The sequence below is a fragment of the Theropithecus gelada genome, chromosome 1, assembly GCF_003255815.1.
Source record: "Theropithecus gelada isolate Dixy chromosome 1, Tgel_1.0, whole genome shotgun sequence".
NCBI lineage: Eukaryota > Metazoa > Chordata > Mammalia > Primates > Cercopithecidae > Theropithecus > Theropithecus gelada.
In genome coordinates, this window is record NC_037668.1 from 127,782,292 (window position 1) to 127,851,756 (window position 69,465).

Consider the following 69,465-nt stretch of genomic DNA (forward strand, 5'->3'; position numbering starts at 1 on the left):
CCTGCCTGGGCCTCCCAAAGCTCTAGGATTATAGGTGTGAGCCACCACATCCAGCCCTGTCACACATTTCTACTCACTACTATGGTTAATTCTTTCCCTGAGTATCAGTAGATTCTGTTTTTCCAAAATAAATGTAAACTGTCTTTACCATGCTTCCTACTTATTTCCTTGAGACTCCTGATTAATTCTGTGAAGTTTGGGTTTTTTTTTTTGAGATGGAGTCTAGCTATGTCAACCAAGCTGGAGTGCCGTGACATGATCTCCGCTCACTGTAACCTCCGCTTGCTGGGTTCAAGTGATTCTCCTGCCTCAGACTCTCGCGTAACTGAGACTACAGGCATGTGCCATGATGCTCGGCTAATTTTTTTTGTATTATTAGTAGAGACGGGGTTTCACCATGTTGGCCAGGCTGCTCTCAAACTCCTGACCTCAATTGATCCACCAGTTTTGGCCTCTCAAAGTGCTGGGAATACAGGCATAAGCCTCTACACCCAGCCAGTTCTGTGAAGTTTGTATTGAACATATTACTGCCCCAAACAGAACACATGTTATATAAAGACCAGATGTTTTGTTTTGTTTTTGCTTAGGTTAGATTATCAGATTACTAAATAAATTCTCATGAGTTTCTATATTGTTTCTCCATTCTCTATTAGACTAGTGAGTTTCTCTTTTTATCTTCTAAATCTTTTGCCTCATAGGCCTGACATTTATATTCATTACATCTTTTGTGTTTCACAAATATTTGCTAATTAAATGATTAAAAGAAACTGAATGAAACTCCTAAAATTAAAAAAAATAGCCTTGAATCCCAACTCTACCAACAAACTGTTCTGTAATATTAAAAAGGGCTGGTCCATGTCTTTGGGTTTAGAAATTGATGATGTCATTCTTAATGGAATTGGTGAGAAATTGAAGAGTGTTCATTATTTAATGACTGTAATGGGCTCTGAAAGCCTTCTGCAATTCATGTGACTTACAATGCCAAGACATCAAAATCAAGGGGAAAAAGAAAATTACCCTGGAAGTCATTATTTCCATGAGTCAGGGAAATACTAACTTCTACATAATTTACCTCACACATAGTTTTCAAAATTATATCCACCCATTTGAGTTTGTAATGTATTTTTATCCAAATCACCTAGATTCACCTCAACTCAGTACTCTATTTAGGTTAAATGAACCAGAATCAGATCTGAGGTGGGACAAGTTACTTTCTTCAGGGGCTCCATAAAAGTCACAGTTTGGCTCAACCCATCTACAGCAGAGTTTCTCAACTTTTTTTTCATCATCATCCCCTTAAGGATCTTTTTACGATTTTTTTCCTAACGCCCTTCCATGCAAATTTAATACCACAGATTACTTGTACCAGATTACTTATTTTATATATACATATATATATATGCTTTATACATAAAAAAAAGAGTCATATTTTGCCCAGCCATGAACCTAAAGGAGGTTTTCATGTCTAAGGATTTGCTCCCTATGGACATTTCAAAATAAACTGACTAGGTACAACAGTAGAGATCTAGGTAGTTAAGCTTTGCTCTATGTTTTGGAAGACGATTTTTCTCTTTCTAAAGTTAAAACAAAAGATTTTAATTTAGACAAAATCGTTTTAAATTCAAAGCTATGGATTTTCTTTCTGGAGTTAATGTAACCCCAAACAATGACAATCAGGCTTTATGTCGTTTTGTGAAAATGCTTTTGCACATTTTATGTGTCCTCCAGTGTCACAGAGTAGCATTCTATTCATTTTGATGACATAATCTTCTACTTAGACAATGCTTGTACAGAGAAAAAAATGTTACACTATGAGATTACAGACAGCCAAGCATAATTCCAAATAGACCACTCAGGCCCTAAAACAGACTTTTATTCATAGCCAAAAGAAGCCCTCGTTGTCCGTTACCTTATTGTCTTTAAGGAGCTTAAGGTCCACCCATGTGAGCTTCCCTTTCATATCCCATACATGTCTTGACATCTTTGTGGAGGTCATCATCTTTCATCAGCACACCTGATGTCCCCACGTGGGGGTGAAGCCTCCTTATGCAGCAGCCCTGCCATTTTAAAATTATGAATTATGTACAAAGTACATGGATGTCACAAGTCTTCTAGTGCTATGAAATTAGGGATAACAAACCCTTTTCTGGGTTTTGCTTCTAGAGACCAAATTATTAAGCAAACTTCATCAAATCTTTGGCAGTTTTTGTGCATCATTTTCCTCTTCTTCTGAAATAGAAACAATAGAAGTCCTAGCCAGATTAATCAGGCAAGACAAAAAAATAAAGGGCATCCAAATTGCAAAAGAGGAAATCAAACTATCACTGTATGCCAGTGATAGGATCATATACCTAGAAAAGCCTAAACACTCCTCCAAAAGACTCCTAGATTTGTTAAATGATTTCAGTAAAGTCTCAGGTTACAAAATCAGTGTACACAAATCAGTAGCACTGCTATACACCAATGACGACCAAGCTGAGAATCAAATCAAGAACTCAATCCCTTTTGCAACAGCTGCAAAAACAACAACAACAAAAATACCTAGCAATATACTTAACCAAGGAGGTGAAAGATTTCTACAAGGAGAACTACAAAAGAGTGCTGAAACAAATCATAGATGACACAAACAAATGAAAATGCATCCCATGCTCATAGATTGGCAGAATTAATAAATGTCATGAAAATGACCGTACTGCTCAAAGCCATCTACAGATTCAATGTAATTTCTATCAAAATACCAACAGAATTAGAAAAAAGAATCCTAAAATTTGTCTAAAACCAAAAAGGAACCCAAATAGCCAAAGTAATTCTAAACAAAAAGAACAAATCTGGAGGCATCATTACCTGACTTCAAAATATACTACAAGCCTATGGTTACCAAAATAGCATGGTACCAGTATCAAAGTAAATACATAGACCAATGGAACAGAATAGAGAACCCAGAAATAAAGCCAAATACTTACAACCAAATGATCTTTGGCAAAGCACACAAAAACATAAATTGGGGAAAGGATACCCTATTCAATAAATAGTGCTAGGAAAACTGGATAGCCACATGTAGAAGAACGAAACTGGATCTCTATCTCTCACCATATACAAAAAACAACTCAAGATAGATCAAAGACTTAAATCTAAGACATGAAACCATAGAAATTCTAGAAGAGAACACAAGGAAAAATTCTGCTGGACAGTGACCTAGTCAAAGAATTTATGCCTAAGATCCCAAAAGCAAATGCAATAAAAACAAGAATAAATAAATGGGACCTAATTAAACTAAAAAGCTTCTGCACAGCAAAAGAAATAATCATCAGAGTAAACAGACAACCCACAGAATGATAGAAAATATTTGCCAACTATGCATCTGACAAAAGCTAATATCCAGAATCTACAAGAAACTCAAACAACTCAGCGAGAAAAAAAAAAATATCCATTAGAGGGACAAATGACACGAATAGGCATTTCTCTAAAGAAGATATATAAGTAGCCCAGAAACATATGAAAAAAATGCTCAACATCACTAAACATCAGGGAAATGCAAATTAAAACCACAGTGAGTTACCACCTTACCCCAGCCAGAATGGCCATTATTAAAAAGTCAAAAAACAATAGACGTTGGCATGGATATGGTAAAAAGGGAATGCTTATACACTGTCGGTGGGAATGTAAATTAGTACAACCTCTGTGGAAAACAGTATGAAGACTTCTTAAAGAACTAAAAGTAGACCTATCATTCGATCCAGCAATCCCACTACTGGTTATCTACCCAAAGGAAAAGAAGTTGTTATATCAGAAGGACACCTGTGCACATATGTTTATTGCAGCACAATTCACAATTTCAAAGATATTAAACCAACCTAAGTGCCCATCAACCCATGAATGGATAAAGAATATGTGAGATATATATACCATGGAATACTACTCAGCCATAAAAAAGAATGACATATACTGTATATTCTCACTTAAAAGTGGAAGCTAAAAAATTATTTCAACAAAATAAAAGTTACAAATTATTGAAAGCTTGCTGAGTGTCATTTACTTCACTAAATTCTTTGCATGCACTGTTTCATTCATTCTACAGCCCTATGAGTAGATACTACTATTATCTTTATTTACAAGTTAGAAAATTAAGGCATCAAGAGGATATACAGTACATGTCATGGGGGGTTGGTAATGAAGAAACGTTGGTCCAAGTATGAAAAGTTTCAGTTAGACAGGATGAGTAATTTCTGGAGCTATATTGAAAAACATGATGACTACAGTTAATAATAATTAACTATATACTACAAAACTGCTAAGAGAGGAGGTCTTAAATGTTCTCACCACACCAAAAAAATGTTAAATATGAGGTGATGAATATGTTAATTAGCTTGATTTAATTATTTCATAATGTATACCTATATCAAAACATCATGTTATACACTATAAATACATATAATCAAACACTAATAAAGTTGGGAAACACACACACACACACACACACACACATACAACTAGAGAATATTAAAGCCATCATTTCACCCAATGCTCTTTATCATTACATACTATTGCATCTCCATGTTTTTCATTCGGAACTTCATTGCCATCACCAGCCCGTTTCAGCCCCACTGCCAGCCTACTAGTTCTACCCTAGAAGCAAACAGAAGTTATTGAACATAACAGGGAGAACTAACTAGATGAAGTTGTGTAGCAATTGGTTAAGAATTAGACTGCTAGCTCCATTTTACTCCTATTTTACCTGGGCTGTTTGTTTAGCCTTCTTGTGTTTGATTTTCTCATCTGTAAAATGGAAATGATGATAATGACATCTACTTGTAGGGCTATTGTAAGGATTAAATGAGATAATCCTCATAAAACATTTAGTGTCTGCCACTTCCATCATTTATTTGTGTTAACACACAAAGACTATCTTTTTAAGCTTTGTATTCCCCATGCCTACTTAATGCTTGGCTTATGGCAGGTTCTAGATAATTGTTTGATGAATTAATGAACAAGGTAGGTAAGGATTCATTATCAAAGAAGTGTAAACCTACATCACAATCAGGTTTCATAGAAAATGTAGTCAGAGAAATTATTAAGGTCAGATATTGAGTTACCCAAAGGAGAAATAGCAGATACAAGCAAAATAAACATGACCACTGGGGCTAAGAGCAAATCTAGGTCAAAGCTGGTAAAAGCTAAGGAAATAGAAGCAGGGCATTGGAATACGGGTGCATACACCAGATTATAAAAGGCGACCTGTCTGCCATTCTTCTTCCCTTCCTACTGTAAACAAACATTTGCTGGCTATTTTCCATGTATCCAGAAATGTAGTAGGCTCTGAGAATACAAGTAAGAAGGCCACTGGAATTACTTGATTTGCCTATTTCCTTGTCATGCTTATTTGAACTGCAAAGCAGATTGCTACTAAAGTACAAAAAGATTTCTCCTGCCTTAATTTCTACTGAGGCACCAGTATGTTCTATACCATACGCCAAATTGAGTGTGAGACAGATCACCACATACACAATGTGTCCCTACCAAAAAGTTAGAGAAGTTGTTCCCTAAGTCATCTCACTCACTTTGGACATATAAATGGGTTAGAGAGAAAAAATGAAAATGGAAAATAATTAGAGATTTCTGCAGAAAGAGTCATGCTCTAAGTTCCTCCCACTTACCCAGAACGGAGGAGTTTCTGGTATTACCTCACTTCTCTCTGCCACAGTGAATGGACTTTCAAAAACACCAGTTGAAGAACAGATGTTTCCTGCAGTTGATGGGCATGGAAGACTGCAACCTGGGCTAGCTAAAGTGATCTTTTGGGGGACAAGGGTTGTGTGAGTGGTTTTGGTGGATCAGACCTGGGTCCCTTGGTAGAGAAAGCTGGCATGGCATTGAGTTGGGTCCCGTGAGGTAGAGCTCCCTGTAGTAACAGAGGAATCCCAGGATCAAGAAGCTAGAAGACATTGGATCCTCCTGGGGACTGTGGAAGGGAGTCATCGTGTCTGTGCAATATAGAGATGACTCTGACAAGGTCAACAAACCTCAAGGTCAGAGGTGTCCAGAAATGAGAATGCCAAAAGAACTCACAAAATCCCCACTGGAGAGAGTCACCTTAGGAATAAACCCAACCCATAAGAACCAATTCATGACCTTTTCTACCCCCACTACCCTTCCAAACCTCAATAGCATCAGAAACATGCTCACAAGCTGGGATGAGAAGATCGTTGAAGAGAATGACAGCAAAGCAAAGAAAGACAGATGCCAACTATGACACTCTCACCATGTGGAGTTTTTCTTCTGCCTTCCCTGCTCCAAAGGCAAATGGTAAAAAAGTGCCCAAATTTTCAGTCATCCAATATTACCACATAATTAGAAAATCCTAAATTTTCTGTATTTTTATGAGAATATACATGCACATATTCAAATAATGATTAACAATTTTATGAATCCTGGTGGTATACAGAGCAGTTCCACTATCCACTACTCTTGCAATGTCCCCATGAATCATATCAGCTAGAAGAAGGCCTGACTTGGGAAAATGAACACATCTGGCATTGAATCAAGTTCAGTTTGTATTAACATCTTAAACTTGTAACTTCTTGATTCATCGAAATTATGTTTGTTTTTGTTTTTGTGTTTGTTGTCATTGTTTTACTTTGTTTGGGCAACATTTTTTTTTGGACAAAGAATCTTACTCTGTCACCCAAGCTGGAGTGTAGTGGCACGATCTCAACTCACTACTACTTCCACCTCCCAGGCTCAAGCCATCTTCTGGCCTCAGCCTCCCGAGTAGCTGTGACTACAGGGGCATGCCACCACACTCAGTTTACTTTTGTATTTTTTGTAGAGACAGGGTTTCACAATGTTGCCCAGACTCTTGAAATCAAGTGATTCCCTCAACCTCAGTCTCCCAAAATGCTAGGATTATAGGCATGAGCCACCATGCCTGGCTAGGTTTGTTTCTTAAAAGAGAAGGTAGCAAATGCTAATACCTAAGTGTCAGTAGAAAAGTTATGGAACCTACCCAAGTTCTGACTCAGCAGCAAGAGATCATTTCTTTCACTGGATGTCTGAGGTGGTAATGAAAGGAGATAATAATAAAGTTGTGTTTATTTTACATGTCATTAGTCATGTTTTTCCAAAAAGATCTGAATCTTACAACTAATCTCTCTCAATCTCTCTCTCTCTGTCTCTCTCTCTCTCACACACTCTCTCTCTCTCTCTGTTTGTCTCTCTTTCCTGTGTGTCTGTCTGTCTCTCTTTCTCAAGGGTCTTTGAATTTATCATTAAAAGGAATTTTTTAAAATGATATTATAACATGCCAACATAGGCAAATAACATTCTCAACACAATTGAATTTGCATCCTCTATTAGGCAGTGTTCTGTTGCAGAGAACAGAAATCACACATAAAGCACTTAGCCCAAATAGCATCTTGCACATACTAAGTGATTCGTGAATAAAAGCTACTATTACTTTAAACACTACCTCTTGTGCATTGCTGAGGGATAAGCCATTTCTTTTTTCTCTTTATATGCAATTCCACCTGCTACTTACAAAGAGATACATTATGCTTTCTCTTTCAACTCATACCTTTTATTTGCAGATACCAAGACTCTTTCCAATCATTAGAAATAATAAATTACTCTTGTGCATTCCAAACCTTGAAGAAAGTTAAATATTTACAAAGTTCTGCATGGTAAATAAAGAACAATTCATGGAGATTGTCCCTATAAGAATGATTCTTTATACACTTTTGGAAAGCTCCATCAGAAATTTTGGCCTCAACATTATAGCAATAATTCATCTGACCTTTAATGTTATCACTGCTTTTAACTTCCTCATGGACCCCTGCAAGAATGAAATGCAGCAAAATCAACAGGAATTACTAATCAAACTTGTATTCTTCCATAGTCTAAATTTTTGTTGCTGTCAATTGCAATCGCTTGAATGACAAACTAGGGTGAAACAAAATTTCTTCTCGTTTTTCTTCTACCTTTCCCTGCTCCAAAGGCAAATAGTAAAAGGTACCCAATTTTTCAGCCATTCAATATTACCATAAAATTAGAAAATCCTACATTTTCTGCATTTTCATGAGAACATACATTCACAGATTCAAATATTCAAATAATGATTAACAATTTTATGAATCTTTATGGTATACAGAGCACTTCCACTATCCATTACTCTTGCAATGAAGAGTATTTGCAATAAAGTCTAGCCCCCATGAGCCAGATTTTGTTATTTCAAATTTAAGATCAAGATTAAAATTAAAATATTTAAGATTAAAATTAATCTTAATTGTTAGATTAAGAAACCAAAGTGTAAGATCAAGAAAGTAACAAATGCTGAAATTATTATATAACTCAACTATTAGACCTCTGAACCCAAATTCTTTGTTCATTTCAGTATTTCATGCTTTTTAAGTGTCTTAAAAGAAAATGCTTTCTGCTTTTCCTGAAAATCAGTCATCTATAAAAAAGTGGAGTGATGTAGCAGTTAAGACACATGAGGAGGACAGAGGGAACTCTGATTCTTCTTTTATAGTTATTGAATGACCAGGATGACCAGGAGATAGAGCAAATACTCTCTGGGCTTTCAGATTTCCTCTCGTGAATAGACATTTTCACTGCCTTCTTTGGAAGTTAATGAGACTGGGAAGGGAGAAGATAAGGGTGAGGAGGTGTAACCGATCTTGCAAAGAAACTAGAATGTATTTCAGCCATTCCAACTGTGCAGCTTAGCATAGGTCTTGGCAGGTGGTATGAACAAATTAAGGCAGGCTATAAAGAGATGATTAGGAAGATCTCAGCAGAACACCCAAAAGGATCTCTTGATAGCTACAAATCCATCATTAGGCAGGACTAAGGAAGCTTCATAGACTGAGTCTGTTAGTCAAAAACTCTGGTGAAGCTCCCATTGTGGGCTGACTCAGTATAGATGCAGTGTAGGCTGATCTGAAAGGATAAGGGATCTAAAGACATAGAGAAAATGTTCATGAAGTGCTTTGAACTCTTAAAAAATAAACACTGCTAACTATCAAGTGCCATCAGCAATGACCGTTTGTGGTACAGAAGGGTGATGTTAATCGTGCATCACAAGTAAACTTGTGTTGCTTACACCTACAAGAATAGTGGCTGATAAACCTGACTTACCAGATAAACATAGTTCTTAATCTCACTCTCACAAAGGAAAAGGTTTTATCATAACAACATTGTTTGTTCTCTTTCTATGCCATACCTTAAAATTGCTCGCCTTCATCATTGCTTTGTGAGCTACGTTCTTCCTTTTTCTAAAGGCCTACAGTGAAGAAGAGTTCTACCTCCAAATATTATCTTGCCTTCTTCCCCTATTAGCTACCTCCTCATCCTTCTCTTACCTAACAATCCCTTCCATTTACATTCACATTATTACATAGATATGTCCAAATTTAAGAAAGTTTAAGAAATAGAAAAAAAATTGAACTTAAAAAGATAGTAATCATGAGAAACGTTTCTCAAATATTCCTTTGTTTTACAAAATATTAGCATAGTCTTATAAATATTTTCCAAAGTGCACTTTAAAATGTTTAACATATTTTAAGTGTATTACCAAGTACCATTCCAATTGCATAAAATGAGGTGCACTTATATTATCTTCCTTTAGAGAGTCACTGGAAAGCAAAAACAAAACAAAACAAAACAAAACAGAATAGGATCAGAAGTAATCCTCAATATTGTGTTATCATGTTCTTATACTGTGTTGACCTCAGCAACACTATGAAATGGGTACTACTAGGTCAGCCAATAGATTTAGCAAAACTTACAGCTTAGTTTTAATTGAGCTTCCCTACAAAGATCATTTCAAGCCCTGATTACTTTTTGGCATGGACAATTTTATGTTTCTTCAACATACTAATGAGTCTTGGGATTTATAAAAAGCGGGGATTGGGCCATTTTAATCCTCCACAGTCTACAAAAGACCACTCAACTCTAATCCATCCTTCAAAATCACAAGTAAATCATTGTGAAAAATATACTGGGGCCGGGCGCAGTGGCTCATGCCTGTAATCCCAGCACTTTGGGAGGCCGAGGCGGGCAGATCATAAGATCAGGAGATCGAGACCATACTGGCTAACATGGTGAAACCCCGTCTTTACTAAAAATACAAAAAAATTAGCCAGACCTGGTGGTGGATGCCTGTAGTCCCAGCTACTTGGGAGGCTGAGGCAGGAGAATGGCGTGAACCCGGGAGACAGAGCTTGCAGTGAGCTGAGATTGCGCCACTGCACTCCAGTGTGGGTGACAGAGTGAGACCCTGTCTCAAAAAAATGTATATATATATATATACTGGAGAAAAGTTTTGAACAGTTATTTCCTAACTATTTGCAAGGTATAATGTCTTGCACGTAGAATTCTTTCAATATACAAACCAAAAAGCAATTTTACATTTGTCAAAATCCCCTCAGCATGCCTATTCTCCTAAGCCCCTCCACGACACGAAGAAAACCAACATTTTAGAATGGTCTAAAATTCCATTCCATGAACACCATAGGAAGCTCTGTTGCAGAAATAAAATCACACTTGACAAATACATATAAGCTAATTTCTCAATTAGGTTAGCAAAAGAAAAAAATATTCTCCTCCTTACAAAAAAATCTGTGCTTCTGTTCATTACAGCAAAGACATGAAACCAACCCAAATGCCCATCAGTGATAGACTGGATAAAGAAATGGTGGTATATATACACCATGGAATACTATGCAGCCATAAAAAGGAATGAGATTGTATCCTTTGCAAAGACATAGATGGACCTGGAAGCCATTATCCTCAGCAAACTAATGCAGGAACAGAAAACCAAGCACTGCACATTCTCACTTGTAAGTGAGAGCTAAATGATGAGAACACACAGACACATGGTGGGGAACAACACACACTGGGGCCTGTCAGAGGGTGGAGTAGGGAGAGGGAGGGGAACAGGAAGAGTAGCTAATGCATACTGGGGCTTAATACCTGGGTGATGGGTTGATCTGTGCAGCAAACCACCATGACACATGTTTACCTATGTAAGAAACCTGCACATCCTGCACATGTACTCCTGAACTTAAAGTGAAAGTTGAAGAAAAATATTTGACGGAGTCTTGCTCTCACCCAGGCTGGAGTACAGTGGCGTGATCTTGGCTCACTGCAACCTCCGCCTCCTGAGTTCAAGCAATTCTCCAGTCTCAGTCTCCCCTGTAGCTGGGATTACAGGCCACCACGCCCGACTAATTTTTGTATTTTTAGTAGAGATGGGATTTCGCCATGTTGCTCAGGCTGGTCTCAACTCCCGAGCTCACAGTGATCCAGCCGCCCCTGCCTTCCAAAGCGCTGTGATTACTTCAGCGTTAGCCACTGCCCCCAGTTGATTTTTAAATTGTCTAATCAAGTACTTCACCAAATTAAAATTCATTGAATTGTATTCAATTTCTCTACTGAAAAATTAATATGAAAGCAATCATATAGCATTCATAACTAAATAAATATTTAGAGAACTTTTTAAAAAATCTATGCTTAACATGGAGCCAACTTTATACCCTCACTTTTCTTTCCCTAGATTTTAAAACTAACAATCAAGGTACTTCAAATTAATTAGTGAGTGTCAGACCAAGGTGAGGTCACTGTCTGCTGGGGAGGAGACAGCCTTAGTGGCCTTAGCATCAGGAGACAGTTAAAAAACAATCCCCTGCCTTCTTCCGGATTCCAGAACTCACCAACTTATGGGAAAATAAAGAAAGAAATGTAAGAGAAGAGTCCCTCCTAGCCCACTAAAAAGCTATAAAATTTTGTGTATTCTCACAAAGCTGTAGCTACAGCCACATCACATATATAGGCTGTTTCCTTAAGATAAAAGAAGAGAAGTTACAGATCAAGACACATGTTTCTTCACTTCTATCTAGCTCTGACCCAGTATATAGATATCATAAACTATTATTTTTTTATTTTTAGTTTCTGGACTGCCCCACTAAGATTATCAAATATCCAGCAACACTCAGTCTCCTTCAGATAATCCTGAAAAAGCTTGCTAGGGAGAAATCACTCATTCTATGTTTTGATCTTTAGAAATCTATCCAGCGATTTTGAAAGCCTTTTTGACCACGGGAACAAACCAGCTCTGGTAAAATACCCCCCATTTTGGGTTAGGATTCCAAAGATTAGGTCTTAGAAGTAAAGATAAACAGAAGTGTTTCAATCTTTGCAAGGGCTGAAGTGTAGCTTCATATTGTATCAATGCCTATAATTAGAGCGAGATAATCTGGGATTACCGGTGTCCCTAGCCAAAAGAAAACATACAATTAATAAGGTCTAGGATGACACTATCCAGGGCTTGAAATTAATTTTATAGTTTTTCATATACGTTGTTTAGCGCAATCAAGAATAACCCAACAATGTATTTTAAAACCAGGAGAAATAAGAGACAACAGTTCTAGAGCTACAGGGCATCTAGATAATGAAATTTTTATACACAGACTTTAAGCATTTAATAATATGTCCAAAAATACAAGAAAAACATACACCAAGAACTTTAAGAAAAAAGAAACTATAAAATAAAACCAAACAGATTTTCTGGACATGAATAATATAATAATATTAAAAATTCAATGAATGAGTCTAAAATTAGATCATACATAACTAAGGAGAAAATTAGCGAACTGGGAGCAAAACTGGAATAAAATAATCAAAATGAAGTATGAAGAGATTAAAATATGCAACATACAGTATAGAGAGTAAGAGATACAGGAGATACCGTGAAGTCTAACTTTGAAATCCTACAAGGAAAACAAAAAGTGAAAGAGGCAGAAAGAGGAAATTTCGAAGTTACAGAGAAAGCCTCTTTCAAAGGAATTAAAATCAGCTGGCTTTAGCAGTACTTTCTGCAACAATCCATGCCAGAAGAAAATAAAATTACAGAATTCTCAGCCATGGCCCAAGAATCGTATAAGCAACTTCACTACCATTTTCCTAAATTCAGAAGCAAACTGTGAAAGTTACTCTATTTTAACTAAAAGAAATGAGCATTGAAGTACATGATAATTATATTAATATGTTTTACATTTTAGTGATAAAATGGTTTTAATATGTTAGTATGCTCTTCTGGACTTTAACTTTTCATACTATATATATTATTTATATATATTATAATAACTTTAAATAACTTTTCATATATATATTTTTTTGGCTTTAGTACTTGTGAATATGATGTTTATTAGCCTATAAAAATCCAAAGCAAAAAGTATCCTACAATTGCTTTAGGTAAGCTTTTAAACATAACTTCAGTTTCAAAGAACAAGACAGCAAATATTTGACATAGTCCTCAGTTAAATATTCTTATCAAAATAAATGTGACCAAGAGGGAGCTGAACTCTGGGGAATCTTTGCCTAGTGATGTGGCACTGAGTAATCAGCTGAAGATAAAATCAATGCCCAGGGAAATGTTTAGTTGTAAAAGCTAACTTTTAATATTAAAATATGTTCAAATTTCATAGTTTCTCTCCCAAAAGCAGCTGACAAAAATTTTGCAATCCCTGGGCACTACAGAAAGATGTCTCATGTGACAGCCAATTAACCTAAGGTTTATTTGGATTCTATTTGATATAGCATGAGATGAGCTTGATCAGACTAGTATGCGGCACCATGTGCTTTTGAAGTTGAGGGAAATTTGTTTATAAATTGCTTAACTCGTTTAGCAACTAATGTCTCTGGCATACTACCTGGTACCAAAGTTGTCAGAAAAGATTCATTTACTTCTAAAGGTGAATCATTTACTACTCATTCTCTAGTTGGATGAGGTCACTATTAGTAAAACTTTTCAAGTATTGTCTTAATAATATTCATTGCCCAGACTCATAGGAGGGAAAACGTATTTGGTACACACAGCGTCTGGATAATTGTGCTTTATTTTATCAAGCTTGATGAGGTGGCTCAAAAAGCAATATACATATGAAATTTCTTCACAATTCCAACACCTTGTAAAGGTCACTGGATTCCACATCCCTACAGGATTGACTTGAAGATCATTTCAAGAAGGGGGTCCTTTTAGATCATGTGGTAATGCTGTTGTAGAGAAAATAAAATTTAATGCTGAAATAATTATAGTGGCAACTTCATAATAGCAGTGACTTAGAAAATTATTCTCTTTAGGAAGTTGAAATATTTTTTGAAAGCCTCATTGAAATCAAAGAGAAAAGAAAATAGAACTCTGAGCAGAGAAAAAGCAAATATCAAACCTGTAGAGCATACAGAGCACAGTTCATGTGTGAGTACTAGCAGACAAGAGGTCAACACTAAAACTAGAATCCAAAACAGGGTTCACCAGTCAGAACAAAAGTCAAACTAAGAAAGATAAGCAGCCCAGTCCAGAGTCATTCCACACATAAGCATGAAACCATTCGATGAACAAGGATATTGGGCAATCTATCTCATTTAGGAAAGGAGAACTGACGTATAGCTTTGGACTTTGTATGACACCAATGTGGGTCAATATCACTCTGCTCTCTCCAATCAAGGGGCTTTATCTGGCACTTAGACACTGGCAGGACAATGTTTTCAATGTAACTTCAGTGATTTTAGGTGTTGCCAAATCTCCCCTTTAATGCAAAGCCTTCTTAGCTGACAAATTCATTTGATCTGAACAGATTTTCAAAGATCAAAACATAGGATGAGCTAATAAAATAAACATAGGATCCAAATAAATATGTCAACCTATGGATTAAACAGTACAATGAAGGGGAGGGAGGAAAGAATCAGTGAACTGAAAGGTAGAATACTCGAAATTATTCTATCTGAAGACAGAAAATAGGATGAAAAAATAAAGAGTCTTAGGGACAGATCTAACACTTATATCACTGGTATTCTGGAAAAAAAAGAGAAACAAAACAGGGCTATAAAAAAGTATTCAATAAAATAATGGATGAAAACTTCTCAAATTTGACAAAAGGCATAAACCTACAAAATCAACAGCTGGGAAAACTCCAAACAAGATCAACCTAAGGAAATTTACACCAAGATACATTGTAATCAAACTTGTGAAAACTAAATATATATATATATTGGAAGCAGGGAGGACAATGACATATTATATATAGACAAGAAACAATTTGAATGAGAGTGGATTTCTCATCAGAAACTTCAGAGGCCAGAATAAAGTGGCACAATTTTCAAGTACTGAAAATAAAGAACTACCAACCTAGATCCTGTATCTGGAGAAGATCTCCTTCAGAAATGAAGAGCAAATCCATACATTCTCACATGAAAAAAAAGCTAAGAGAATTTGTCATTAACAGATATATACTGTAAAAAAATAAATTCTCTAAACAGACAGAAACTGACTTTTTTTTTTTTTTTTTTTTTTTTTTTAAGAGCCTTGGAACATCAGGAAGGTATAACATGGTAAACAAAAATATGGTGAATACAATATTTTCCTTCTCCTCTTGAGTTTCAAAATTATGTTTGGTGATAGATGCAAAAATGTGATGGGGCTCTAAAGGCAGGTAGAGAAAAAAAATTAGACAATTTCATTGTAAGTAAGTGAAGGAAATATATATAAAAGAAGGCAATGTTTCTAAATGCCACTCAAACTAGTAAAACTATGAAACCAATAGGCTATGATAAGTTATGTATAAGTAATATAATACCTAGAACAATTGTGAAAAAAAGCTATTCAAAAACACTATAAACAAAATAAAATAGAACTAATAAAAATCTTCCAGTAATGCATAGGAAGGTAAGAAAAGAAAAAAAAAAACAGAGGGAACAACAGAAAACAAAGAAAAAAAAATTATAAGCTTAAGTCTTACATATCAATAATTACATGAAATAAAAATGGTCCAAATCTACCAATTAAAAAATAGAGGGTGAACGAATAGACTGGCAGAGTATGTGACCCAACTATTTACTGTCCACAAAAATTCATTTCAAGTAAAACAATATAGGCAGGTTAAAAGGAAAAGGATGGAATAAAACATCTAATAAAATAGGCTTCAAAAAAGAGAAAATTATTTGAGATAAAGAGGCTCATTATAAAATGACAAAAGGGTTAATCCACCAAAAATACATAGCGTTATTAAAGTGTATATGTCAAACAACAGAGATGCAAAATATGTGGGGAAGAAAACAACAGAACTGAAAGAACAAACCCACAATTTTAGTCATTTTCTTCAACAACTAACTCTCAACAATTGATAGAACAACTACACAGATAATCAGCAACAATAAGGAACTCAACAACACCATCAACGAACAGGATCTAACCAACTTTTAAAAAACAGTTCACCCAATAATAGTAGAATACACATTCTGGTCAAGTGAGCACAGAATACATACCGAGATAAAGCATATCCTGAACCATAAAAGAAATGTCCACAATTTTTTTAAAATTGAAATCACACAGAATGTGTTCTCCAACCACAAATAACTAAAATTAGAAATCAATAAGAGAAAGATAACAGAAAGATAGCAGAAAAACATCCAAGCTTGGAGACCAGACCACAGTAACACAGGGATAAAAGAGGAAGTCTCAAGGGAAATTAAAAAATATATTGAACTGAATGAAATGAAAATACAATATATCAAAATTTCCGGAACACAACTAAAGCAGTGCTGAGAAATAACTTTCGAGCACAAAATTCATGCATTACAAAAAAAGAAAAGTTTCAATTCAACAATCTAAGCTTCCACTTCAAGAACCTAACAAGAAAAAAAAGAAGAGCAAACTGAATCCACAGCAAGGAAAATGAAAGAAATAATAAAGGTAAGGGCAGAAAATCATTGAAATTAAATACAGAAAAATGAATGAAACAAAGAGCTGGTTTTCAAAGATCAATTAAATTGACAACCTTTTGCAAGACTGAAAAAGTAAAAAAGATAAAAGACATAAATTACCAATACCAGAAATGAAAAAGAGAATACCACTATGGACCCTACAAATAACAAAAGAAAAATGAGGAAATGCTATAAATTACTTTACATACATAAATTTGAGAAAGTAGATGAAATGGGCCAGTGTCTTAAGCTTTCACAATGAACCTAATATGAAATAGATAATTTAATTGTGCTTATAAGTATCAAGGAAATTGAATTTATAATTTTTTTTTCTTTTTTTTTTTGAGATGGAGTCTCGCTCTGTCTCCCAGGCTGGAGTGCAGTGGCCAGATCTCAGCTCACTGCAAGCTCCGCCTCCCAAGTTTATGCCATTCTCCTGCCTCAGCCTCCCAATAGCTGGGAATACAGGCACCTGCCACCATGCCTGGCTAATTTTTTGTATTTTTTAGTAGAGACACGGTTTCACCGTGTTAGCCAGGATGGTCTCGATCTCCTGACCTCGTGATCCGCCCATCTCGGCCTCCCAAAGTGCTGGGATTACAGGCTTGAGCCACCGTGCCAGGCCTGAATCTATAATTTTTAAACTTCCAAGAAAGAAATCTCCAGGTCCAGGGAGTTTCAATAGAGAATTCTTCCAAACTTGATGAACTCCACCTTTTTTTTTTTTTTAATTATACTTTAAGTTCTAGGGTACATGTGCACAACGTGCAGGTTTGTTACATATGTATACATGTGCCATGTTGGTGTGCTGCACCCATTAACTCATCATTTACATTAGGTATCTCTCCTAATGCTATCCCTTCCCCCTCCCCCCTCCCCACAATAGGCCCTGGTGTGTGATGCTCCCCTTCCTGTGTCCAAGTGATCTTATTGTTCAGTTCCCACCTATGAGTGAGAACATGCGGTATTTGGTTTTCTGTTCTCGCGACAGTTTGCTGAGAATGATGGTTTCCAGCTGCATCCATGTCCCTACAAAGGACACTAACTCATCCTTTTTAATGGCTGCATAGTATTCCATGGTGTATATGTGCCACATTTTCTTAATCCAGTCTGTCACTGATGGACATTTGGGTTGATTCCAAGTCTTTGCTATTGTGAATAGTGCCGCAATAAACATACGTGTGCATGTGTCTTTATAGCAGCATGACTTATAATCCTCTGGGTATATCCTCAGTAATGGGATGGCTGGGTCAAATGGTATTTCTAGTGATGAATTCCACTTTTACACATTCGCTTTTAGAAAATTAAAGAGGGAAGAAGCTAACATTTTGTGATGTTAATATTACCCTGATACCAATGCCTGATAAAGTCAGTCAAACAAACAAACAACAAGAAAACTACAGACCAATATCCACCATGAACATAGACACATAGAATTTATTGCATATTTCAAAATAGCTAGAAGAGAAGAATTGTAATGTTCCCAAAACAAAGGAAAGATAAATGTTTGAGGTGATGGCTAACCTAGTTACTCTGATTTAATCATTACACATTGCATACATATATCAAAATACCACATGTACCCCAAAAAGTATATACAACTATGATATGTCAATTTTTTTAAAGTTAGTAAAGTTTATAGACTTTTTAAAGAGTTGCTCATCCAAATCAGCATGACTCCTAATGTTTAACTCTAAAAAAGTCAATATAGCCCTGGTGTGGTGGCTCATTCCTGTAATCCCAACACTTTGGGAGGCCAAGGCAGTAGATCATTTGAGGTCAGGAGTTCGAGACCAGCCTAGCCAACATAGCGAAACCCCCATCTCTACTAAAAAAAATTTACAAAAATTAGCCAGCCGTGGTGGCACAGGTCTGTAATCCCAGCTAGTAGGGGGGCTGAGGAAGGAGAATCACTTGAATCTGGGAGGTGGAGGTTGCAGTGATCCAGGATCGCACAACTGCACTCCAGCCTGGGGGACAGAGCGAGACTCTGTCTCAAAAAAAAAAAAAGAAAAAAAGAAAAAAAAGTCAATATGATAAATATCTATTTGTTTCACAAATTTTATTTTTAACCACACTCAAGATTAAATATGCAAAAGACCTTGTTAAAGACAAGCTAAAGACCAAGAGCAAATATTTGCAAACCACACGTTCAACAAAGGACTACTATTTAGTAACTAGAATATATAAAAAAATTTCAAACCCCAACAGAAAGAAAAAAAACAATTAATAAGTAGGCAAAAGACATGAAGAGACATTTCACTGAAGAAGATATACAGATGGCAAATAAGCACATGAAAAGATGTTTGACATCATTAGCCATTAGAGAAATGCAAATTAAAACCACAAAGACTTATCACTACACCCTTGTCAGAATGACTAAAATAAAAAATTGTGACAACGCTAAAGTGCTGCCAAGGATGCAGAGCAACTGGATTATTCTCACTCTGCTACTGGGAATGCAAAACGGTGCTGCCACCCTAGAAAATACTTTGCCAGTGTCTTCAAACACCAATCATGCAACTACCATAAGATCAGACAGCAATTGCACTCTTAGGCATTTATCCTGCAGAAATGAAGACTTCACACAGAAACCTGTGCATGAATGTGTATAGCAGTTGTATTCATAATAGCCCAAAGCTGGAAATACCACACTGCACTTTGTGCACTGGAATTATACATTTGGATTATTTTAGTTATTTGCTTCTATGTCTTTCTTCTCCAACTAAAAAGTGACGTGTTTGAGGTCAGAGGTTTTACCTGTCTGTGAAATGTAGCGTAGAGTATTAAAGGAGACACATCTGGAGTCAGCCCATGTGGTTCAAGTCCTATATGCTAACTCTCTGGCCTTGGATAAGTAATTTAATGTCTCTTTGTCTTTATTTCTTCATCTGTAAAAATGTCAATAAATAGGCATGTATACCTGCAAAGGACTTAGAAAAGCTGCTGACACAAAGGAAGCTCACACCACAAACACCTGACTTTTAGCATCTAGCTCAGAGTTTGGCAAAACAGTAAGTGACTCAATAAATATTTGTTGAAAGAGTGAATGGGTAAGCAAATGAATGAATGATTAAAGTTCTGAAATATTTTCCCCACCACATTTAAATTGTTGACTACTTTCGATCCCTAGTACTAAAAATCTAATCAAGGGTCTTATCATATCTCATTATTCTAACAGAATAAACTATCACCTAAGAAATTAGATAATGCTTAACATACTTAGCTGAATGCTTGACATAAAATAAATACTCAATAATTGTAGCCATGGTTAAATTACTTTAGTCTTTTGAACTCCACAATTCTGTCACAGGGAATCATTCTCTACGTGCTCCCATAATAAAGTTCAAGTGTAAATCTCTTAGCATAACATTTAAAATCTTACGATCTGACTTTAATCTAGTTTTATATGCAAAGAAAGTACTCAGTAAATAATAGCTATAAATATATTTACTATCTTTCTCACTAGATTGTTTTCCACATCCTATATTTCATCTCCAAGTTAGTATTTCCTGAAGAAGCCATGGCTTCATTTGAAACCTTCTTCCCCTCTTCCTTATCTGACAAATATTTTATCTTTAATAAAGCCTCCACGTCATCTCCTATCTATCTATCCACCTATCCATCTACGCTCCACCTATCCATCTATCCCTCGAAATCACTCTCCAATCATTCATTGATTAATTATCTTTTTACCTCTGGTGGCCAGCACAGTGCCTGGCACACAATAAAGCTTACTAGTGTCTGTTGAATTGGACTGAGGAGAAGAGAAAGAAGTTCTAAAGCCACCAGTTTTCAAAAACTCCTAAAACCTGTGCCGGTTTCTCCAAAATGTAATCATTATAATTGAGTATCACATGCAACGTTTGGGAAAGTGCTTGAGCTTCTACGAAGTGGGGCACTTACTTTACAGATATTGTAAAAAGTTGCAACAGGAATCGCCTAGGAAACTCTGAGTGTCTCTAAGGGGTGCATCTAAGCTTGGTGTTAAAGGAGGCTGCATCGTTCTTGGATCCCTTCCCTCCTTCAGTCCCTGCCTTCAGGGAGCTCTCCTCCTAGACACCTTAGCCATGTGCTGTCAAAAGCTCCCAAACACACACTTATGGGTCCACATTCTTGCTGTATCTTTTCCATCTTTTTTGGTGATACTCATTCTCTTTCCCATCAAAAACGCCAATTCCTAGCATCCTATTTGCAGCTACTTTAAATGAGATTAATAACTTGACAACTAACAGAATTTACCATTTTTCTTCTGTGTGTACCCCTGTCATATTATTTAAGCCATTGAGTATTTGAGGTAGTTTCTGGTTTGACTTCATAAGTCCCAGCCAGAAATTTTACCTCATCCTTCAAATTACTGCCACCAGACACAATGCCAATGATGAGAACAGAGGCTTTACAGAGCGCTGAGACTAACTTTGTATAAAGCTTAGTTTTCAAAAACTTAAACTTCTATTTTAAAATAAGGCCATTTATATGCGCTATATAATTGCATCAAATAATTCTCAGAGTAAACACACCACTATCAAGATATATGAATCCACTAAATACTTATATTGACTTAATTGTATGTGTAGTAAACTTTTCTGACAAGTTTTTGATAGACTTTTTAACATAAATCTTTTATCAAAATGTTTCCTACTTCTTTCCCTAGGTAGTTCCTTTTTCATTAATAATTTACTCTTCGACCAAAATTGTCTATACAGAAATAGGGTGCTCCTTCCCTGACTGGTTTTAACTCTTAATTATTGCTTCAAACTGACCACCTATCTTACTGAATCCTCACTTTTCCATCACTTACGAAACAGAAATATAATGTAATTTAAAATCTATGCCTTTGTTTTCTCTTTTCTTATAGATATGATACCAAGTCTGATCTTATACACACATTTTCCACCTGTAACCCAAGCAAATGTCACAGGCTCCTCATACCTCTTAAACATAGAACTTGCAGCAGCCCCAGGCTAATTCCACGGTCCCAGACTCCCACCAGCTCGAGGCCTCTGATCCACAAGTCACCAGCACCTGCAAAACCATCTGGGGTACAATGGGGCAATGCCTCTCTCCTGCTTAATCTCTATGGGTAGGACTTCTCGGAATTGTTTTTCAAACTTCACTGTTCATACTTTTAGTGAAATTTATTTTTCTATTTTCACTTATTCTCTTTCCCTGTCGAAGGACAAACACCACACTTTCTTGTTCAGAATCATTTTTCCTCTTCAACGTCTAAGGCTTTATGGCTCAACCAAGCATGGGGTCTGGCTTTTTGCTTTGGGATAAATTTTCCACCCAGACATGCTCAGTCTGTACAAACAATTCTGTCAACTGCCCCACTATCTCATCAGACATGTCCAGCATGCCTGAACCCTGGGAGGGGACAAAGCCTAGGCTCACGTTGATGCCCTACTTGCATAGTAAGACTAAATTAAGGATTAGGACAAACACTGGCTGTATAAATTTTTATTCATAGCCCTCTATGAATTTTTTTATTTTGAAAGAGAACATCTGAAAATGAGAATACTTTAACCCAAAGAAACAAATGCCTAAGGGTAAAACTTCTGACAGCAAGTAAGAACATATTTTTAGACACTTTTCTCTCAAATTACTTTGTAAACAGGACCACAGAAGCAGACCCCTCAAAAAAATCTAGGCCTTTCTTAACTCAAGCACAGAAACATTCTCAAAAAGCATCGTGGGCCTAGCAGACAGCCTGCAGCCCTGGGTCCTAAGTAGCCTGGGACACGCAAACATCTGCACTCAGAGGCTGGCCAGCTGCCACCCACAAAGAAAAGCTTCTCATAGGTTTCCTACAGCGATTTTAGGATCCAAAAACAACCTGACATTTGAGTTTTACCACTAATTACTCAAACAATCAACCCACTGTTTTCCAATACCACCTCTAGGTGCTTTCATTTCCATCCAAGCTTTCTTTTAGAAAGGAAAGTTATTTCTCATCTCACTGCTTTTGCTTTCCATTTGTGGAGACTTGTGAAAATCTTTCCTCGAGATGTGTTTTATGTTTAAAACCATCTAGGACTGATCTTTATTCTATTTTTAGAAAGCTTCTTTTTCAAAGTATATGAATAGTGTTTGATGTCATAGTTGTTAGATGGAGCATTTGCTCGATGTGGGGCTAGGGAGAAGTGGGGTGCTGATATTTATAGAGGACTATATTGGGCACTTCAGGATGAGTAGTACCATATTGCCTTCATTTCAAAGATGAGGAGCAGAGGCACCAAAAGACAAAGAAATGTACTCAAGATCATACAGCTCTTAAGGCACAGAGACTGAGTTTGAACTCAGATCTATCAAACTCTAGATCCCATTCTCTCCCCATGTATCAAAGCCTTCCATGAGTCAGAGAATTCCATAGAATTTCATTCTCTTCAGGAACCTACTCTTTTTTTTTTTTTTTTAAATTTATTTATTATTATTATACTTTAAGTTGTAGGGTACATGTGCATAACGTGCAGGTTTGTTACATATGTATACTTGTGCCATGTTGGTCTGCTGCACCCATCAACTCGTCATTTACATCAGGTATAACTCCCAATGCAATCCCTCCCCGCTCCCCCCTCCCCATGATAGGCCCCGGTGTGTGATGTTCCCCTTCCTGAGTCCAAGTGATCTCATTGCAGGAACCTACTCTTAATACATATAGCAATTCATTTCCCACCATGCCTCTTAATGGGCGTTCTTTTATTCACCATGTTAGAAGAGTATATCTGCCTTGCGTTTGTCTCCAAAAAAAGCCTCCATTGTTTTGTCTCTCGTGTGTGTGTGTGTCTGTGTGTGTGTGTGTGTTTTGTATTTCAGAGGTGCACAGTTCTAGACTTAATTCATATTTTGTGACAGAGCCCTAGCCTGTACATGTGCACTCTCTCTTTCCTGGAGACTACTCTTTTGGATGAAATTACTTGGGGAGATTTTGCTAAATTACAGCTATTATTGAGATATAAAATCAAGCTGAAAGATTTAAATCTGCAATCTCAAAAGATCTTGCTTCTAGATGGTACAGTTAACTGTTACCTCTATCAATTAGTTGGAAAAGTTCCTTGTTATAAGAAAATTTTGGCACAGTTGACTTGGAAGACAGTGAGTCTGAAGGTCTATAACAATTTGATAAGCTGTAATGAAATGCAAAATGAATGTTAATATAAATTGGTAAACATCAGTCAGATATATTAGATGAAGGTTGCATAAAGTCAAGTATTTGTATAGAATGTATGTGGAATTCTAGGTACCTAACTTTCCTCTGTAAATGCTCCTGAATTTTTCTTTGTGTGGGCAGTTTTGCTAAAGAATCTCACAAACAAATACTCAACAAGCGAGGTCAGGCTGGTTAAGTATCTGTGGAAAAATAAAATGTGTATATAAGAATATAAATCACTGGGTCAAGACTGCCTGGAAGAAAACACAGCAGTTAGGTACAAATACAACTAGGATTCCTAAACCCTGAAGTAATTTGCAATACATTATCTGGTTACAATATCCTAAAACAGCATCTTGCATGTAAAGGACAAAGTGGTCAAAGCCCCAATTTGGGCAAAATTCATGTCACCTGCTTTGAATTGATCCTCATTTAAATAGTTGAGTTATGTTAAAGATATTTTTTTATTTTTAAAAATATTTTCCCGTCAGAGGAAGAGCTAAGTGTAAATTATATATATAGTATCTCTTTTCCTTATGTTGGGAGCAGATCTGTGGCACATCAGCCTACTCATTCTCAGTAAAAACACTCCCCAGTTTTCCCAAAGTCCCCCACCTCTGGAAAATGTTCTATCACCTTCATAATACAAACACCATCTCCTGGTTCTAGTACTTTACTCATTGGCAGCATCTTTCACTTCTCATGTATTATGCATTATCTTGTATTACTTACCTTTCATAAATGATTATTTGTATCTTACATGTACACAATCTGCACACCAACAATAGAACATAGAGTCCTAGAAGCAGAGGTAGACTAACCATCTTTACAGGATCCTCAGTGCCCAAAGCGCTGTTATACATGAAGAAGGTACACGATGCAGAGCTGTTGACTTGCTTATTATTTTTTTTATTTTAACTAGGGTTATCTTCTTTAATAAGCACAAAATATTTGAGTTTAAATATTTTAATACTGTGAAAAGCAGAATCAGTTCAATTTTTTAGTTCACATATGATATATTTATTGCAATTAATATGGATATATATTTGGTGCTGGGATAGTCACTAATGAAAATCTAGCCGGGCGCGGTGGCTCACGCCTGTAATCCCAGCACTTTGGGAGGCCGAGGCGGGCGGATCACAAGGTCAGGAGATCGAGACCACGGTGAAACCTCGTCTCTACTAAAAATACAAAAAATACAAAAAATTAGCCGGGCGCGGTTGTGGGCGCCTGTAGTCCCAGCTACTCGGGAGGCTGAGGCAGGAGAATGGCGGGAACCCGGGAGGCGGAGCTTGCAGTGAGCTGAGATCCGGCCACTGCACTCCAGCCTGGGCGACAGAGCAGACTCCGTCTCAAAAAAAAAAAAAAAAAAAAAAAAAATCTAAACAATGCAAGAATTATAGAATTAAAATTCTAGAATAGACCTTGAGAGACTGTCAAATCATCTTTCTCCTTTAGCATTAAATGATCTTTTAACTGCTTGTTTCAAAGCATAGAAAAAATGTTATAATGTCTAAAATTATTTTTATCTTGCCTTTCATATATTATGCTATTAATTAATAATTCTTATATATTATGATTTGATTGAAAAGTTTTGGTACATATGTACTATTCTATAATTACCAGATGATGCTGAGGTGTAAATCTTTTCAAAGCTTTGAATCTTCCAGGCATTGGTTCATTTGCTGCTTTGGCAGATCTAACAAATGTTTCTCAATTTTATCATTCCATTTCCTTTTCAATGATCCAATGCTTCTTAGAGTTTTTCACCTCAGTATTTTTATATAGAAATTCAACTGACATTCAGAATGTACTTCATCCTAGCCTTGACTAATCCGTAAAGCAAAGATATGATGAAATTGCCAAGAATCTCTAGACCTTACCATGAATTTTGACTTTTTGGAAGGTAGAGGAGAGGTATACATAGCATAGTAATACAAAGCAACATGACAAATTACCTGATGAAAATGGTACTTTTTAATTTTTAAAAAAAGTATCAACCTTTAACAACCTAAGGTAATAAATTTTGAATAAAAGCTGAAAGCCTTCCCCTTGCTGTTTCCATACCATATCCAGTTTCTGGAACTTGACCCTATGTTAACTCAAAGCCTAATCTCAGGAGGCCAACACTGAAACTAACATGGGAGGCTCATAATAATGAGCAGAAAATCCAGCATTCCATCCAGTGACCAAACTCTTCCTCAAATTTCTAATATCATTAACCTTGAGTTATTAGTCCCAGTACTGAGAGAGATTTAAGAAACTGCTGCCCCATAGGAATATTTTGAGATGTGCCGGAACTGGGATCAACTATATTGTTTGTGAGAGAACCTAGCGGACAACTCTGAAGAAGGAAATCTGATTTCACAATTGAACTATAAAATCCCAGGGGACTTGAGACAAGTGGCAGCTTTAGAAGAGAAATCTCAATAAGAAGGAAAAAAACGGGAAATTGGAGTAAGGAAGTAGTGAAAGAGAAAAGGGAGGAGGGAGGTTAATGTCAAATCTGAGAATTTCTTAGGGAGTAGGAAGGCAGGTAGCCCTGTCTCACCACTTTCTGAAAGCTGCCTCCTCCTCAACTCTCTCTCTCTCTCTCTCTCTCTCACACACACACACACACACACGCATGCACACGCATATGCACACACAGACACACACACTCTAAAAGACATTAGATTACAAAAGAATTGATTATAATAATCCTCACTGAGATGCTTGGCTAATCAAAGGAGAATGTCAGGAAAACAATCCTTGCCCTGCCCAGCAAGGCAGGAGGGTTGATGAAGATGGGAGATGAGGACAAAGAAGTTGAATATTGAAGGGGAGCTTGGAATAGCACCAGAACGCCTGTCAGCATATTCATATCTAGCATCTGCCTCCCTGACAGATTGAAATTTTCCCAGAGCACAGTGCCTTTACTTAGTGGTTTCTCACCATGCCTGTAAGACAGAACGCTGCTCCACAGGTGAAGACATCTGTTAGAGGTGGTACTATTCCCCTTCCCTGAGACATGTGTGTTGCTAAAGTCTTAGACATAAATTATTTTTTAGACAAATCTGCCAAAGATTTATTATTACTACTACTTTTTTTAGAATTTACTAAGATTGGTTTATTTTTTATTACATTTTCTTTTAAATTATTTTAATGTCATTATTGCATATTTGTCTTTAAACAGGCATATAAAATTATACATAATTGCATGAATAATCAAATTATTTATCTTTATTTTACTTTAAGTTCTGGGATACATGTGCAATATTACTACTACTTTTTATAACATAAAAGCTAGCATTGCAATATCCCCAGTATAACTTAATTGAATAAATTTTTGTTTCAGCATCTTATTTCAAAAAAAGATAGCTAAATTGTGTTCATTAATAACCCCCCAAAAATTCAGATTTTAATGCAATCAAGGGAAAAACTTTGTTAGCAAGTGTGACCCAAAACTGAAGATTGCCTTTAATGAGACTGAGATCATCACTACTTAACTTGTTCAAGCAGAATCTGGGCCTTAATTAATGTTCAGAAAAGATTCATAAATCAGGTAGTTAGTGAAGTCAAATGTATGTGGGGCGATGCATGTACACAGAAATAAAGTAAATATGACAAAATGTTAGCAATTTTTAAATCCAGGTAGAAAATATATGGATGTTCATTATTTGTTCTCCTTTTCTGTGTGCTTGACAATTTTTATAATGAGGTATCAAGAAAAAAAGTGTACAAACTTCCTATGTGCATGATGTGACCATTTGTCAAGTTACTATATTATAATTGAAATGTTTTGTGACCCTTTTTCACAAACATAGGTTCTTCTCCATAATAATTTATGTTTATATTATCATTTATAATAGTAGTCTATTGTATGGTTTTGCTTTTATTTTTTCAAACTAATTCTCAAGTGTAGATAATTAGATGGTTTACATTTTGTGTTATGTGTGAAGCAGCAATGAGTATCTCACATATATATCTCATCTTTGAGGATTTTTTTTTCATTTTCATGCAGCCAATCTAGACATTTTTCTTTGGATTTTGGTTTTAGCTGTCATGTTTAAAATCATTCCTCATTTCTAGATTATGAAAATCTTGCTTAAATTTTCTTCTACTACCATTATGCCTTTTTGTTACATTTAAATTGTCATCTATTTGGAATTTAATTTGATATAAAGAGTCAGACCTTTTGCTTTGTTCTGATTTTCCCCAGACCCAGTAGGATAAGCATTTTTGTTTTTCATGGCTCCTTGTCGTTCCTAAATGTCGTTTGCTAACACTGTGAGGGTTCCTCATTCAGCATCCTAACAGAGTTTACATAAAGCTCTTATAAAAGCTCCTAGGTTTACATCAACCTAAATTTCTTGCCAAAATTGACATTTTGAATTTTAAAAGTATTACTGACAAAAATATTTATGCAACGACATTTCAGGACATTCATAGAAGTTTCTGAAGTTCTGAAAAATCTTTTCAAAATCACCCAAAAAAAAGTCCCACTGAAAGTATCAGTTATTCTGCCACCCCACCGGCAGGAAATGGGCTAAGTATCTCTGCTCATTTAAGAAGTGATTTGAGTAAAAGGTAACATTCCCAGCAGTCTGAGAGTCTATCAAAGTCCCCTGCTCACAGAAAAGGACTGGATTTTCTTCCATGCTGCTGTCACTTCACTTGCTCTACACATGTGACAAGTCAAAGTGTAAGGTTTCCTTTACAAAGGCTTTTGAGGGGTCCTCTGATCACAGACATGACATTAGAAAGGCAGGGAAACCTGAAGCCAATAGTAAAGAAAGAAATCTGTCCCACTGTATTTTGAAAAATTGGTCTTCCTTCTCCACTCAGGCTTATCCATAAAGATTTTCCCATCACTCTGTGGTGGCTGTGAGTCTGGAGTCTTCGTATGTATTTGGCAGAACTGAGGTGAGGGAAGGCATATTCCTATTCCTACAAAATGAAGTTTAAGGCCCTTTCCTTTTTTTAAATAGAAGTATTATGAAATCAAAGTACTTGAATAAAGTACTGTGAAAAATAGATTTCCATGAACCAGGCAGAATAAACAATGTGTTGTCTATTTCCATATCACAATGGCTCCATTTTCCTCTCTCAACCAAAAGTCAATAATCTCAGTGTTTTCACATCAACGTATTTGTTTTCTTTTGAGCCAGCTACTTTAGGCCTAAGGTTAAACACCCTTCTGTAAGTGTTAATCACAATTGTATTTCTTCTCTTTCTGACAGGTCATAACCTGTCCCTCCAACAACACCATTCTCCCCCTTGTCCACCAATTCCCCCAGGGAACTGGCATCATTCTTGAATTTATTATTCTTTTGTTGTATTTTTTCCCAGTTACTAGAATAAGGATGAGGTCATTTGGTTAAACAAGTTTATTTCCCAATCAAGAAAAACCAGGCCATTCCCTTCCTTGGGATAGCCACTGTGAGCTGTGGTCATTTAGAGATCTATTATTGAGCATGTGATCTATGAAACCAAAGCAGACGGCACTAGAAAAGTTGCCATACTTACTCTATTAATGTGTTTAATGATGTAAGCAAGTATGGAAACTGTGAAACTGAAGTGCTTAACTGCTATAATCTAGCTGCATTCATGGAACTCATTACTTGAATTGGGGTCCATGAAGGATAGGAAAACTAACATAAAATATTTCCTTATATATTTCTTTGAAGTGCAAGCTATAAGCCAGTCTATTACCCTCTGTACACCTCAATTGTTTTTCTTCCTTTGGTCTCTGCCTAAACAGTGTCAGTCAGGCTCCTACTGAAAGATTGGCAGTGATACAAAAGATAGTTGGGAGGTACGATAGCATTTGAACGCTATGATTTAGCATTGTGGAATCCCTATCTGAGACAGGGAGCTTGCAAGTGCTGGCATGTCTCTCTGTGCTGGTCTGCCAGCCTCCACACATTATGTTTTGAGAGTACTTCCTCCAACTGCCGCTGAATTGGCAGGGTGGATCTCCTGTGGATCAGTTTTTCCATTCTCTCAGTCCTGCTTAAGCACAGTGTTCTGTTGTCTGTCAACCTTCTATTCCAGACCAGGCCCCGCCCTTGGCCTACTGAGAAAGCTGGGAGCTATTGGAAAAGAAAGAGCCCTATTAATGGTGCATACCATACAGCCAGGCATCTGAGTCTTCCCCACCTTTCCAACCATATCCCAGTGGCTTTGGACCAGCGATAGGCAGGGACAAAGCAGAAGGCATATGATAATTTGGTTTGTTTAAAACAGTTTGACTGAATGTACACTGGGCACCTTGCATATCCTGTGCACATGCAATACATACCAGTATCTCTTTTGGTGCTCATGAAACCCAGAGATTATCTCTCTCTGAATCCAACCCAGAGCTATCAGCGACATCACATGAGATGTCCTCTTGATTCATTCCAGTGGAAGAATATTATTTTAATGCCCTCTAAATACAAAGTAAAATCAATAGTAGTTTTTGACTACCATCTTTTTGCCCAAAACCATCTAGAATTTCAAGATAGTACAGATGTGGTATAAGGTATGATACTTCCCCAGGAAAGTTCCTAAAATTCTATTAAGGAAACAAGACCATACCCAGAGCCATGTGAGAAGAGTAAGTGGTGATAAATTAAATAAAATGGCATAGGTCTTAGTAATATGAGTGATAAAAATTTCAAGAAAGAAAAGATACAAGTGAGACGGAAGTGCTGGGGGAATACTTCATGAAGGAGATTGAACTTAAAGGATTAATTTATAGTATTTCATTATGTAGAAAAAGTCAGGAAGTCACAAACAAATGGGAAAACATCCAATGCTCACAGATAGGAACAATCAATATCACTAAAATGGCTACACTGCCCAAAGCAACTTACAGATTCAATGCTATTCCTGTCTAATAACTAATGACATTCTTCACAGAACTAGAAAAAACTATTTTAAAATTGATATGGAACTAAAAAAGAGCCCAAATAGAGAAGGCAATCATAAGCAAAAACAACAAACCAGAAGGCATCACATTACCTGACTTTATACTACAGGGCTACAGTAACCAAAACAGCATGGTACTGGTACAAAAACAGACACATAGACCAAAGGAAAAGAATAGAGAGCCTAGAAACAAGACCACACACCTATGACCATCCGATCTTTGACAAAGCTGACAAAAACAAGCAATGGGAAAAAGATTCGTATTCAATAAATGGTGCTGGGATAACTGGCTAGTCATATGTAGAAGACTGAAGCTGGACCTCTTCCTTATACCATATACAAAAATCAACTCAAGACAGATTAAAGACTTAAATGTAAAACCCAAAACTATAGAAACCCTGAAAGACAACCTAGGCAATATCATTCTGGACGTAGGAAGAGGCAAAGATTTCATGACAAAGACACCAAAAGCAATTGCAACAAAAGCAAAAAATGACAAATTAAACTTAAGAGCTTCTGCACAGCAAAAGAAACCATCAACAGAGTAAATAGGCAGCCTATGGAATGGGAGAAAATATTTGCAAACTATGCATCTGACAAAGGTCTGATATCAACTATCTAAAAGGAACTTAAACAAATTTACAAGAGAAAAACAAACTACCCCATTAAAAAGTGAGCAAAGAACATGAACAGATCCTTTTCCAAAGAAGACACACATGCAGCCAACCAGCATATGAAAAAAGCTCAATATCACTGATCATTAGAGAAATGCAAATCAAAACCACAATAAGATACCATCTTACACCAGTCACAATGGCTACTATTAAAAAGTAAAAACATAACATATGCTGGCAAGGTTGCTGAGAAAAGGAAACACTTACATGCTGTTGGTGGGAGTGTAAATTAGTTCAATCACTGAGGAAAGCAGTCTGGCAATTCCCCAAAGAGCTAAAAGTAGAACTACTATTTGACCCAGCAATCCCATTATGGGGTATATACCCAGTGGAATATCTATCATTCAACCATAAAGACACATGCAGGCAAATGTTCACTGCAGCACTATTTAAAATAGCAAGGACATGGAATCAACTCAAATGCCCATCAATGACAGATTGGATAAAGAAAATGTGGTTTGTATACACCATGGAATACTATGCAGCCACGAAAAAAGAATAAGATCATGTCTTTTGTGTGAACGTAGTTGGAGCTGCAGGCTATTATTCTTAGCAAACTAATGCAGAAACAGAAAACCAAATACCACATGTTTCCACTTATAAGTGGAAGCTAAATGATGAGAATTCATGAACATGAAGAAGAAAACAGACACTGGGGACTACTTGAGAGTGGAGGGTAGGAGGAGGGAAAGCAGCAGAAAAAAATAACTAATGGGTACTAGGCTTAATACCTGGGTGATGAAATAATCTGTGCAACAAACCCCCACAACACAAGCTTACTTATATAACAAACCTTCACATGTACTACCAAACCTAAAACAAAAGTTCAAAAAAAAAGTCAGGAAGTAGGAAAATTGAGTGCACCATAATGAAAGGTTTTGACTTTTTCAAGGGACAGTTGAACAGAAAATATCTTTTGCCAAAGTATATACCCGTAATGATAACAGTAAGAGTTACCATGTAATGAACACTTACTGTTCCACATACATAGTGTAATATAACATATGCCATAATGTATAATGACATTTAACCTACATAGTAAACTCAGATATTATTAGCCTCATGTAAAAAGTAATGAAACTAAGTTTAAAGTGGCTATGTAGTTTCTCAAAATCACAGTAAGCAGCAGTGTTAAGATTCAAACAGGGCTCTACTGGACTCCTGAACCAAGACCTTGACCCACTTCACTAATACCTCATGCTTTATTAATATTTCCCACAGAAAACACAGTGTTTACTAGTTGTTCAAAAAATTCCCAGTCAAAACCCACTCATGTTGCTTAGGGTACTTAAAACCTCCATCCTTGAATGACCTTAGTTTAGAAAATGATGATAGCAAAGCCCACCTTAGGAGAGCACCGTTCTCATTTGGTCATTGATTTTCTTAGTAAATAGACTGTGGCACCCCGTTGGTGAAGAATGTAGGTTCTGCGGCCTAGAGGGTTAGAGTGCTGCTCACTATAGTCTAGATCGGTCCCAGAATTTACAACCTAGCTTTAGGTGATCAGCAGTCAAGAAAACTCCTCAAGTCATATAGAGAAAGCATTCACTTAAGTCCCCACTGAGACCTTATAGATTCCCTGACTTGCCTTAGAGAAAATTTAAATAACTCAGACCCACCTACGTGTGACTTGGCACAGTCTAGACATCTCAAACTGCTCTACTATGGGGCAAGAACCCTGGACCACCCAACCATCTAGAACAGCTTTGACATAGACTTCAACAAAGCCATCCACAGATCCGTGTCCGTCTTCTCTTAATGCCTAAGGCATCATAATTTATTCATTTATTCAACAAATATTTACTGAGTGCCCACTAGTGCCAGTCCCTATTCTGCCACACAAGCAGTATCAGCAAAGCAGTCTTTCTCCTTTTTTCACTTTTTGTCCTTCCTCATCTTCAACCTTAGTGGGGAATGAGATATGTTGCCTAACCTAATAATATATTAAGTCTAATTCTTAATTTTCCTAGGAAAGAACAAAAAATGGATCCCACTGGCCTTGTATATATTTTGGTGGCATCTGGACAGAACCAGGGAAGATTTTGAAAAATTTTTCAAAGGGGTAAAACAGGAAGGAGGAGAGTTAGGGAGACAGGTCTAGAAAAGGAGTTTCTAGTGTCTACCTATATTGCTTATTGATCGATAATTTTAAAAGTTACCTTCCAAAACTTTGAGACTTAAAACAAAAATAATCATTTATTATTATTTTCCAGGGTTTCCTCTAGATAGATAAGAAATTCACAGTGTACATAGGGGTTGGCTTGTCTCTGCTCAAGGAATTTGGATCTCAACTGGGAGACTCACAGGCCAGGGGCTCAAACACCTACCTGTGGCTTCTTCATGTGGCCTGGGCTTCCTCATAACATAGTAACTGGATTCCATAGGCAAGCATGAGAGAGACAGAGAGAGAGAGAGAAACAGAAGCTGTATCCTTTTTATGACCTAGCCTCATAAGTCACAAAGCATCACTTTCACCATACTTGATTAAAACCCAGATTCACAGGATAAGGATATAAAACCCACTTCTTGGTGGGTGCAGTATAAGTGAAACCATAAGAAGAGTATATGGAATTGGAACCTATTTGCATGCCTTCTTTTAAAAAATACACTCTGCTGTACCACTGATAGCTGAATCTGAATGAACTACTGGATGATCCAATGTGTGTGGTAACTGGATGCTTTTGTACTCTCTCCTAAGCTCCAAACATACTGGGCATCTTTTGGTGGTAGACTATACCTATGTGCCCTTCCACATGCTATAGGATAGTGTTATTGGGCTGGATGGTTCTATTATCAACATCATTAAGCTGGAAACCAAAGTTCCCAGAATCCTCTTCCCTATATGGTTCTAGGTCTGAGTTAGCCAAAAGAGAAACTTGCATGAGATTTGGTAAGTGGAAGCAAAGTCATGGGCATTTGTAGTGAGATGTATTGACGGACAGACGCAGAGTTGACCAGCAGGTTCAAACTTGTCTTTGCTCTCCTCCAGTACACATCCAGCTCCTCTTCTTGACTGCTGACCCTGGTGACAAATGGTGACCTCATGTCCACCACCAGATGCCTCACTGTGGACCCACAGAAGTGGTAACTCTACAGATGCAACTTTGTATAAACATTTACATGAGCTTCTGTTCTTATTCTCACTTCAATGGCTGGACATGCTTAGCTTCTCAGATTTTCCCTATGAACTTTGACTTCTCCATCTGTGAAAAGTGCTTTAAAAGGAACAGTTGGTGACTCTTTTCTCATCCTCTAACTTCGGCTTTTTGACAGTCACTCGTTCAGCTACTCCCACAATTTTTTAAAGGTCGGATTCTTATAATAAATCCTGGATTCTGTAACATTCAATAGTAATTTCAGCTCTCTGGCTGGATCCTGTCTAATACAGTTCCATATGGGAAATTCATGGGAACATCTGGATCAGCGATAGTGAATCCATTTCCTGCCTGCTAAAACGATGTGAACATTGGGGCACAAAAAGGGCTTTTCACTCAGTTGTGTGCATCCACCTCATACAAGGGCCCAAGCCAAGTATTAGAGTATCTGCTGTTTGTCTTAGCCTTGAAGATAAGCCATAAGAGGAAAAGTATTTATGAATATAGGTTGCAAATAATGGTGTATTGAAACTGTTTCTCATGTTTCTTGCCCTCTTGAGGCTAAGTACTTACATTAACATGAGAGAACAGAGAAACAATGGAGAGGTTGGAGAGACTTACAGGCATGATTTCTCTTTTTATTTTTAACGATAAATTAATCCCATGGATATTTATTAGGAGTCTCTTTTGCCACCTCTGGCTAAATTCTGTCAATGTCAAGCAAGGGGGATGAATAAGATATGAATTCTGCTAAAAACTTATAATCTGTTGGGAGGCTGAGGTGGGTGGATCTCAAGGTCAAGAGTTCAAGACCAGCCTGACCAACATGGTGAAATCCTGTCTCTAATAAAAACACAAAAATTAGCTGGGCATGGTGGCATGCACCTGCAATCCCAGCTACTCGGGAGGCTGAGGCAGGAATCACTTGAACCTGGGAGGAGGAGGTTGCAGCGAGACAAGATGGCACCACTGCACTCCAGCCTGGGGGACAGAGCAAGACTCAAAAAAATAAATAAATAAATAAAAAGGAAACAAACTTACAATCTAGTAAACAAGATGTCTAAAATATAAGTAACTCTGATGAAAATTATATTTCTTTTAAAAGTGAAAGCAAGTTTATTAAGTAAGAGAATAAAAGAATGGCTACTCCATAGGCAGAGCAGCAGCTTGAGCTGCTAGCCTACGGATAATTATAGTTATTTCTTGATTATATGCTAAACAAGGGGTATATTATTCATACTTTTTCTGGGAAATGGGTGGGCAATTCCTGGAACTGAGGATTCCTCTCCTTTTTTAGACCACATAGGTGCCATGGCATCTATTAACTGTCATTGCGCTGCTGGGAGTGTCTTTTAACATGCTAATGCATTACAATTAGCATATAATGAGCAATGAGGATGACCAGAGGTCACTTTTGCCACCGCCTTGGTCTTAGTGGGGTTTGGCAGGCTTCTTTACTGCAAGCTGTTTTATCAGCAAGGTCTTTATGACCTTGTGCCAACTTCCTATCTCATCCTGTGACTTAGAACGCCTAATCTCCTCCAGGAATGCAGCCCAGTAGGTCTCAGCCTTATTTTACCCAGCCCCTATTCAAGATGGAATCACCCTTGTTCAAATGCCTCTGATGTATTTCACCCCTCCCTTTCATAAGAGAACCCTTAATCCTAAGGGTTGTAAAAGGACAGAAATCCATCTTCTGTAACTTCCTCAGGCTGAACAGGGGTGATGATATTCCTGCCTAACTACTAGTGTCTCTTGTATTCAGGGTAGAGAGGAGTTCAGTCAGAAATCGTTGGTATGATGAGGGCCATTCATAACTGTGAGTTCTAACAAAAGGTGATATCTGGAAGATTAATAAGTGTTTAATTTAAGAAAACATTCAGTAAGCTGTTTATCCTGCATTCCTACATGAAGAGTACAATAGCAATACCTTCCACAACAATAAAGCAAAATAAGCAAAATTACCCCAAGTAAACTAAATAAGAAGATTTTCCATGAACTGGGCAAATGTTGGAACCAAGCTGATATAGGGTTGCCAGCTGATTCCAATATGTGCCCGGAATTAGAATATTGATCCGGATTTTTACATTACCCATCCCTCTTGTTTCTTCTGAGCAGCAGTCAGCTATCACTCATAGGCTCACAGGAATAAGCAGAGTTAGTCTGAATTGCAGAAAATAACTGTAAAAAACAACTGATGAGACTAGAATCTAAAAACAAGTGTACCATAGTTTTTTAACATAATTTTTCTCTCTTGAGTTTCCCATTTTTACTAAAGACAAATCATGGTAAGACTAATTTGCTTTATTATTCTTGGTCTGATTATTTGTATGAAGTGCAGCAAGAATTATTTTTCACATAGGCTTTTATATTGATTTCCATGGTACTTTGTTTCATAACAGGAATCTCAGATAAGACGTTTTTAAAGCCTAGCCCAGCCATGGGTTTGTACCCTCAAATACCTATGAGTTGGATAAATTCCTGTTCTCTTGAGGCCCCAAGATAACTTGGGGCTCCTGGACCTGTTAGGAAGTGACATTCTTTACTTACCACAGGTCAGGAACCCTGTACAGGGGCAGTATGGACAAGGCATGAGGACAGTTTTCTCAAATGGCTCTTATTGGCTCCATAAGTCAAGTTTGATTCCTTAAAGGAATACACACCATTCCAGTCAAAGCCTTGGTAAAATAACCAGTTTCTTCAATTGCGTCCTATTGCAAAAGAAAACAGATTCTTGTTGCACTTATGCAAATAACTACATTGCCATAAGTTAAGAATACTTACAGTTTCCAAATTCTGGAGAAATCAGGCAGAAAGAAACAAATATGTTCCAAATTTTGTTCATAAGAGTAGACTTTACTCAATTGCTACAAGCTGTAAATAGCTCAAAATAAAAGTTTCTTGACTCCAAAGCTGGCCAACTGGTGTTGCACACAAATGATTTTCCTTTGGGTCCGTGGTCTCTTCAGTATAATATCTTTGTGGTTCACCAGAAAGACGTTACCGTAAAGGGGTTCCAATCTAGACCCAAGAGAGGGTTCTTGGATCTCATGCAAGAAAGAATTCCAGAAGAGTCCATAGAGTAAAGTGAAAGCAAGTTTATTAAGAAAGTAGAGGAATAAAAGAATGGCTACTCTGTAGGCAGGGTAGAGAGAAGATATTTTTTAATGTGATGTGAGAAGTTCAAACATGGTAAATTAAGAGTTTGCAACCAAATGAATTACTTCTGATATATTACTGGGTTCATGCTCACTGGGTTCAGAGGGACTTTATTTAGTATTTGAGCAGGGTCAGAAAAAATTAGTAATATTTTATTCATTCAACAAATATTTTATTTATCTTACTGTTTTATTTCATCTCTTTTATACCAACACATAATCAGACACTATGTAGATATATAAATATTATCATATAGCCACACCTGGAGCTATGACTTGGAAATCAGAACCTTTATTTTGAAAGTGTTAGGAAACCACATATGCAAAAGGCAAGATGATATTCCACCTTTCTGAGACTTGAAGCCCTATAAAGCTAGGAAAATCTAGAATCATGAGGAGAGGAAGTATATCTTGGCAATGGACAAGTCTACAATAACACTGCTACCCATCAGCAGTGAGTTCCAAAGGTCACAAAAGCCACACCTTAGTTCACACAACCCATCAAACCCCAAGTGGAGTAACACACTCCCAGACCACGAGAGAATGATTTGCCTAAGAAAACAAGGACAACAGTGGGAGTCTGTTAGAAAGAGCTTCCTCTATACGACCGAGAGAAGAACAGAACAGCTTCTGTTTCCAGTGCAGGGTCCCTTCGTGAGAGAACATGCTCACCTTTGTTTTCCTACCTTTCCAACCTGGCTGTGCTTCATCAAGCTGAACTTCTTTGATCCTGCCAGCAGGCATCAGCTTGAGCTGCCACCTTCCAGACATCCCCTAGCACTCTGCATCATTGTTCTCTCCTATGGTAAAGCAGCAGGTGTCTACCACACACTCCAACCTCAGCCCAAGACCAAAGGAGCTTATGTCTCAGTTATTCCATAGGAATAGAACTCTAAGTCTTCATTGCAAAATAAAATTTCCAAGTTAAAACCAATCTTCAGTCTTGGATTTCCTGAAAGAATGAGTAGAGCACTCAGGAAGGGGTTAGATTAGAGAGACCCTAATGCAGACACAATCAGTTTTCTGGCCTAGCCAGAGTTGTCAGGAGAAGTGAAGAGCCTTTCACACAACAACCTCAGCCTCCAAGTCTTTTCCCCAATACTGTAGCTTGACAAAATTATGCTATCAACAATGGGCTGGGCAGAGGTGGAATATATGAAATGAAACTATCCGTTAAAGTGGTCTTATATTTTAGAGGCAGTGCTGTCAAAGGGATTAGAACAGAGAAGGTCAAGGACAAATCAAAAGTGCTCAATCCCACTACTGTTTACGGGCTTCTAATGCCCTTTAGAACATTGTTCCAAGTCACATATGCTCTAAAGCAACTAACATCAAAGTCAGACAACATCATCTTGACCTTCTCAATTGAATGCATTCAAAATCCAGTGCCCTAACAATATAAACTCTAAAAGAATACGCTACATGAAAAATCAGTTTAAGTTTTTATAGACTATAAGAATCAAGGACCTTGGGATGAAACACAGACAGAGTACGAAGGGAGACATTCATAGATTAGAGCAGTAGTTCTCAGCTTGGAGTAATTTTGTCCCCGCAGGGCATATTTGGCATAACTGGAGACATTCTGGGTCATCACAACTTGGAGGAAAGGAAGATGCTACTGGGATATAGTGGGTAGAGGCCAGGGATGCTGGTGAACATCCTGCAATGCAAAAGATAATCCCCTTCCCCCCAACAAATAATTATCTGGCCCAAAACGTCAATAGATCTGAGACTGAGAGAAATCCTGTACTAAAGTCATCAAAAGTTAACATGTCTTTTCAGCAATTGTGAATGTTAAAGTTTAACAATTCCAATCGAAGTTCACATTCTGAGCCCCCCTCATCTTCCCTAAGGCCTTGTTTCAATCATAGTACTGATAGATAAAGTAGGAAAAGAGTACATCAAAACTCACAGCTGTGCTTATAAGCAAAATAAGCATCTCTGTGAACTGAACCAGACAGCAGTGTGAAATGGAGAGCCTTCCGGACTCTGTATACAAGGGCAGGCAGTGGCAGTCAGGAGTTTGGGTCCTGCAAACAATGGAAAAAGTGGAGAATGAAACAAGTATCACTGTATGAAACCAGATTGTAAAATAAGTTGAGAAAAGCTGCCACGTACAGCTCTCTGAGACAATAGCTTGCAGGAAGTGGAATGCTTGGAGGAGGTAAAGGAAATATACACAGACTCATGACCAGGATCTGAGCCTAGCCATTCAGAACCTTAATCTGTCATATCCTTAATAACACCATGGGATAGAAACCTCAGCCATCTATATAAGATGTGTTCTGGGCTTTGGGCCAAGCAGCCAGTGACAGCAACTACAAAACTACTAGATAGCAGAGAATGTGAGAGAATAAATCCACACATCATATTCCAAAACACATGAAGAAAACTAGCACTAAGAAAGTTGCTTAAAAAAAATCAACAGAGCATAAATTCTCTCAGGATCAGTGGTTCTCAACTAAGAACGATTTATTTTCAACCACAGAGAACAAGTAGCAATGACTGGAGACATGTTCAGCCATCTCAAATGAAGGGGTAGAGGTGTTATTGTCAGGTAGTCGTAGGCAGAATCCGTGGATGCTGCTAAACATGTTAAGTGCACAGGACAACCCACTACAACAAAGAATGGCCTGGCCTAAAATGCCAATAGTGCTGAAATTAAGAAACCTTGTTGTAGGTGAAACAAACATGATGGAAATGTCTAAAGTCTGCAAAGAGGTAATTGAGGAAATAACATCCATTTTGTAAATGAAAAAAATTTAAAACAAAATCAGAGAAGTAAAACAAGTAAATGTAAAATGAATGTATTAATGTGTTAGAAATTTAAAATATTGTCACTGGTATTTAAAAATTCAACATGATAAAGTCTAAACAACACAGAAAATTAGTAAATTAGTATGTAGTACTGGAAAAAGTTACCAAAATTCAAAAATAAAATAAAATAAAAAGATTCTAGACAAATATAAAAATTAAAAGAACTGAAGGACAAATTAAGGGTCTCTAACTCCTAGTAGTAGTGTCAATGACAGAGTATTAGAGGGAATGGTTTTGATGCAGTATTCAGAGAGATCCTGGCTACAGTTGCTTAAAATATGGAGAAGGCTGTGCGCATTCATTAAAAGAGCATTCTAAGCACTCAGTCAGGATAAACTAAGATAAATCTGCATCTAAACACAAGAACAAATCAGAAGAATATCACTGTGTAAAGAGAAAGCTTTTTAAAACTACCAAAGAAAAAGAGAAAATACCTAAAAAATCATAACTGTCAACATTTTTCTTCACATTTTCAGCGTCAGCAGATTTTTCATCAGTATGAATAGATGCCAGAAAATAATGGAGTAATATCTCCTAAAAGCTTAGGGCCGTGCTCGCTTTGGCAGCACATATACTAAAATTGGAACGATACAGAGAAGATTAGCATGGCCCCTGCGCAAGGATGACACACAAATTCGTGAAGCGTTCCATATTTTTGTTCTCACTCATAGGTGGGAACTGAACAATGAAATCACTTGGACTCGGGAAGGGGAACATCACACACCGAGGCCTATTATGGGGGAGAGGGAGGGGGGAGGGATTGCCTTGGGAGTTATACCTGATGTAAATGACGAGTTGATGGGTGCTGACGAGTTGATGGGTGCAGCACACCAACATGGCACAAGTATACATATGTAACAAACCTGCACGTTATGCACATGTACCCTAGAACTTAAAGTATAATAATAATAAGAAGAAGAAGAAGAAGAAGCTTAGGGCCAATAATGCTCAAGCTAAATTCTGTAGCCAGAAAAACTATCTTTCAAGAGTATGAGCAAAATAAAGATACCCTCAGAAGTAATAAGAATACCCACTGACTACATAAACAAGGGTCTATATGTGAGTGGAGAGAGACAAACATCTGTGCATATATGTAAGCTATACACATCTGTATGTATATATACATTCTTACAGGCATAATTGTATATAATCGTGTGTATTTGTATATACAATGCGTGTGTGTGTGTACATATGTATCTATGTGTAAAATTTTAATTTCGAAACCAGGAGAGGAACAAAAAGAGGAAGGATGTAGAAAACTCTATCACTTTAACAGAGAAAGAGAAGAAAGGAGGAAAGGTAAGAAGGGAGGGAGGGAGAAAGGAAGGATATAAAAAAGAAGAAAAAAGCAAAGAAAAAGAATAATAACAAGAAAACACATATAAGATGGTAGAAACAAGTCCAAACATACAAATAATCATAATAAATGTAAATACATTAAACCAGCCATTACATAACAGACATCATCAAGAAAAAAAATATATATATATATATATATATATATATATATATATGCAGTTTTAAGAAACACATTAAAAGTATACAGAGATTGTCAAGATGGCCGAATAAGAACAGCTCCAGTCTCCAGCTCCCAGTGCGAGCGACACAGAAGACAGGTGATTTCTGCATTCTCAACTGAGGTACTGGGTTCATCTCACTAGGGAGTGCTGGACAATCGGTGCTGCTCAGCTGCTGCAGCCCGACCAGCGAGAGCTAAAGCAGGGCAAGGCATCGCCTCAGCTGGGAAGTGCAAGGGGGAAGGGAATACCTTTTCCTAGCCAGGGGAACTGAGACACACAACACCTGGAAAATCGGGTAACTCCCACCCCAATACTGCGCTTTACCAAGGGTCTTAGCAAACGGGCACACCAGGAGATTATATCCCACACCTGGCAGGGAGGGTCCCATGTCCACGGAGCCTCCCTCATTGCTAGCATAGCAGTCTGTGATCTAACGGCAAGGCAGCAGAGAGGCTGGGGGAGGGGTGCCCGCCATTGCTGAGGCTTAAGTACGTAAACAAAGCCCTGGGAAGATCGAATTGGGTGGAGCCCACAGCAGCTCAAGGAGGCCCGCCTGTGTCTGTAGACTCCACCTCTGGGGACAGGGCACAGCTAAACAACAACAACAACCACAACAAAAAAGCAGCAGAAACCTCTGCAGACGCAAAGGACTCTGTCTGACAGCTTTGAAGAGAGCAGTGGATCTCCCAACATGGAGGTTGAGATCTGAGAAAGGACAGACTGCCTGCTCAAGTGGGTCCCTGACCCCTGAGTAGCCTAACTGGGAGACATCCCCCACTAGGGGCAGACCAACACCCCACACCTCACACAGTGGGGTATACCCCTGAGAGGAAGCTTCCAAAGCAAGAATTAGACAGGTATACTCGCTGTTCAGCAATACTCTATCTTCTGCAGCCTCTGCTGCTGATACCCAGGCAAACAGGGTCTTGAGTGGACCTCAAGCAATCTCCAACAGACCTACAGCTGAGGGTCCCGACTGTTAGAAGGAAAACTAACAAACAGGAAGGACACCCACACCAAAACCCCATCAGTATATCACCATCATCAAAGACCAGAGGCAGATAAAACCACAAAGATAGGGAAAAAGCAGAGCAGAAAAACTGGAAATTCAAAAAATAAGTGCGCATCTTCCCCTCCAAAGGAACGCATCTCATCACCAGCAACAGATCAAAGCTGGATGGAGAATGACTTTGACGAGTTGAGAGAAAAAGGTTTCACTCCATGAAACTTCTCAGAGCTAAAGGAGGAATTATGTACCCAGCGCAAAGAAACTAAAAATCTTGAAAAAAGAGCGGAAGAATTGATAACTAGAATAATTAATGCAGAGAAGGCCATAAACGAACTGACAGAGGTGAAAACCATGACACAAGAAATACGTGACAAATGCACAAGCTTCAGTAACCAACTCAATCAACTGGAAGAAAGAGTATCAGCGACTGAGGATCAAATGAATGAAATGAAGCGAGAACAGAAGTCTAAAGAAAAAAGAAGAAAAAGAAATGAACAAAGCCTTCAAGAACTATGGGATTATGTAAAAAGACCAAATTTATGTCTGATTGGGGTGCCTGAAAGTGAGGGGGAAAATGGAACCAAGTTGGAAAAATCTCTTCAGGATATCATCCAGGAGAACTTCCCCAACCTAGTAAGGCAGGCCAACATTCAAATTCAGGAAATACAGAGAACGCTACAAAGATACTCCTTGAGAAGAGCAACTCCAAGACACATAATTGTCAGATTCACCAAAGTTGAAATGAAGGAAAAAATCTTAAGGGCAGCCAGAGAGAAAGCTCAGGTTACCCACAAAGGGAAGCCCATCAGACTAACAGCAGATCTCTCAGCAGAAACTCTACAAGCCAGAAGAGAGTGGGGGCCATTATTCAACATTCTTAAAGAAAAGAATTTTCAATCCAGAATTTCATATCCAGCCAAACTAAGTTTCATAAGTGAAGGAGACTTAAAATCCTTTACAGATAAGCAAATGCTTAGAGATTTCATCACCACCAGGCCTGCCTTACAAGAGACCCTGAAGGAAGCACTATACATGGAAAGGAACAACAGGTACCAGCCATTGCAAAAACATGCCAAAATGTAAAGACCATCGAGGCTAGGAAGAAACTGCATCAACTAATGAGCAAAATAACCAGTTAATATCATAATGACAGGATCAAGTTCACACATAACAATATTAACCTTAAATGTAAATGGACTAAATAGTCCAATTAAAAGACACAGACTGACAAACTGGATAAAGAGTCAAGACCCATCAGTTTGCTGTATTCAGGAAACCCATCTCACATGCAGAGACACACACAGGCTCAAAATAAAGGGATGGAGGAAGATCTACCAACAAATGGAGAACAAAAAAAGCAGGGGTTGCAATACTAGTCTCTGATAAAACAGACTTTAAACCATCAAAGATCAAAAGAGACAAAGAAGGCCATTACATTATGGTAAAGGGATCAATTCAACAGGAAGAGCTAACTATCCTAAATATATATGCACCCAATACAGGAGCACCCAGATTCATAAAGCAAGTCCTTAGAGAATTACAAAGAGACTTAGACTCCCATACAATAATGGGAGACTACAACACGCCACTGTCAACATTAGACAGATCAACGAGACAGAAAGTTAACAAGGATATCCAGGAATTGAACTCATCTCTGCAGCAAGCAGACCTAATAGACATCTATAGAACTCTCCACCCCAAATCAACAGAATATACATTCTTCTCAGCACCACATCACACTTATTCCAAAATTGACCACATAATAGGAAGTTAAGCACTCCTCAGCAAATGTACAAGAACAAAAATTATAACAAACTCTCTCTCAGACCACAGTGCAATCAAACTAGAACTCAGGACTAAGAAACTCAATCAAAACTGCTCAACTACATGGAAACTGAACAACCTGCTCCTGAATGACTACTGGGTACATAATGAAATGAAGGCAGAAATAAAGATGTTCTTTGAAACCAATGAGAACAAAGATACAACATACCAGAATCTCTGGGACACGTTTAAAGCAGTGTGTAGAGGGAAATTTATAGCACTAAATGCCCACAAGAGAAAGCAGGAAAGATCTAAAGTTGACACTCTAACATCACATTTAAAAGAACTAGAGAAGCAAGAGCAAACACATTCAAAAGCTAGCAGAAGGCAAGAAATAACTAAGATCAGAGCAGAACTGATGGAGATAGAGATACAAAAATCCCTCCAAAAAATCAATGAATCCAGGAGTTGGTTTTTTGAAAAGATCAACAAAATTGATAGACTGCTAGCAAGACTAATAAAGAGAAAAAGAGAGAAGAATCAAATAGATGCAATAAAAAATGATAAAGGGGATATCACCACCGACCCCACAGAAATACAAACTACCATCAGAGAATACTATAAACACCTCTACGCAAATAAACTAGAAAATCTAGAAGAAATGGATAATTTCCTGAACACTTACACTCTCCCAAGACTAAACCAGGAAGAAGCTGAATCCCTGAATAGACCAATAGCAGGCTCTGAAATTGAGGCAATAATTAATAGCCTACCAACGAAAAAAAGTCCAGGACCAGATGGATTCACAGCTGAATTCTACCAGAGGTACAAGGAGGAGCTGGTACCATTCCTTCTGAAACTATTCCAATCAGTAGAAAAAGAGGGAATCCTCCCTAACTCATTTTATGAGGCCAACATCATCCTGATACCAAAGCCTGGCAGAGACACACACACAAAAAAGAGAATTTTAGACCAATATCCCTGATGAACATCAATGCAAAAATCCTCAGTAAAATACTGGCAAACAGGATCCAGCAGCACATCAAAAAGCTTATCCACCATGATCAAGTGGGCTTCATCCCTGGGATGCAAGGGTGGTTCAACATATGCAAATCAATAAACGTAATCCAGCATATAAACAGAACCAAAGACAAAAACCACAAGATTATCTCAATAGATGCAGAAAAGGCCTTTGACAAAATTCAACAGCCCTTCATGCTAAAAACGCTCAATAAATTTGGTATTGATGGAACGAATCTCAAAATAATAAGAGCTATTTATGACAAACCCACAGCCAATATCATACTGAATGGGCAAAAACTGGAAAAATTCCCTTTGAAAACTGGCACGAGACAGGGATGCCCTCTCTCACCACTCCTATTCAACATAGTGTTGGAAGTTCTGGCTAGGGCAATCAGGCAAGAGAAAGAAATAAAGGGTATCCAGTTAGGAAAAGAAGAAGTCAAATTGTCCCTGTTTGCAGATGACATGATTGTATATTTAGAAAACCCCATTGTCTCAGCCCAAAATCTCCTTAAACTGATAAGCAACTTCAGCAAAGTCTCAGGATACAAAATTAATGTGCAAAAATCACAAGCATTCTTATACACCAGTAACAGACAAACAGAGAGCCAAATCAGGAATGAACTTCCATTCACAATTGCTTCAAAGAGAATAAAATACTAAGGAATCCAACTTACAAGGGATGCAAAGGACCTCTTCAAGGAGAACTACAAACCACTGCTCAGTGAAATAAAAGAGGACACAAACAAATGGAAGAACATACCATGCCCATGGATAGGAAGAATCAATATCGTGAAAATGGCCATACTGCCCAAGGTAATTTATAGATTCAATGCCATCCCCATCAAGCTACCAATGAGTTTCTTCACAGAATTGGAAAAAACTGCTTTAAAGTTCATATGGAACCAAAAAAGAGCCCGCATCACCAAGACAATCCTAAGTCAAAAGAACAAAGCTGGAGGCATCACGCTACCTGACTTCAAACTATACTACAAGGCTACAGTAACCAAAACAGCATGGTACTGGTACCAAAACAGACATATAGACCAATGGAACAGAACAGAGTCCTCAGAAATAATACCACACATCTACAGCCAAACAAACATCTACAGCCATTTGTTTATCTTTGACAAACCTGAGAGAAACAAGAAATGGGGAAAGGATTCCCTATTTAATAAATGGTGCTGGGAAAATTGGCTAGCCATAAGTAGAAAGCTGAAACTGGATCCTTTCCTTACTCCTTATATGAAAATTAATTCAAGATGGATTAGAGACTTAAATGTTAGACCTAATACCATAAAAACCCTAGAAGAAAACCTAGGTAATACCATTTAGGACATAGGCATGGGCAAAGACTTCATGTCTAAAACATCAAAAGCAATGGCAACAAAAGCCAAAATTGACAAATGGGATCTCATTAAACTAAAGAGCTTCTGCACAGCAAAAGAAACTACTATCAGAGTGAACAGGCAACCTATAGAATGGGAGAAAATTTTTGCAATCTACTCATCTGACAAAGGGCTAATATCCAGAACCTACAAAGAACTCAAACAAATTTACAAGAAAAAAAACAACCCCATCAAAAAGTGGGCAAGGGATATGAACAGACAGTTCTCAAAAGAAGACATGCATACAGCCAACAGACACATGAAAAAATGCTCATCATCACTGGCCATCAGAGAAATGCAAATCAAAACCACAATGAGACACTATCTCACACCAGTTAGAATGGTACTCATTAAAAAGTCAGGAAACAACAGGTGCTGGAGAGGATGTGGAGAAATAGGAACAATTTTACACTGTTGGTGGGATTGTAAACTAGTTCAACCATTATGGAAAACAGTATGGTGATTCCTCAAGGATCTAGAACTAGAAGTACCATATGACCCAGCCATCCCATTACTGGGTATATACCCAAAGGATTATAAATCATGCTGCTATAAAGACACATGCACACGTATGTTTATTGGGGCACTATTCACAATAGCGAAGACTTGGAATCAACCCAAATGTCCATCAGTGACAGACTGGATTAAGAAAATGTGGCACATATACACCATAGAATACTATGCAGCCATAAAAAAGGATGAGTTTGTGTCCTTTGTAGGGACATGGACGCAGCTGGAAACCATCATTCTCAGCAAACTATCGCAAGAACAGAAAACCAAACACCGCATGTTCTCACTCATAGGTGGGAACTGAACAATGAGATCACTTGGACTTGGAAAGGGGAACATCACACTCCCGGGCCTATTAGGGGGAGGGGAGAGCGGGGAGGGATTGCATTGGGAGTTATACCTGATGTAAATGATGAGTTGATGGATGCTGACGAGTTGATGGGTGCAGCACACCAACATGGCACAAGTATACATATGTAACAAACCTGCACGTTATGCACATGTACCCTAGAACTTAAAGTATAATAATAATAATAAAAAAGTATATAGAACGTTTGAAGATAATGGGCTAAAAAAGATGTATCATAAGAACACTATCCCAAGAAAGCTCATGTTTCAAACAAGAAATATTTTAAAGGGAAATGATTAATATGAAAAATAGTGGGCACAAATAATATAAAAGAGCATTCTACCAAGCTACAATAATAAACACACATACACATCTAACAATTTGGCCTCAAATTTATGAAGCTAAAACTAACAGAATACTGAGAACTAAACAAAACAACAATGACAGTGGACAATTTTTAAATACCTCTATCAGAAACATATCAAGCAGAAAAAGAAACTGAGATTTAGAAAACTGAGGCTGGGCACAATGGCTCATGCCTATAATCCCAGCACTCTGGGAGGCTGAGGCAAACAGATTGCTTAAGTTTAGGAGTTTGAGACCAGTCTGGGCAACATGGTAAAACCCCATCTCCACAAAAGATACAAAAGTTAACTGGGCATGGTGGTGTGTGCCTGTAGTCGCCAGCTACTTGGGAGGCTGAGGTGAGAAGATCTCTTGAGCCTGGGAGGCCAAGGCTACAGTGAACCATGATTGCATCACTGTACTCCAGCTTGGGCAACAGAACAAGACCCTGTCTCAAAAAAAAAAGAAAAAAGAAACTTCAGACAACATGTTTTGACAAGATTAATCTAATATAGATAAATAGAATCCTGCACCTCACAAATAGGGAACATTTTTATGCATATATGAAGCATTTGCAGAACAAATTCCATAAGATACTTTATTCATCTAAGAAAGTACATGCTAAAACTATTATATGCCTGGCCATTATCTAAAGAGAAGAGAGTTCTTAAGAAGAGGTGGTTAGAGGGAAAACAGAGATGAAAGAAATATATTCTAGTTTATTTAGTTGGCAATTACTTGTGGGGCATCTAGTATGCTCCATTCTCCCAACTGGTTTTATAAAAAGTACCCCCATATTCCCTATTTATTCTCCTAAATATCTTTTTACCTTTGCCAGACAAGAAGCAGAAATTAATTTTGAAAGTCTCTCATAAAAAATGGATGTATAATTCTTTTATGAATAATGTAGTTATTATTATTTTAAATTATAGCAAACTTTAAGGGACAAAGTGGTCAGCACCTCATTAAAGGGTCAAGTGATTTATTTTGTCTATTCTGCTAATCAACATTTGTGGTCTTGGGTTTTGTTTCATTACAGAAACTCAGATTTGGATGCAGATGCACTATTTTAAATCCTTTTCCTCACCTCAAAATCCACAAAACTTTGAACCTAATTTAAAAAGTCTATGAGGCTGAAAGTCAGGGGAAAGAGGACTTAATGATGTTTCTGTCTTCTCTGAAAGGCAGCAGCAGCGTAAAGGAGAAATTTGTACAACAATCTGACTCCACCGTTTCTCAGTGTACAACATTCTTAACCTCTCTGAACATCAATTTCCTTCTCTCAATTTCCTTCTCATAATGCTATTCTCCCAGGATTTTTGTGAAGATTAAATACATAATGTTCCAAAGTTTAGCACAGGTCAAATACAGAATAATTACTGAATCCCTGTTGAACCTAAATCTCTCATCCTGAAACAGTAAGCTGAGAAACCCCACATCAGCTAAAGACTGTTCTTTCCCCTGCAGGCACCTTATCCTGTGATCCAGACCCACCATTTCCTGAGTTGTTGACATCAACTTCCTGACAACTTCACTATTTCCATCCTGAAAAACTGGCAGCTCAGATTCAGGGGGGAAAGTACATGTTAGGTATTAATGCCTACCAGATTTGGGTAGTCAGGGGATTTCATATGTGTATTAGGAAAATCTGAAGACTAAAGTCAAAGCTCTGAAGTTCTGGGATTTAGGAAAGAAAAACATGCTTGTTTTCTTTGTGTTCCATTCTCACAAGTGTTTAATGTTAATGTCACTGTATAATGCAAAACAGTGGAAAAAAATAACTTTAATCACTGACAGATCTGAAGGGACACCCGACCACACTGTTATTTATGAAATAAAGTAAAATTTTGAAATCTTGCTAGACAAAAAAATTACAAACTGTTATTGTAACTTTTAGAAATTTTAAATGGCAATACCTTAAATTCAATATGGTGGTTTATAACTGAGTGTAAGTACTTTAATTTATAATCTTCAGCATAATACTCCTGTAAGAAGCATGTTCAGCTATATTTGGAAAGGCAAAAATATATCACAAACATAAGGCAGAAGATGCTTTTGACTTTTTATGATATAACAGCTACATCTATCTAGATATACACCAGGACTTTTGATAGTTTTGTTGTTGTTGTTTTTTGTGGGGTTTTTTTGTTCTTTCTTGTCCTTTGAAAAATTCCAAGTATTTTCTTTCACTAGCAAGAAAACATTTTCCATGTTTAGCAAGAAAATATTTATCAGCACCTTCTCCCAACTTAGTGTCAAAGGAGATGTCACTCTGAATCAGCAGTTCCCACAATCCTGAAGCTAGCCTGCAGTGAGACATCAACTTTCACACCAAACTTATATATTAATTTTAGCAAGATGCCCTCTGCCCCAGCTTTCTTTCAATGTAGCAAGGAAAAGACACTACTTTCCTTCTGGGAACTGGGAGAAGGGTCAAAAGAAATCTTTTCAATGGAAGGAAAAAGAACATGTCACACTTGTAACATTTTCTCTCTTGCTAAGCCATAGCTCCATGAAAATATTAATAGAAACCATGCCTTACTGCCTCACGCCAACAAGGGGAACCACCGGATAGAGACTACATGCATGAGCTGCAACTATGCCCGGTGTTCTGAGGGTAAAAGAATATGGGTACTATTTCATACAAATCTCATGCAGGTTAATATAGTCAAACCCAGAATCATGAACCTTCAGGAAACAAATCCATCTGGTAGGAGGGCTCTAAATTATATATGGAATCCTAGCTGTAAGGGAGTCTGGACAACACAGTTCTGCAAGCTTCACAAGGAGGCACAGTAGAGTTTGGAAGAGATGTTGAGCCAGTCCACATATGATATCTGTTATTATAACCAACATTTGTTAAATACATATTATGTGTTACGTGCTATGCTTAATATTTCATATATATTAATATTATATCAGTTTAATCCTCATTACAATTTATAAAATGGATGTTATTATTTCTATTCTTTCCTTGCATGTATGCCCACTGAGACTCAGACAATTAAGATCACGAAAGACACCCTTTAAACTAGCCACCTGACTCCAGAGTTCAAGCTTTTAACCACATTTTATCATCTAAGAATTTGTCTTGTTCATTAATATGCTGTTAGTTAGTACCTAGCACACTTCTTTTTTTTTTTTTTTTGATAGGGACCTTCTCTGTTGCCCAGACTGGAATGCAGTAGAGTGGTCACAGTTCACTGCAACCTTGAACTCCTAGGATCAAGCAACCCTCCCAACTCAGCCTCCCGAGTAGCTGGGACTACCACACCCAGCTAATTTTTGTATTTTTTGTAGAATTGAATTTCTACATGGGTTTCACCAGGGAGCTGGCTTCATAAAAGGCTTCAGATTCAGGATGGGAAAATGGCACAGCAATCTGTGTTGTGTGGACTAGTGACCCGCGACCAGGTAGGCATGAGGACGTCTGGTCTCAAATGCCTGAACTCAAGTGATCTGCTCACCTTGGCCTCCCAAAGTGGTGGGATTATAGGCATGAGCCATCATGCCCGGCCATGTTCTTGATAAATAGAAAATGCTCAATATGTGTATTAGTTCATTTGCATGCTGCAGATAAAGACATACCCAAGACTGGGTAATTTATAAAGGAAAGAGGTTTAATTGACTCACAGCTCCACATGACTGGGGAGGCCTCACAATCATGGCAAAAGATGAAAGAAGAACAAAGGGATGTCTTACATGGCAGCTGGCAAAGAGAGAATGAGAGTCAAGCAAAAAGGAGTTCCCCTTATAAAACCATCAGACCTCGTAAGACTTATTCACTACCATGAGAACAGTATGGGGGAAACCATTCCAGAGATGAAATTATCTCCCACTGGGTCCCTCCCACAACACATGGGAATTATGGGGGCTACAACTGAAGATGAGATTTGGGTGGGGGCACAGCCAAACTATATCAGTACATAATTATTAAATTGAATACCCACCTCCACACAATCATGAAAGACTTGGGTTCTTTTAGTTAAGCTCTGTCCTATTTCTCCTTTTATTTCCTAGTGGTGACCTAATATCATACCAGGCCCATGGCACATAATAAGTGCTTGGTAACAAATAACATTGGCTGACCCAATGAAACCTAGTGAACCTTAAAGAGTTGTCAGCATTTGACAACTGTAAAGCTCTGAGAATCAAAATCTTGTCCTTGAAGTTGCAACCTGAGACTCTTGGGAACTCAAGGCATCACAGAAGTTTTTAAAGAATTCAGCATAATTCAAAGACATCCCTGCCCAGAACATCACCCTCTTCCTCCACCCGAAACCACAGATGAGATAAATCTTCACAGCCAGATTAGTTGGGAAGGAAGAGCTGGAGGGCAGGCAGTGGCAATGGCATGTCCTCCAGAAGAAGAATTCTTCTCTACCCTCCCTGAGTTGAGTCCCCTGTGATGGTGGAATTCACAGAAACACAGATTGATTTGGGAGATTCAACAGCAGAGAATCTTTACACTCTGGGGGAGGGATATCCTGCAGAGGCATCAGGAGCTAAAGCGTTTCTGTCACCAACTTAGTAAAGTAATAGTGGAGAAGAGAGAGTTCTGTGGGGTGCTTAAGCAAAAGGAACTGGTGGAATTCTCTGTGTCCCAACAAAGTGTAAGAAGAGCCAAATGCTGCCTTTGTACCCAAAAGGTGCATCCAAGTAATGGAGGGAGCTAGCAACATAAAAGGCATCAGATTTGGGATGGGAAGATGGCAGAGCAATCTGTGTTGTGTGGACCGATGGCCAGGAAGCAGACAGGTATGAAGATTCCTGGCAGATGCCCTCGTGTCCAAAGCAGGAATTCACTCCACTGCACTTGACCTCTTGCCTCCAAAATATCTCCCAAATTTAGATTTCAAATTAAGAATTAGAAGGAGAAAAATACTAACTGATGGAGATTAAGTTTTCCAACTCCTGGTAGAAATGTCACTTCAAAATTTTATCATCAGACAGAAAAAAAAAAATTAATTTTTTTCACACATGAGTTCTGGGCCAAAATGTACGTCCACTATAAGAAGTTGAACCAAGCAGTCTACTAATACGTAAATACTCAATGAAATAACTTTCAAAAGTGCCAACTTAAAAAGTAGAATTGTCCTGCTTTTTAAGGACTGCACAAGAAAGTCTATCAGAAGGAAGAAAAGAAGAGAAGAAAAAAATACTGATTATTTTCACATTTTAATATTAAATTAATTGATTAACACTATTATATTTAATATTGGCAAACACTGCAATTACACCTGCACCAACCTAATATCATGGAAATTATAAATACGTGGAAATGTTGACACCAATGAATGTGAATCTTTTTTAGTTCTTCTGGAATAGAGAATATCAACATTGCCTTAAAAGTAAATACAAAATATCACTGCAAGCCTTCCTTCTTTCATTTATACCTTCATCAGATTTTATTGCATAACTAGTACATCAAGAACCAAGTAAGCACATAGAATAACCTGGCATCCAAAAGCAATACAGGAATCAGAACTCAAGACTAATGAAAAAATGTTTTAAAAACCATAACAGGACCATGCATAATCTATTATTTATTACCTTATTAACATGTATTGAGTACCTACTAAGTGCCAGTGCCAGGCACTGTGCTAAATATATACGTGTATTATGCAAAGACATGCTAATCCTCAGATCGCTTTAGCAAATGAAATTGTTTCAGCTTTGGACCGCTCACACTCCCTTGCATAACTTCATATCCTCCTGTTTCTCCCTTATCAACAGGATGAAGAACATGGCTTGTTAAACAGCTCTGTCTACTATATATCAAACCTGATACCAAATTGATACCAGGGGTTGATCCAAATTCCTTTAACTTGGGACAATCCACTAGCATTGTCGTCAGATTCAAAAGGGCTGGACTACATCTGGATCACAATTTGTTCAGGAACACCTGAATTATGCGTTTCCTTCCCGAGTACACACACCCCTACCCTCTCATCAATACTTGCAGTCCTAGAAATGTGCAATATCCCACATAAACTGAAGAATATGGTTTTCCTGAGGTTCCTGGACCCTGTCCAGCTGGCAGAGGGACATCATGAGAAAGCTACTGAACGCATATGAGTCTGTTCATCACTGATACCAGTACTGATACCTTCGTTTTACTTACAGTGAAAGTCAAATGAGATCATCTATGTGATAGGCTTTTTAAACATACTGTACAATACCATACAAATGTTCAACCTCATAAGGTACTTTCATACTAAGCTCCCCTGTGCCAGTCTGGTACCTGGCTCAGGACTGAAGTAATCCCCAAATTTTATTGAGTTGAATTTGACCTTATCTACTAATCTGTGTCTCCTCACTAGACTCCAAATGATGGGAAATTAAGGAAGTGGTACACATCATTTATAATAGCTTATAACTGTTGGAAGCAATGTTTTTTTGCACAAGGGTCAATACAGGAAAAAAGAAAATTTATGTAAGCTGCAAAAAAAAATATTAAAGAAATGAAGACATTTTCTACAGGCCATACAACCATCAGTTCTGAGCAGCAGCTAGAATTTGTACATCTCACTTAAGGCAATATTTACTGATGGGTGCTCAGGAAAGAAAGATGAATGCGATGAACCTTCCATCCTCCACAGTTAGCCTTCATGGCTCTAAAGTTTTCATTCTTCTTGGCTGAATCATGCTCCTAGGAATGATACCATCACTGCCAGTTTCCTGGAATGACCAGCCTCCCAGGCCAGTTGGAGGCCAGGCAGCTGCACAAGTCTCCTGTGGTTCCTGATACCGCGGGGTCACACTGGGTCAAGGCCTGGCTCTGCCACACAGAGTCCTCCACTCTGAAGACTGCACCTCTGGTTGCCAAACTGACAATGCGCAATTCTTTAAAGTCACTCGAAAGGCCTCCCTCCCCAATTCCTTTTCTTTGTATTAGTTGAAAAGCAGTGTTTACACTAGTTTGAGGTATAAAACTATAGGGCCACTTGTTCAGGTTGCTGGTGGCTTCTAAGTGGACTAAAGTTTTTAAGTCCAAACACACAGGACCTTAATGTAAAACCCAGCACCACAGTCAACTATCCTTGCTGTATTGATGCTGCTGTCATGTTAGAAGGAAATATGGCACAGACCACAGAGAAAGCTCGGCATCATCATTACTTACCTATATAATGGAGACGAAGTCCTTTGGCAACCTCTGTTATCACAATATTTGGATCTATATTGCCAAAATGAGGACCCTTAGCAATCTTCAGTGGCTTGGGGGAGTTCAATTTACCTAAGGAATAAAATCAGGTTAAAAAATCTTTAAAAAAAAAAAAAAAAAGAGAGAGAAAGTCTCAGACAGTCAAATCATTGGAGACCAACAGAGATGTATTAAGGATTGAGATCTGAAAAGGACTATAGGAGTCTTTCTACCAAGAAACAGTGACCATAGAGAAAAGACCTAGAAGAAAACAGTGACCATAGAGAAAAGACCTAGAAGAAAACAGTGACCATAGAGAAAAGATCAATCCAGCCCTACAGCTCCAAAGAAGACAAGTGGCATGTCTGGAGGGGAAAATGTACAGGGGATTGAGAAACTTGTAATAAAAATGACTGCATCGGAAGATGTCAAGGGGAGGGGAAGACAGAGAAAAGAAACTGAGCTTTCTCTCCACTGAGAAAGCACACAATTTTTCAGAGAGCCCAAATTCCATGAGAAAAAGGTTCTTCTTATTGTTTGCTCTTTCCTCTCACAGCAGCCTAGCTGGAAAGCAAAGTCAGCTGGAAAAACACAATGCAACCTTCTGTTCAAGGGAAAGTGGGGGAAAAAGAAGTCCAAGGTTGCCTCCTTCTTACTCACTCTTAAGGCACATTTTTATCCCATTGTTGGACTCTGCGTTTTCCCAGGGGTTGCCATGGCATCAAAGAGATAAATGCCTTGCTCCCATTTTAAAGCTGAATTCTCTAACAAACAAAATTGTTTCCATGTGAGGATATTCTCACCCTCACACACAACCAGAACTGCTTTCAGAAGAATGTGTCTTTTTAAAATATGGATGAAATGTATTGCATTCTTCTGGTAATAGAAGAAACATATTTTTATTTTTAAAATGCATAAAAATATTTGAAAAATGAAATGCAATTGCCCTATAGGTCTTCCACTACAGGTGATCATGGCTCACATTTCGGCATATTTATTTCAGGTCTTTCATCTATAAATGTATACATATTTTGTGGTATACATTGCAAAATTGCAACCCAATTGCATATGCAATTATGCATGCTCCTATTTCTTCACTTGATATCCTATAGACACACTCTTCAGAAGCAGGGCTATAAAACCCAGAGATGCTCTTTATAGAGCTTTAACATTTTGCTCATTTGCATCTTGCATATTCTTATGAAAAGAAAAATTTAATAAGACAGTAGTCTGGTCTTCATGTCCCCATGAATCTAAAAGTCTGAGAGAAGTTAGCAGCAGGGAAAGATGGGTTAACTGGGTTAGAAAATGTTTGCAAAGAAAGGCCTTTGCTCTCTATTAATTTATGCTGTGAAAGAGAGAACACATCTCACTTATAGGTGGGAACTGAACAATGAGATCACTTGGACTCGGGAAGGGGAACATCACACACCAGGGACTATTATGGGGGGGGAAGGAGGAGGGATGGCATTGGGAGTTATACCTGATGTAAATGACAAGTTGATGGGTGCTGACGAGTTGATGGGTGCAGCACACCAACACGGCACAAGTATACATATGTAACAAACCTGCACGTTATGCACATATACCCTAGAACTTAAAGTATAATAATTAAAAAAAAGAAAGAAAGAGAGAACACAATAGTTTCATATATTATCCTGGTACTATTTAAAGAAAATAAACTGAGAAGTTAACTATAAAATATCATGAATTTTCTTTCTATAGTTACATGTTCTTTAAAATTATAAGCATATTTTACAATTAGTAATTCATTAGCCCATTCATCCTTCAAAACAGGTCAAGGTTAGTAGGAAACTGGACTCTGAGGAGTGTAAAAACATGCATGAAGACAGTGTGCTATAGTGGAAATGTTTCAAGTTTCACACCAAACTGAAGTGGTTTCAAAACTAAGTCCTGCAATTAACATGTGTGACCTCTGACATGTTACTAAAGTTCCCTAACTCTCAATTTCCTTATCCCTAATAATTTAAATTGAAAAAATGCCCAGCCACAGGGTTGCACTAAGAATTAAATGAGAAGAAATAAGAAAAAAAAAAAAAAAAAGGCCAGGTGCAGTGGTTCATGCCTGTGATCCCAGCACTTTGGGAGGCCAAGGTGGGAGGATTGCTTGAGGCCAGGAATTTGAGACCAGCCTGAGCAACATGCAAGACCCTATCTCTAGCCTTTTAAAATAAAAATTTTAAATTAAAAAAATTTAAAAATATGAAAAAAGCATTATTCAATGGCTGACACATAGTAGGTGTTCAGCAAATATTTTTACTCTTGTTTCAATGGCAACCCGAGCTAGAACCTAAATTCTATCCTAGTATTACACCATTTCTACAAGCAATGATGTTTGCAGTGTTCATTATCCAAGTGGCTAGTGATTCCAGGTTGTTTTTTAGCTCCACATTAGCAAGCGTTCTTGGTAAACACCGCCTCCAGTCTCCTCTTGGTAAAAGTTATGTGATGTAAAAAGTTTTCTAATGAAATTGAAGAGTCAGGAAGAATAGGAATGTTCACATTTGCAATAGGTTCCCTTTTCCGAATTCCCATCACAGTAGAGGAAACGAGTTAATTTGTGTACCATCAAAACCCAAAGAGAATAAAAGACTTCCCCTGTTTGCTGTTAAGAAATTTCCTTAACTATTCTACCAGAGCTTCCAGAATCAAGATTAAAAAGAGAAAGAAAAAAATTATGTCTCCACACATTTCATATCAATAGAAGGATGTTGAAACTATGCTGGTAAACAGAGTAAGGAAGCAAAAGCCTCGTTAGAATCTAATTGTTTTCTAATTAACCAGACTGGAAGTAGATGTTATCAGGGTTTGCTCAAAAGACTTTTGCAGTTTATGAGATTAAATTAGACCAAGTATTTACAAAAGCTCCTGAAAATATATAGTAGACACCAAAAACATTCTTGTTAATATGGCCAAGATTGATTTAAGGCCTAAGAAATAGTAATAGCAAGGTTTATTTTTGGACATCCGATTTATTTACTTAGCGTGTCTTAATCAAGGTAACTAAAATCAAAACCACTTGCACAGGTAAATCAATATAACATTAGAAATGGGACAATTCATACCCCACATTTATATCCACCCTAGGTACTAACTAGTGCTAGTATAAAATAGATAATTGATGGATTAGATAGATAGATAGATAGATAGATAGATAGATAGATAGATAGATGGATAGATAGATAGATAGAAAACAAAACACTATTTTTTCTTACTTTTTTTGAGATAGAGTCTTGTTCCCTTCACACAGGCTGGAGTGCAGTGGCACAATCTCAGCTCACCGCAACCTCCACCTCCTGGGTTCAAGTGATTCTCCTTCCTCAACCTCCCAAGTAGCTGGGATTACAGGCATGGGCCACCATGCCTGGCTATTTTTATTTTATTTTATTTTATTTTTATACTTTTAGTGGAGATGGGATTTCGCCATGTTGGCCAGGCTGGTCTCGAACTCCTGACCTCAGGTGATCCACTTGCCTTGGCCTCCCAAAACGCTAGGATTATAGGCATGAGCCACCAAGCCTGGCCCACTATTTTTAACCATTTAAAAATTATTTAGTTATGTAACTGACCTAGGCTGCTGAGATAACCTATAAATTTCTATATATTGATTTCATTTTACAGATGATGGATTTGGCTAATCATCTAAAGACTTGAAAATCAAAACTGAAATATTTGGATTTTCTTCATGCGACAATAAGGAGCCATTGAAAGTTTTATCATGAAGGTTATGGTTACATTGTCACTAAATGTCTTAGAAAAGATCATTCAGAAAGTAGTTTGTAGAATAAACTGAAGGTGGGAGAAGTTGGTGGCAGAAAGGTAAAATAGGAGGCTAGTGAAATAATCCAGAAGACAGGTCATTTTTAAAAGTGTGGTATTAGACAAGTGTGCTTCCGCTGAAAGGAATTTTACTTGGTTTGGCTGGTTTTGGTTTCAATTTCAGTGTTTTGTTCCTTCTACCCCATTAGTGATACTTTTTCTATTGTCTTTTATTCTATTTTTTTGTTTGTTTGTTTGTTTGTTTTGTTTACCAAATACCCAGACTTCAAAGAGACATCTTTTTTCTTTAGCGGAAAGATGGCTGCTTTCCCAACCCACTCCTTCCCCAGCACATTCTCAGAAACTTCTGGCTTGTGACCTTCCATTCTTGTTTTAAAGTCCAGCCTCTGGTTCTCTGTAACTATAGGAGCAGATGTTGAGATCAGCCACAGTGTTTTATATTCAGTCCCCATCCTCTCCTCTCAAAGTACATACAAACGTAGGCCCCTCGAAGAAGCCACCTTTATATGCAGCCATAGACTATAAATTATTTGTGAGAATACTTCTCAGCAAAAGAGAGACATGAAATGTCTACCAGGCAGCGTTCCCAAATGAATCTTGACTTTTAATCCCACAAGGTCTTTCAAACTGAGGTGAATTTCTTTGGAGTGAGACTTTGCAAATCCACAAAAAGTATTTCCTTTCAAGATGCCCATTCCTGAGGTTTCTGAGCTAAGGAAAGCTGACTAGGCTTGGCAGGTGCAGAATCTGTAATTCTAGTGGTCTGCATTTTGGGTCCCAGACTTTTTATGATGGTAACAAGGCTTCTCATTCTTTTGAAAAGTATTGCCTGTCTCAGGGAATATATGTATTTTCCTTTTTCACTATGGGAATATCTTCCTTGTTTGGAATACACTTCTCTACCTGAAATAAACTGAAGAAATAGGAATCTTGATGATGAAAGAAAAAATATGATATTTCATGTGATCAATAAGTAAACCTTCTTACTGATCTAAAGAAAAGCCAAGAAAATACTACATAATTGACAAAGCTCAATGGCATTTAAAATTGAAAGATATTTTAAGAATTATCTAGTTTAACTTTTCATTTTTTACATGAAAAGGGAAACAGTTCTCTACTTTGTAAGAAAATAATTCCTTGCTGAGTGTACTAGTCTGTTCTCACAGTGCTAATAAAGACATACCCAAGACTGGGTAATTTATGAGGAAAGAGGTTTAATGGACTCACAGTTCTACATAACTGGGGAGGCCTTACAATTGTGGCAGAAGATAAAGGAAAAGCAAAGGTACATCTTACATGGTGGCAAGCAAGAGGGCATGGGCAGGGGATATAGAACCATCAGGTCTCATGAGACTTATTCACTATCATGAGAACAACACAGGAAAAAATCAATTACCTCCCACCAGATCCCTCCCATGACACACGGGGATTATTACAATTTAAGGTGAGATTTGGGTGGGGACACAGAACAAAGAATATTCCCAAATTTCTCTAATAGAAATCGAAAATAATACCTGGCAAATTGTTCAGAGTTTAAGGATTATCTCATATGGAAAATATTCAGGAGAAGTATTATTTGAGGACGAATATGTTTACTATCCTCCAAGATCTATTTAACATGCCAGATGTATTAATTTAAATATACGAGAAAAATATTTTTAAAACCTCTGGCACTTTCTCAAAGCACTTATCAAATAATTTTGAACGTCCCTGTTGTCTTTATCTACCAGCAAACTGTAAGCTCTGGAAAGATAGGGATGGCATCTGACTTGCTAATAACCATTATTATAGCAGTGACTAGGGACAGCAAGTTTTCCGTTGCTATGTGTTGAATGAATTCACTAAGTAATTAATTAAGATTCTAACATCAGGGCTGTTTTAAAAATAAACTTTTTACTTTTCAAATATTTTTAGGTTTACAGAAAAGTTGTGAAGATAGTAACTGAGAGTTCTCATATACTCCTTATCCAGTTTTAGTTTTTCCTAATGTTACCATCTTACTTTTTCCACGGTACATTTGTCAAAGTCAACATTAGTACGTTGCTACAAAGTAAACTCCAGACTTTTCTTGGACTTGAATTAATTTTCCCAGTAGCGTTCTTTTTCTATTCCAGCACCCAGTCCACGGAGCCACAAGTGTTTAATCATGTCACTGTCTCTTTAATGTCGTCTGGTCTGCGACAGTTTCTCAGAGTGCCCTTATTTTTCACCACCTTGAGAGTTTTTAAAGAGTATTGATTATGTATTTCGCAGATTGTCCTTAGAATTTATTTTGTCTGATGCTTTTCTCATCACTAGACTGGGATTATGTGTTTTGGGAAAGAATGCCACAGAAGTGAAGTGTCCTCATTACACATATTAGGGGAACATGATATGCATATGACATCACTGGTGATGTCAACCTTAGTCACATGGTTAAGATAGTTTGCTGGGATTCTCCACTGTAAAATCACCATTTTTCCCATTTCCTACTCTATTCTTTGAAAGCAAAGCAGTAAGTCTAACAACATTCAAAAAGGGGAAAGGAAGTTTCATCTACATAAATTATTTGAAATTTTTCTGTCAGGAAGATTTGTCTCTTCTCCCCTATTTACTTTATTATTCAATCATATGTATCTATTCTAATACTGATATATATAAAAATAGATATATGAACTTATAGATACATTCATATATATATATGATTACATTTCTAAATTACGCTACTTATTTTGTTGCTCAAATTAGCCCAGCTTTGGATATTGGGCATTCCTTCAGTTTGACTACTGTATTGTATTGATATGCTCCCATCCTTAAATTTCTTTTAGCACATCCTTACTTTTTGGTACTACAAGATGCTCCAGGCCTATCTTGATTTTTTTTTTTTTTTGCCCAGTTCTAGAACCAGCCATTTATCCAAGGAACCCTGGTTCATTAATTGGAAAATTATACTTATAAACCGAGCTCTGTTTACTGGAGTGCTTGTCTCTCCTGGGTGTGATTGCTTCTAGATTTTCACTGTGGCAGAGCCAGATCATGTATGTATTTTATCATATGTATAATATATACATGTATTAAAATATTTCCTATGTTAGTCCTTCTGTGTATATATTTGGAGTTTTTGTATGAAGTTTGCATTGTTTATTTATTTCCAATTTTTAATGTCATTTATTACTTTAAGAAATTTAACTTCTATTTTGCATATGGGGTATGTGTGTTGGTTTGTTACATGTGTATATTGCACCCAGGTAGTGAGCACAGTAGCCACTAGGTAGTTTTCAACCCATGCTCCCTCCCTCTCTTCCTCTTCTAGTAGTCTTTAGTGTCTTTTGTTCTCATGTTTATGTCCATGTGTGCTCAACATTTAGCTCCCACTTATAAGTGAGAACATAAGGTATTTGGTTTTCTGTTCCTGCATTAGTTCACTTAGGATTATGCCCTCCAGCTGCATCCATAGTGATGCAAAGGACATGGTTTCATTCTTTTTTATGGCCGTATAGTATTCCATGGTATATACATACCTCATTTTCTTTATCCAATCAACCATTGATGGGTATCTAAGTTGATTCCATATCTTTGCTATTGTGAATGGTGAGGCAATGAACATACAAGTATATGTGTCTTTTTGGTATATTAATCTATTTTCTTTTGGGTATAGACCAAGTAATGGGATTGCTGGGTTAAATGGTAGCTCTGTTTTAAGTTTGTGAGAAATCTCCAAACTGCTTTCCACAATGGCCGAACTAATTGATATTTCCACCAACAGAGTTAAAGCATTTCCTTTCCTCTGCAGCTTTGCCAGTATCTGATGTTTTTTGACTTTTTAATAATAGCCATTCTGACTAGTGTGAGATGGTATCTCATGATTTTGATTTGCATTTCTCTGATGATTAGTGATGATGAGTATTTTTTCCATATGCTTGTTGATGACATGTATCTCTTCTTTTGAGAAGTGTCTGTTCATGTTCTTTGCCCATTTTTTTAATAGAGTTCTTTGGTTTTGCTTGTGGATTTAAGTTCCTTATGGATTCTAGATATTAGACTTTTTCAAATGCATAGTTTTCAAATATGTTCTCCCATTCTGTAGGTTGTCTGTTTACGCTGTTGATACTTTCTTTTGCTGTGCAAAAGCTCTTTAGTTTAGTTAGGTCCCACTTGTCGATTTTTGTTTTTGTCGCAATTGCTTTTGGTGACTTAGCTAAAAATTCTTTGCCAAGACTGATGTCAAGAAGGGTATTTCCTTGGTTTTCTTCTAGGATCCTTGTCATTTGAGGTCTTACATTTAAATCTTTATCTTGAGTTAATTTTTGTATATGGTGAAAGGTAAGGGACTAGTTTCATTCTTCTATGTATGGCTAGCCCGTTATCCTAGCACCAATTATTAACTAAGGAGTCCTTTCCTCTGCTTGTTTTTGTCAGCCTTGTCAAAGATCAGATGGTTGTAGGTGTTCCATTGATCTATATGTCTGTTTTTGTACCAGTACTATGTTGTTTTCATTACTCTAGCTTTGTAGTATAGTTTGAGGTTGGGTAGTGTAATGACTCTAGTTTTGCCCTTTTTGCTTAGGATTGCTTTGGCTATCCAGGATCTCTTTTATTTCCATATGAATTTTAGAATAGTTTTCTCTAATTTGGTTAAAAATGACATTGGTAATTTGATAGGAATAGTGTTAAATCTGTAAATTGCTTTGGGCAGTATGGCCATTTGAAAAATATTGATACTTTCAATCCATGAGTATAGAATGTTTTTCCATTTATTTGTGTTGTCTCTGATTTCTTTCATCAGTGTTTTGTAGTTCTCCTAGCAAAGATCTTTTGCCTCCTTGGTTAGCTATATTCATAAGTATTTCATTTTCTCTGTGACTATTGTAAATGGGGTTGTGTCTTAATTTGATTCTCAGCCTGGCCATTACTGGTATACAGAAATGCTACTTATTCTGTACGTTGACTGCATACTGAAATATGACTAAGATCATTTATCAGTTCTTACAGTTCTTATAGACTTTTGGTGAAGTCTTTAGGATTTTCTAAACATAGAATCATATTTTCAGTGAAGGGAGATAGTTTGACTTTCTATTTGAATGATTTTTATTTCTTTCTCTTGTCTGATTTCTCTGGTTAGGATTTCCCATCTTTGTATATATCAAGCCATCCACGAGACAGACTGGTGTCTCCAACTCCAGCCCCACAGAGTTCATTCTAGCCTTCCCCTCTTGCTTACCTGTAACCTCCCACTCCAATCGTGATACCCACCATCAACCACCCATTTACTTATTTGTTCAACTTACTTAGGTCAGCTCTTTTTCTCTCACACCCTTTAGTGCAATTATGTTGTATATTTGTAGTACAACTTTAGATTCATTTGCTTCCTTAAGATCTCTGATATTCAAGCTGATCTTTACAGTTTGCATACATTCAAGTTCACTGCATGTGATGTGCAGTTCTATGGACTTTAAAAAATGCAGTTATGCACTCATCAACCCAGTATCATGCAGAATAGTTCCACCACCCTAACCTGTTCCTGCATGTCCCCTTTGTAGTCAACCACTCCTCCAATCCACCAACCCTTGGCAACCACTGACCTATTTTCTGTCTATACTTTTGCCTTTCCAGAATGTCATATGAATGAAATAATACAATATGTAGCCTTTAGGATCTGGCTTCTCCCCCTTAGTAAAATGCATTTAAGATTCATCATGTTGCTGTAGGAATCAATTGCTCATTCTTCTTTTATTGCGGAGTAGTGTACCATGGAATGTATATACCACAGTTTGTCTATCCATTCCCCTGCTGAAAGATATCTTCATTGTTTCCAGTTTTTAGTAATTATGAATAAAGCTGTTCTAAACATTTATGTGCAGGTTTTTGTATGAATATAAATTTTCAACTCACTTGAGAAATACCTAGGAGTATCACTTCTGGGTCATATGGTAAGTGTATGTTTAACTTTATGAGAAACTCGCAAACTGCTTTCCAGAGGCTTTTAAAAAATATTACAGCATAGACTGCAGATTGAAAAGCAGTCTTAAATCAGTTCAACCATAAAATTCAATATAGCATTAAGCATTAATAGTTTATCAACATAATGTTTAAAACTATTCTAGTTAAAAGCTCCTCTAAAAATGTCAACAATTGTGGGTAACTGGAAAATCTCAGGCCAATTATTCATCTGTGAATAGTGCTGTATTACTCACAAACAAAAATTACTAGGTTAAATTCGTCTTTGTTTTGAGGATGTGTAGCCAATGTAGCTAGTTCATGTGAGTAAACTAATATCAGACAAAGAAGATGGTAATTCTCTACAAAGCACATTAAAATTCTGCAAATGTTAATGAACAACTTGTTTGAATTACTTTAAAGCATCATGCCTCTCAAATATAACAGTACCAGACAACTAATTTTCAGAAAAATTACATGATGGTCTCTCAGACTCATTAGCGAAACTCATCTTTTGTATATCGTATATCTTAAATGGTACCTTTTCCATTGACCTCTGATTCATGTAGAATTACTCCAAAATTATTTGAAAGTTATCTTTATACTATCCTCAAACTTCTTCATTAAGTTCAATCATACACTTTCTTAAGAAATTTTCTAAATACGTTTGCTAAAATGTAAGCTAAGTTGTCAGCTCTTCAAAAAGAAGCTTGTTTCTTTTATTTCTTTACTTTCTCTACAGCTCCAGAAAGTCAGAAGACAATTAGTAGGCATTTTCAACATTTTCATTTACAACTCAATGTGTAATTTATGTACAACTTTTCTTTTATCCTCCCCCAGAAAGAGAAGATAGAAAAGTAGGTTATCAATAAATAAATAAAATGCATTTTTATGTTCTGATTACCTCCTCTGTCTATGATGCTATATGCAGTTTCTGAACAGCTGAGCTAATTATGAACTCAAATTCTCCTTCCTTTATTCAAATAAATATCTCCCACTCTTGTCTTTGGTTCTTCTCTCAAAAATTCTAGAGCTTTTCTGTGCCTGAAAATATCATGCAGACTAATTTTTTTAATTTAACTTGAACTTTTATTCTTTACAAACCTATTAATGGATACAAACTATCAATCTTTATAGCAAGCTATCTTCAATGTAGATTAGTTTTAAAAATGGGGAGAGGTAATTATTTCTCTGTATTCAGGATCCAGGACCAACTTCAAGGTATGCAATCTGTGTAGTTGCATAGGGGCCTCACTTGGTTTAATGCTCTGAAATTAATAATTCTTTAACAAATTTAAATTCACTGCTGAGTAGCGTACCACTGAGTATACATACCACAGATTGTTTATCTTTCCCCTGCTGAAAGACATCTCCATTGCTTCCAGTTTTTACTGATTTTGAACAAAGCTGCTCTTTATTCAATAAATAAACTGCAGCAATAATCACTAAAAACTGGAAACATTTTCATTTTTCACTGGGTCCCACAAGTTATGTAGCTAGCCAGTCACGTCAAGACCATATTTCAATCACTAACCAAAGCACTTCAAGGGCTTTCTGTAGAACAGTGCATACTTTTCCTTCTAACAGGATCATAGCCTCCTGAATTAGCCAGCTTCGTTCTGCAAATACTACAGTTCTACAAATTCCTTTTTCCTTCTTTGTCAGAAATGAGGGAGGGGTGGGGGATAAGTGGGAAGGGATATTATACTCGAAAATCTTCTTTGCAGTTTTTATATTCAGTAGACCCTCTCTAATGGCTCAGATAAATAAGGCTTATTATTTAGGGGTACATCTAGTAATCCCACCCCTATTTCCCAATAAACTCCATATTTTCTGTTCCAGGATCTGAAATCAGAGGGAACAAGGTATGATGGACGAAATTTGGCATTAGATAGATATGGTACAAATCTCATTTTTACCACTCCCCAGGTTTTTTATCATGGAGAAATTAAACACTGAGGCAAAGGTTTTTATTGTATATATTTATGGGGGACAAAGTAATGTTCTGATATACGTATGATATGCAGAATTACTAAATAAACCTAATTTACTATCAATCACCTCAAATACTTATCACTTTTTGTGATGAGGACATTTGAAATTTACTCTTAGCAATTTTGAAAGATACATTATTATTAACTATAGTCATTGGATTGTGGGGTATATCTCAAAACATTTATTCCTCCTGTCAAAAAATTAAAAGTTCATGCCCTGTGACCAACATTTCCCACAACCCCAGCCTCTGATAACCACCATTCTACTCTCTGCTTCTAGGAGTTTGACTTTTTCAGATTCCACATATAAGTGAGATCATGTGGCATTTGTCCTTCTGTGCCTAGCTTATTTCACTCAACACAATGTCCTCCAGGTTCATCCATATTGTGGATGACATGTTGCAAATGACAGGATTTCCTTCTCTTCTAAGACTCAATAGTATTCCATTGGGCATACAGACAACCTTTTAAAAATTCATTCATCCATTGATGGTCAGGTTTTTTTAATTTAAAAATAGACAATGGGCTGGCACAGTGGCTCACGCCTGTAATCCCAGCACTTTGAGAGGCCAAGGCGGTTGGATCACGAGGTCAGGAGTTTGAGACCAGCCTGACCAAGAGGGTGAAACCCCGTCTCTACTAAAAAAAATACAACAAATTAGCCAGGTTTGGTGGCGGGTGCCTGTAATCCCAGCTATTCGGGAGGCTGAGGCAGAGAATTGCTTGAACCCGGGAGGTGGAGGTTGCAGTGAGCCACGGTTGCACCACTGCACTCCAGCCTGGGTGACAGATTGAGACTAAGTCTAAAAAAATAAATAAATAAATAAAAATAGACAATGACACTTTTCCACAGATTTTTGTAAGAACTTTTTTTGGAAGTTGAATCCCTGAATAGACCAATAGCAGGCTCTGAAATTGAGGCAATAATTAATAGCCTACCAACCAAAAAAAGTCCAGGATCAGATGGATTCACAGTTGAATTCTACCAGAGGTACAAGGAAGAGCTGGTACCATTCCTTCTGAAACTATTCCAATCAATAGAAAAAGAGGGAATCCTCCCTAACTCATTTTATGAGGCCAACATCATCCTGATACCAAAGCCTGGCAGAGACACAACAAAAAAAGAGAATTTTAGACTAATATCCCTGATGAACATCGATGCAAAAATCCTCAATAAAATACTGGCAAACCGGATTCAGCAGCACATCAAAAAGCTTATCCACCATGATCAAGTTGGCTTCATCCCTGGGATGCAAGGCTGGTTCAAAATATGCAAATCAATAAACATAATCCAGCATATAAACAGAACCAAAGACAATAACCACAAGATTATCTCAATAGATGCAGAAAAGGCCTTTGACAAAATTCAACAGCCCTTCATGCTAAAAACACTCAATAAATTCGGTATTGATGGAACGTACCTCAAAATTATAAGAGCTATTTATGACAGACCCACAGCCAATATCATACTGAATGGGCAAAAACTGGAAAAATTCCCTTTGAAAACTGGCACAAGACAGGGATGCCCTCTCTCACCACTCCTATTCAACATAGTGTTGGAAGTTCTGGCTAGGGCAATCAGGAAAGAGAAAGAAATAAAGGGTATTCAATTACGAAAAGAAGAAGTCAAATTGTCTCTCTTTGCAGATGACATGATTGTATATTTAGAAAACCCCATTGTCTCGGCCCAAAATCTCCTTAAGCTGATAAGCAACTTCAGCAAAGTCTCAGGATACAAAATTAATGTGCAAAAATCACAAGCATTCTTACACACCAGTAACAGACAAACAGAGAGCCAAATCAGGAATGAACTTCCATTCACAATTGCTTCAAAGAGAATAAAATACCTAGGAATCCAACTTACAAGGGATGTAAAGGACCTCTTCAAGGACAACTACAAACCACTGCTCAGTGAAATAAAAGAGGACACAAACAAATGGAAGAACATACCATGTCCATGGATAGGAAGAATCAATATCGTGAAAATGGCCATACTGCCCAAGGTTATTTATAGATTCAATGCCATCCTCATCAAGCTACCAATGATTTTCTTCACAGAATTGGAAAAAACTGCTTTAAAGTTCATATGGAACCAAAAAAGAGCCCGCATCTCCAAGACAATCCTAAGTCAAAAGAACAAAGCTGGAGGCATCACGCTA

General features: G+C 37.3%; 1 non-coding gene across 1 annotated transcript; it reads left to right on the forward strand.

Annotated features, from left to right (window-relative positions):
* The first annotated feature begins 41,093 nt into the window (after window positions 1-41,093).
* LOC112615143 lies at window positions 41,094-41,200 on the forward strand. Its single transcript, XR_003117291.1, has one exon. It is a non-coding gene; the product is annotated as a U6 spliceosomal RNA (small nuclear RNA).
* Window positions 41,201-69,465: the final 28,265 nt, after the last annotated feature.